Genomic DNA, 71,872 nt, shown 5'->3' with positions numbered 1-71,872 from the left:
CAGCAAATCCTCTATGTCCAGCATAAGGTGGTTTGTGCAATTCTTCAATAATTAATGTACGAAAAGATTTAGTCACACACAATTTTTGTTTGAAATAAAGGAAGTTTTCTTGAATAGTGTATTCGAGAAATGTGTGTACAGAATTATCAAGCATGTGCAACCATGTCGTTTTGAAGTCATCGTCATGTGCATAAGTGTCAGGCATAGTGTCAAATGAAGTTCCCGTAATGGTTGATAGATGATTAAGTGAGGGTCGTCTACTCAAAGCATCGGCTACAACGTTTTCTTTACCAGGTTGGTATTGAATGTTGGGCTGAAAACTTTGAATAAAAGCGGCCCACTTAATATGTCTATCATCTATTAAAGGCTGAGAAAGTAAATATTTGATACTTTGTTGATCAGTTTTAATGATCAAGTCAGTACCCATTACATAGTGTTTCCAGATTTTCAATGCATGTACCACAGCAGTCAATTCTTTATCATAAGTACTGAACTTTATTTCAGACGGTTTGAATTTACGACTTTCGAAAGCAATGGGATGGTTATCTTGCATAAGGACTGCACCGATACCTTTACCACTAGCATCAGTGACTACCACAAAGAATGGTCGTTCAAAATCAGGCAATTGCAATACAAGTGCATTAGTCAAAGCATGTTTAAGTGCATTAAATGAGCTTTCTTGCAAATCAGTCCATTCATAAGGCGTGTTTTTCTTCAACAAGAGAGTCAAATAATGTGCTTTGTAAGCAAAATTACGAACAAATTTCCTGTAATAGCTGCAAAGACCAAGAAAAGATCGTAGCTCATGCAAGTTTTTGGGTCTAGGCCAGGATTGAATGGCTTCAATTTTCTTTGGATCGACATGAATTCCTTTACCCGATACAATATGTCCCAAATATTCAATTTCAGATTGGAAAAATGAACTCTTTTCAAGATTCAAATACAAGTGATTTTGTGCAAGCAGATCAAATACACGTGTTAAATGTTGCTTATGGTCTTCTTCAGATTTACTGAATACCAAAATGTCATCAAAAAATACAATCACAAAATCTTGATAGTCAATGAAAATTCGATTCATCATGCGTGTGAATGTAGCTGGTGCATTTGTCAAACCAAATGGCATGACAAGAAATTCATAGTGCCCAGTTTGTGTTCTGAAAGCAGTTTTGTAGACATCATGTTCAAACATTTTGACTTGGTGATATCCTGATTTAAGGTCAATTTTGCTAAAGATGTTTGCCCCTTGCAGTTTGTCTAGTAGATCATCCACTCTAGGAATAGGAAACCTATTCTTAATGGTGATCTTGTTTAAAGCCATGTAGTCGATACACATACGAAAGGTTCCATTTTTCTTCTTGACAAGAAGTACTGGAGCTCCGTATGGTGAACTACTAGGTCGGATTAGGCCTCGTTCAAGTAAATCAGTGATTTGAGTTTGTATTTCCCTGTGTGCGGTAGGATTTACACGATAAGGTGCTCTACAAGGAGGTTCACTACCCGGTATGATGTCAATTTGGTGGTCTTCTGGGCGTGATGGTGGAATTCCAGGTGGGAGATCATGCATGAAACAATCTTTAAATTGTGAGAGAAATTCATCGTGTGTGGAGTTACGTGAAGTTTCAGTTTCAACAGAAATTTGATTTACCAATACTAGATATGTTTTCCCCTGTTTTCGAATTGCTTGTTTGGCTTGAGTGTGAGAGAGGAGTAGAAATTTTTGATGTGCCAGTGTTGCTTGGATGGAGAATTTTTTATTATTATGAGTGAGAGACATTGTACGTGTTTTATAATTAATCAACGGGTCAAATTCATGACGAAATGGCATTCCCAAAATCATATCGAGTCCATGCAATGGTGCTACCAAAAATGTACGTGCTTGTGTGAATTCACCAATGCAAACTTCAACAGTGACTTGAGTTTTACAATTAAAACGTTGATTATTAAAAACAGTTTTGACCTTGTGGGGTGATGAAATTTCAGAGAGTGATAGTTGTTGTGCCAATCGTGTGGAAATGAAATCATGGCTACTACCATCATCTAGCAGAATGGTGACATTTTCGCCCTTAACAGTGCCTTGCACTTTAAACAAAGTGTGAGGAGATATAGGAGTACCTGAGGATGGGTTGTCATCGTTATCATAACCAGGATCATATCCCTCACCGTAGTTAACTTCCACTTCATTGTCGTCGGGTGTAGCATCTTCGATGAGGTTAAGAGTAGCTCCGTTGGGGCGGTTGTTGTTGAAGGGTTTCTGATTTGAATTCCTGTTGACTCCATTTGAATGGCCATTGGATTGACCATTGCCCTTAGCATGACCATTTGGGCACTTATCTGCATAGTGACCATACTGAAAGCATTTAAAACACTTCACCTTTTTGTTACCATTAGAAGTTGGAGGAGAACGTTGGTTGAAAAAATTTTGGTTGCCTCGTTGCTGAGTGTTGTTGTTGTTGTTGTTGTTGCTCGTATGAGGTTGAGCAGTGGTAGGAGGATTGTCAAATCTTCGTCTTTTGAAAAAAGTACGGCTTTGGTGTTTACTTTTGTCAAAGTTAGGTGAAAAAGGAGGTCTCTTGTTGCGGTTAGTGTTAGCAGGTTGATCAGTGTGAGAGGAATGTCCACCTTTCTTCTTTTCTGCGTTGAGAGCCAAATTAGTGGCCTTTGACAGAGAATCTGGTTCGAACATATCTACCTCAGCACTAATTTGTAGTGCCAAGCATGATATGTACTTTCGCTTCAATTTCCTGCGACTAACATGTTCAATAGCTTGCAATTGAATTAGACAATTCCAAAAACGGTCAGTGTAACCCTGTACATCTTCATTTCTACCCTGTCGAATTAAATCCCATTGACGTCGTGCTTTAGCTTTGTACTGTGTTGGCAAAAATTGGGGTAAAAACACTTTTTTGAATGCATTCCAGGTGCGTGGTCTTCTTCCATGTTGTTTGGTGGCGTTCCACCACAATGCAGCGCTGCTACTGAGATGATTGGATGCACACTTTACCATTTCACGCTCGGGAAAGTCTTCATCATGAAAGTAGTCATCTAACTGACTAACCCATGCTAGAACCATGCTAGCATCTTTAGTGCCATCAAAATCTTTGAAAGTGAAGGCTTTTCTGCTAATTTTGTTTTTCTTGGGTGCCAGTGCAGATTCGGTGCGTGCAGAATGTAATAATTTATCTTCAAGTTCTTGCCTTCGCATGCGTTCATATGTGAGTGACTGCTGCAAATTTTGAAGTTGCTCTGCAATCGTGGGTGCATGAGGAAGATGTGCCATGATTGCGTACTTTTCTTTTTCTTTTTTCTTTTTTTTTATTTTTTTCTCTTTTTTTTCTTTCTTTTTCTTAAAAAAATAAATAATTAAATGGTAATGCTTAAAAAGGCTATTTGGCGATATTCACAGATGCAATATGCGGAATAAAATAAAATAAATAACAGAAATGTAATGTACTTAGCTGAAAAAGAGCGGTGGCGTCCAGTCCAGAATGGCGATGCGCTAGGAAATTGCCAGAGAATAGACAGTCCGACGGTGTGTCACCGAGCCAGTTGAATTTCGTGGCACCCGATCTCCCGTATCTCAAAAGCAATGGCAATCAGCAATCCCGAAAGACAGCCGAAGATTTTTTTATTTTATTTTAATTTTTTTTGAAGGTTGGCGGCCCAAGAATTCTTAATGAAGGGCGGAGTATGTGATTTTTACGGTTGTGTTTGTAGTGGTGCCGACCAAGGGGTGCAAGGCTTACTAATTGTGTCCAAAGCCAAAGTGTTGAGGATACTGAAAGGGTGTTTGTCTTCTTTAAAGGTTATTAAGCTTGAAGATGAAATGGACGGCTGACCACTGAAATACCTCTTTGAGCTTATCTTTAAGTCTTTGAAGTTAACTTTAACTTTTAAGTTTGCATGGGATTCTGTGGAAGAACAACTCAAGCCAAAAAAAATTGAGATGGCGACCTCTAGAAGTTTTCCAGGCTACAAGACAAAAGCAAGAATTGATGCATAAACTAAGCCAATACTTTTGACAGTATTTTCTGTAGCTTTTGATGAGGTTGACATTTAGCTTTTCTTGTGTGCAGGAGGGTGTTCTCGCAGATTGTTCTCGTCCGTATCTTCATGTATACGCAAGCTTAGCGAGTGCTTAAATTTAACCGTTGAACATACCCGTTCTTGATCGTCTTTAAGCCAAAATTGAAAATTGATTAACAATCGAGTTTTTCTTCTGTGAACTCGATCAATTATACTTTGAATTTCCACGAACCCTTGAATCCTTGAATTGCAAAGTCGATGAATTGCAATTGGGGTTTTGTCGATTAGAGAAAACTCCTTAAAACTGAAATCTGGTGCCGATTAATCCTCGAACATGAGGCTCTGATACCACTGTTGGGAGAAGAGGGGGAGATCGACCGCTTAAAGTACTCAACATAAGCTTTCAAGCCATCACCATCAAACTGTCCACCTCTTCTTCCAATTTCCAAGCACACACACTCACCTAGACTATGACACACACACACAATAAACTGAGAATTGATATAGACAAGCTTGTAAGCAGGTGTAAGAGATGTGTAAGAGATGGAGACTAGATTAGAGAGTACACAGCAAAATAACCATAGCTTAAGAGAGTAGAGAAGAGAATCTGCAAGAGAAAGGCCTAAATCTAGCCCCAAACTCCAAGGCACCTCTCTTGTGGAGTTGGTATTTAATATATTATTTTTGAGTTTGAGGTGCCAAAAATTGAGGCCCCTCTTTTACAACCACTTCACTTTTGTAAATGAGTGAAGCTCATTAGTTCTTGCATGACCCATAAGGGGAGTTCCCACTACAAATATTTACAGAGCCATAGTGGCTTATTGAAACGATGTTCTAAGATACTGTGCAAATATAAAATGGCCAAGAGTAATTGCCGTCGCCTCTTCATCAACTCCCCGCATTCCACTCTACAAAATCATCATCAACTCAATTAGTAAAATAAATAGACAGCACATAATTAACCATTACGCCCAGCTATCCCAATTGCAGTTAACCACTACAACAGGAGGGTGCCCAATCTCGTAACAATTCCCCGGCAATGGCGCCAAAAATGTACACGTATGTCGCACGTGTCAATGCAAGGAACTTGCCGATACACCGCGCGCGAGCCACAAATGGCTCCAAGCACACAGCAAGCCTAAACTAGTAAGCTCAAAGATGACGAGACGCCGCTACGCCGCGCTCAACCGCCTTGCCGCCGTCGTGCCGTCCCAATGCTCGATCGCATACTCTCTCTCTCTCTCTCTCTCTCTCTCTCTCTCTCTCTCTCTCTCTCTCTCTCTCTCTCTCTCTCTCTCTCATACACACACACACACAAGGAGATGAAGAAGAAGAAGATGGAGATAGAGCAAGAGCACTCTTCAATTGCACAAATGAGAGAATGAGTGAATTTTAGGTTTAGTTGACTTTTATATAAGCTCACCCCATTCACACTTGGGCTCCCATGCTTAGCCAACTAATCCCTTGAATGTTCCAGTTAGAGTGCGCCTCTCATGGGCGATCACTCTTACCCTTTTCCTATTGGACCGACAAGCCCGGTACCTGACTCTACCAAGTAAATAATACAACGTCCTTCGTAAGTGATATGGTGTCCATGAGCCGTGACGGTTAACAGAGTCTCTTTTATACCCTCTAGGATGTTAAGTATGGAGTCTCATTCACCCCTTGTAATTTTTAATTTTAAAAATGCACATTTGTAAGACTCTATTTACAAGGAGAAGCCATTGTGCATAATAAAAATCACTCTTTGGAAAACCAAAACTCACGCCCAATCTCGAGCTTTGTTCGAGACTGGGTTTGTCATAATATTATGGCCGGATGGCAGTTAGAAAGTGGTCGAAAAATGGCCGATTGGTTGGCCGGTTGGCTAGTTGCCGATAGTCAATGGCCGATGGGTGGTGGGCAGAAGTCTTTGACCGGTGGCCGAATTCAATGGTCGGCGAACAATTTCTAAGCAAACTTGTCTTTTCAAGGACAGCCACATATGGGCACATTGGAGAGTCCAACTTGGACTTGTCTACACAAGGGCAGCTACACACGGTTGTCTTTCATGAGAGAGGGAAGCCCTTTTGGCCTATAAAAGGAGGCCTCTTCTACACACAAAATGCATTCTGAAGTTGATGAAACAAGGTGTGTGTGTGTCAGGTGGTGAGAGTGAAGCAAGGTTGGAGTTCCATTAAGGGGATAATCCCTTTGTAGCATACTTCTAGCTTGAATTACTAAAGACATTGAGTGTCTGCTTTCCCATGCACGTAGCCCACATGGGGTCAACCATATGTGCTCTCTCTCTCTCTCTCTCTCTCTCTCTCTCTCTCTCTCTCCACTCTACTATGCTCTATAATCTCTTGTGTGTGAAAATTATCTCTCTCCATATTAAGTAAACTACTCTAATAACTACTTAGCTACGCCTTATTTCCTAACAACTAGTATTAGAGCAAGATTTTCTTGACGGTCTTGCAAAGAAACCCGCAATGATGACAAATGAAGCATGGATTGTCCGTGACCGAAAGACATTAGGAACAATCCGGTTAAGCTTGGCGTCAACTATCACCTTCATAATTTGGAGATGAAGACCACGGAGGACTTGATGAAGTCATTCGACGCCCTCTACAAAAAACCATCAGCATCCAATAAGGTATTTCTCATGAAGCGCTTGTTCAATCTAAAAATGGCAGAGAGTGGTTCAGTTGTATAACACCTATACGACTTTAACAACGACATAAGTCAACTTCAATTGGTGAAGGTCAATTTCGATGACAAAGTGCAAGCCCTCCTTATACTATCATCTCTATCGGATAGTTGGGACAAGCTTATGATGGTTGTAAGTAACTCTGTCTCAAACACAAAGATTCTTAAGCTTGATGATGTTGTGGGTGTTCTCCTAAGTGAAGAAATACGAAAGAGAAGCACAAGTGAATCATCAAGTGTTGCACTGTGAGTGAAAACAAGGGGAAAATCGAAGGAAAGGTTCAAAACCAAAAGAATCGTGATCGTTCAAGGCAGAGCAAGTCACGCACAAAGTCAGTTCTTGAATGTTAGAACTACGGCACGAAGGGCCACATCAAGAAGGATTACTGGTCCAAGAAGAAGAAGGAGTCGGAGTCCCAACAAAAGAAGCCAACATCAGAGGCCAATATGGCAAGTAGAACAAGATGCTCTAATTCTCCCATCAGACAATGTGTCTAATTCTTGGATAGTAGACTCTAGGGCTTCATTCCATGCGACAGTGTATAAGTAGAATTTTCAAGATTACACCAAAGGTAATTTGGATATTTATACTTAAGAGATGATGAAGCTTGTGAAATTATAGGTAAAGGTACAGTTTGTGTCAAAACTGCTAATGGAAATCAATGGAAGCTTAAAGATGTTAAGCATATTCCTTCTCTTTGCAAAAACTTGATCTCTACAGGACAATTGGACGATGAAAGTCACAACATTTGCATTTGAAAATAATATTGGAATATCTCAAATGGATCTTTGGTGGTTTCCAAAGGAGAAAAGGTCAATACACTTTACTTGTGTACTGTCAGTACGTAATCTTCAACTTGTGCAACAGCTATAGAAGTCGACAGTGTGGTGTGGCACTATCAGCTTGGGCATATGAGTGCCAAAGAAAAATACGAATGCTTGGGCATATGCGGTAAATGAAAGAAAAATTAAAAACTTGAATTGGTTTATTCTAATGTTTGGGGTCCTGCAAGCACACTATCCCTTGGTAGCTATTTGCACTATGTAACATTCATAGATGATGCAACTAGGAAAACATGGATTTATGTAACGAAGAATAAATCCGATGTGTTTTTCATATTTCAAAGGTGGAAAGCCTTTGTGGAGAATGAATCAGATACCAAGCTTAAATGCCTCATATCCGGTAATAGAGGTAAATATTGCAACCAAGCTTTTGAAAGCTTTTATCCTAGAAATGGCATTTGGAGACAAAGGACAATCCAAGGACACCTTAACAAAATGGCATTTTGGAAAGGATGAACAGAACAATCATGGAGCGAACACGAAGCATGCGGATACATGCAGGCCTACCGTGTGAGCTTTGGGTGAAAGTAGTAAGTACATATGTGTACTTAATCAACCGGTCACCCTCAATGGCATTGGATGGGGGAGTTTCAAAAGAGACATGGACAAATAAACCGCTGACTTATGCATTTCTCAAAGTGTTTGGATTTGAGGCATTTATGCACATAGATAGAAGCAAGGTTAAAGTCGGATGCAAAGTCCAAAAATTGTTTCTTCATTGGCTATGGAGAAGCTGACTTTGGATATCGCCTATGGAATCCTAAAGACGGTAAATCTTTAGAAGTAGAGATGTAATTTTCAACGAACAAAATATGTACAAAAATTACTTGGAGAGAAAACAAACAAAAGATATAGGTGATGAGTGCATGGAGCTTGAGGACAGTGAAGATTCAAGGAGTGCAAGGGGTGACAATGTACGACAACTTCAATCAAACGAGAAGTCTCAATCTCTGTCCCAAAGATCTACGAGAGCTAGTAGACCTCCAGAAAGGTTTGTTCCTTCCTTCAACCATCTCTTGGTCTTAGATTCTGGAGAGTCGGAATCATACAAAAAAGCTATGAAACACGAATCCAAAGAAGAATGGATGAAGAGCATGCAAGTGGATAAGGACTCATTACATCATAACCAAACATGGGAGTTGGTTGATTTTTCTAAATGTAAGTGGGCAATGTAGAACAAATGGGTGTACAAGCTGAAGGAAGGTAGGAAGAAAAGGTACAAGTCCAAGCTTGTGGTAAAAGGATTTTCTCAAAAGAAAGGTATTGATTTCAATGAAATGTTTTCTTTTATTTTCAAAATGAACTCAATTAATCTTGTCCCAAGCCTTGTGACTGCTCATGACTTCAATCTTGAGCAAATGGATGTAAATATGGCATTCCCTCATGGTGACTTAGAGGAGGAAATTTACATGCTTCAACCAAAGGGATATGAAGTAAAGGGTAAGGACCAAGTATTTTGCATATCAAAGAAGAGCTTGTATGGTCTAAAGGAAGCATCAAAACAGTGGTACTTGAAGTTTGATTGATGGATGTTGGATCACGGATTCTGGAGATGTTGGATCACGGAGTCAAGAGATGCAACTCAAATCACTGCGTCTACAAGAAGAATTTGGGAGATGGGAAGTTCATCATCTTGATGTTGTATATTGATGACATGCTGATTGCAAGTGCTGACATACAGGAGATCAAAGAGCTAAAAGAGGAGCTGTCCAAATCTTCTTTAATAAAAGATTTAGCTGCAGCAAAGCGGATACTCGGTATAAAGATATCAAGGGACAGGACGAAGAAGATAGTAAAGCTATCTCAAGAGGATTACATCAAGAACGTACTAGAAAGGTTTGCATTGCAAGATGCAAAATCGATTTCTACACCTTTGGCTAGTCACTTTAAACTAACCAAGGATATGTGTCCAAAGACACAAGAGGAGATAGCCTATATGTCTAAAGTTCCATATATTGCAGCGGTAGGTTTTCTAATGTATGCTATGGTCTGAACAAAGCCATATATTGCAATGCAATGGGAGTTGTGAGTAGGTTCATAGATCATCCAAGTAAAGAGCATTGGCAAGCTTTGAAGTGGATAGTTAGATACCTGAAGGGGACAACCACGAATGCTTTGTATTTTGGAGACACTAACATTTTCTTGCAAGGGTATGCTGATGCAAATATGGCAGGTAACAAAGACACTAGAAGGAGCATTATTGGCTGTGTCTTCACAGTTGGAGGCACAATAGTAAGTTGGGCTTCAAAGTTGCAGAAAGTGGTCTCACTTTCTACCACGGAAACAGAATATGTAGCAATGACGGAGGCAAGCAAAGAGATTATGTGGTTTCATAAATTCTTGGAGGAGCTTGGATACAAGTAAGACAATTGTGTCTTGTATAGTTACAGTCGAAGTGCCAATCATCTTGCAAAGAATTCAGCTTTTCATTCAAAGAAAAATCACATTGAGGTGAGATTTCACTTTATACGTACTCTTTTGGAAGAGGAACAACTAAAGCTAGGATAGGTGCACATAAGTGAAAATCCGACGGACATGTTAACAAAGTTGGTTAACAAGGGGAAGTTGAGCTTTTGCTAATCTTCAATCGGCATTCAAAGATAAGAAGCTAAAATAAGAAGCAATCATACGTTTGGTGTGGAGATCAATCTCCAAGTGAGAGATTGTTAAGTATGGAGCGTGATTCATCCTTTGTAAATTTTTAGTTTTAAAAACGCACATGTAGTCTTTTCTAGCCTTGTCCTTTCATGGAGAGTGTTCAAAGGCTCCTCCAAACACTCCATGAAAGGACAAGGCTAGAAAAGACTACACGTTGAAGACATTTACGTAGCAATGAGTGGCTAGGTGCAAGAATGTGCGCAATGGCTTTTAGTTTTGTGATGGTGTTGTCACCTTTTGGAGATTGATAGATAGATGAGTGCAATAAATAGTTTATGTCAATGGATTAGTTAGCAATTTGAACAATCAATTATTATTTTTTGTAAGCTCATTATGAGCAATGATTATTTTGTGTCCAAGTGAATAATTATGGACTTAATCTATAAATAAAATGCATACAAGAGAGACATGCTTACTCTCGCGCACAAAAAGATTGTACCCAATTCTTGTTTCGTTGCTCTTTGTCTCCATCTCTATACATGCACACACCTATGCTCGTGCATATTCTCTCTCTCTCTCTCTCTCTCTCTCTCTCTCTCTCTCTCTCTCTCTCAATTGTCTTTGAAATTTTACAAGCACATCATGCATATGTCTATTGCACATACAAGCTAGGGAAACAAAACCTCTTGACGAGGGGAAAAAGTACCCAAGCAGTTATAAGTGAATCACTATCGTAATGGTTACAAATCATATTGAAGTGGTACCAAGTTGTAAGATTAGCCCAAATTGGTTAGACCAAAGGTTACTTGTCACTCTCACCTTAACATTTTTGGGTTTTAGATTGGTTAGATTATTTGGAGAAATATTTTAGTTATGTGCTCACGTGCAGGTATGTTTTCACTTCAAAGGCAGAGTGGGTGGTCATTTGTCCACAAAGTGGCCTTGTGCATTGAGTCCGTTTAAATTGTTTGGTAGCCATTATTATTAAGCCTGTTTGTATGTGTGCAACCTAAGACAAGTAGGTACCATGGGGGATGTTGAAGTGTTCGTCAAACCGTAAGATGAAGCCGTTTCCCATGTCCAACAAGCACTCCATCTTCCAAGTTTTTATCTCAAATTGCTACCTCCTACCATCTCTCATATACTTCCTATCAAGTTGGAAGCCTTCAAAGGCTCAAACGAATCAAACTTTGATCCTCATTCGAATATTTTTACAAGGTGGGATGAGGTCATAAAAAAAGAAAAAAAAAAGTTCCCATAAGTTGCTTATCATACCTACATCCTCCCAAAAGGACTATGTGAGCTGGGTCTACCTTATCTAAACTTTTTGATGTTTTGGCTCACTTGCTAGAGTTCTGCAACCCTCTGTTCATCTCGACTTCCTGCGACCTCTCTTATCACTTTCAATACTTTTGGTCACTTTTTATTCTCTCACTTCTCCATTGATCTAACGAGTACGACCAGCCGCCGAAGGCAGCCTCTCTCTCTCTCTCTTTCGCTCCCCCTCTTTATCCCATGCACGTGAGCTTCTCTCACTTTTGGCATTTAGCCTTCACTAAAGTGTACTCTCTCTGCCATTATAGAATACATATAGATTGAGCATCTTCCACACCCGAGGCAGTCCCGGCACGAAATGGGGGGGGCTTACTAGTGGCACTCAACTTCATTAGCATAAAGTCATTTGTGTTCACGACTGGCATTAACAAGACGTATACCATTGGGCTAAGGAACCTCGATCCAAATGTCTAGAGTAAAGCATTCACATAAAGCTTATTGTTTTGGACTTGCTATGGACATTGAGGGCAGACAAAGGACGAAGATCACATGCTTTGAGTTCACAATTTGACTAGAATGCTTGGGATGCAAGTGTGGCTTCTTCATTGTCTAGATGGCAATTCCCTAGATACATGGATTCTAATGACCACAGAAATCTTCAGCACCTACTAATGGCAGTAGTACTGGATTAGCATAAAACTTTCTTTGTCATGGAGACCAGACTTCAGAATCCATTTAAACTTTACGCAAAGCTGTATTGTCAGCTACAAAAATAGGGGGCCTTCATTGTTTGTTCCCCCAGAAAACAAGTTCCAAACAGCATTTGAGAGCTCAGAGACTTGTCCAGCATGACTAGGAAGTATTCTCCACCTGCTTACTGTAGCGATCCAGCAACTCTTGCTTCTCTTTCTCTAGCCCTTTCTCAAACTCTAAAGCTTCCTCATACTGCTTTCTCATAAATTCTATCTTTCTATTGTGTTGCCGCTTCAATAGCTCTCGCTTGTTGTACTCGTAGTCTTCAGATTCTCGCAAACTCAATTCAACGATCTCCGTTTGGCGGGCAATGGCTTCTTCAACTCTGTAGGCATGGAAAGATTTTCAATGATGGGAATAATGCAAAATGCTGCATATAACTAAACATATACAAAATCTTCCGTTTACTTGGCCTGCTTGGGCTGTTCTTCTTCACCAAGTTTCTTCTCAAGTTGTTGGCAGCGTTCTATGTGCTCTTGCTGGAACTCTTCCTGCTTCTCCTGAATCTCTCTCTCTCGTTTTGTAATGTTCTTTCGCATCTGAACGATCCTATCTTTGTATGATTTTTCAAGATCGTCCATCTGTACAAGATGAATAAAATCACAAAACATCACACTTTTCTTCATTACAAGAGAAAAAGGGCTATTCCAGCTTTAAATTTCTACATGCTGCCAACCACCGATGGAATAACAGTCCAAAAACCAACAATTCTCATCAGATGGACGTCAATAAAAGAGATGAGATGTGTACTTCTCGTTGATTCTCTTCGTGTTGTTCTGTGGCTCTTTGTCGTATCACAGAAATTTCTTCCTCCCTCAGCTCCAGCTTTCTGGTGAACATGCTCATAGATTTTTCAAGGATTTTGCTGTGTTCCTTCTGCTTCTGTACCTTAAATTTATAATAATTAAGTTGCTGATTGTCCTTATCCATCTGTGTCAAGGGCTCAGCAACAGCTTCATTGTATTTTTTGAGCTCCCATTTCAGCTTAGCTTTACCTGGTAAAATGTCAGGAAAACAGGTGTCAAAACCCTGCGATGGAGCCATGACATTTGAAGCCTCCCATTCAAGAGAGAGCTCACCTGAGCTATGTTTATTGAAGATATCCATGTCCTCTGCAGTTGCCATATATCCATACAAGATCCTGTCACCACCTGGATGGAATATAATCTTGCTTGGTCTATCCCACTGCTCCCTGCCTTTGCCATCTTCTTTGAAGGCTCTTGCCAGGCGTTCAGCATGATAATATCCTGTCGGTGATTCAGCAAAGATGACCAGGCTCATTCCTCTATGCCCTTGAGGACCATATGAGTGCCTTGCCTTTGATGGGCTGTACTCCTTGAACATATCTAGAAGCTCCTTGTTTCCCATGCCAATCCACTGCAGCACAAACATTCATTAGGCTGACAAAGTATATTTACTAAACAGACGTTAAGAATGGTGTATAAATTCACACTACAAAGCACAGATTTCACCCTGCAATATATTTTCTGTCCCTCTTATCACACCACCCTAGTTACCCCCTTTTCTCTTGTTTGATATGGAGGAAGCCAAAAAAAAGGAACAGTTATTGAAACATCTATTGATTAATACACATTGGCACCTCCAAAATAAATTTTCTTCAGAAAAAAACACACGCATGGGCACGCGTCAGCTACATATTTTCAGAACTCATAAAACTAGGAGTTCAAAAACCCAAACGATCTTTCCTCAACAATCTCAAAAGACCATCACAGCCTTCTGAAACAAGTACATACCTTGTCTTGCTCATCATGATCAAGTTGGGTATTTTGAATTACCACCATAGGAGGCCACACGATCATCACGTCTTTTGTGGCATCAATATTCCGCAAACCCTTCCACTTGCCAAACTTAGTTTCTGCCAAAGAACCAGTTCCGGCTCTCCGTACTTCAAGGTCGTCTTCCAGTACATTGGCAAATTCTCTATGAAGACCAATCCTTTTTGTTCTGTGAGTTTTTGCATGAGCTAAAAGAGGTTGCAAGCCTCTATACCACTCTATCGCTCCAACACCCCCATAGCAGGCAGGGCAGTGCCACTGACGATCATGCTCCATAATTTGTTCATTGGACAAATCATCAAGTGTGTCAAAAAAGGACTGAAACCATTTATTTCGCTTTCTCGTCGCAAGACTTTTTACACTTGCATCAGAATCACATGGGTCGCTCCTAATCCAGTCACTATCATCATCAAAGTCAGCGTCTGATAATGCGCTATCAGAATCAGCTCTTAGTGGCACCTCCACCAGCTCTGGGCCAGGATAAGAAACTCTCGTATTCATTCTTGAGCCTGGTTGACTTGATGTGTTGAAACTTGCAGGTTTCGGAAACTCTACCTTTGACCTTTCAGAAGGTAAAAGCTGTGCCAAAATATTCTCATTTGTCTCCTGACCCTTCTTTCCTTCTTTGACAGCAGTAACTGCAGGATTTCTACCCCAAGCTCCCTGAGTCTGGGCTTGAGTTTGAGTTCCATTTGTAAAAGGTTTTGTCTTCGTTCTTTCCACTTGAAAAACCTGAAAACATAAGCACCCCATCTTAAGAGAATTGTGCCTTGGATGGTGTCAAGTTCATCATCACTACTTTCCAATCAGCAATAAATCATTTACCTTAAATAAAGCAAACAGAATGAAGAGACAAACACACCTAACAGTATTGGTGCAGTTTAGGATACCAGTTAATGGAAAAGAGACTCCTTGCACCAAATGGAAAGACAAACACTGACATATCAATGATACTGCTTGATTCCATTACTATCGACCTTGGCATTGTTCGAGAGGGAGATGTGCCGCGTGAGAGGTGGTGGGCACTGATTTGCCGATAATCTATGCCATCTGAGTGTACCTTCAACTGTCACTTTTAACAGTATACATGAGAGACTCATGATCACAAAGATGAGTGAGAGAGAGAGAGAGAGAGAGAGAGAGAATGAAATGAAATGAAATGTTATATTAACGTCTTCAAAAGGCCAAAATGACCTATGAGACCATAGCGTTACAATGGGGTGAATCTGATACAGTAACAAAATGAAATGACAAAATGATAAAATGATAAAATAAAAGTACTATGGGATCCTAAACTGGTAGGTGTGAACTAAGCAGCTAGCTGGGATAGCTAAATCACAAGTCACGAGAAATCCAGCATCGGTCACTGGCGGATCTCATCAAGCTCCTCCATGGACAGTAGTCTGACCGGGCGTCGTGCATGTCGGGCCAAAGTGATCCGAATCCTCTGATGTAGCCTCCGTCGATGCTGTGTAGTCCTCCGCAGTCGTGGACATCTAGATTTCCCCAGCTCGATCGCTCGATCGATCAGTGTGCCTCTAGTGTGAGGCGACAAGATCTGCTGTGGTAGTAGCTCCTCTCGGTGTCCAATGTCTGCTCTAAAGAAGTCTGTGATGTGTCTCTGAGACTGGCTAGCCTCTCCTCTCATCAGGCTCTCTCTATGTCTATGCAGCTCGAGCAGAAACAAAATGTTGAGCACAGAGAGAGAGAGAGAGAGAGAGAGAGAGAGAGAGAGAGAGAGAGAGAGAGAGAGAAGACTATTAACATCACTAGAGGCCGAAGTCAACCTATGGGACAAATCGGACACACCTTTGGCTACAATCCAATTCAGGTATGAGAAAAGGAAAAAAAAAAGGGCATGTACATGTGCACCCTACCCTCAATACTCTCACTAAGCAACCACAGGATATGCAACTACTCTAAGTGCCTAGACATGCGCAGCCTGCGCACAGGCTCACAAAGGTGCCAGAACACTTCCTAAGCTGATCTGAACCCTGGACCTGAAGTAGCTTGTCCACATGCACATAGGGTTAGATGTGCACGTGACACTCACGACTCATGAGAGGTAAAAACTCCTTATGTGTGAATTTTTTACAAATAAATTACACCCTTTTTCTATTCAATCTGTAAAAAAATTTCCCTGGGTTGCTGCCTATTGCCCAACCTTATGGTAACCTCCAACTCTGATACAACTTTCTAGGCTCTTCACCCTTATCAGTTTTTAAGTTACTTCAAATTGATAACACTTCATCGACAAAGATCTCAGATTTTACGTTTCACGGGGGTGTTGAGAATCAGCCCTCAAACTCCGCCCGTAACACTTGGTATCAAAGCGAAACTCGTACCATGCAACAGCTGGGACTTATCAACATTGTACGCAAGTACTACCAAGAAATGCCACCAGATGTGCGAGCTAGCGATGCAAACGCACTAGGTCACCGGAAACGTGACCGGGGTTGCAAAGTGACACACCCAGTGGCAGAAGCTCAGCCATGGCTCATTCATACATGGAATGCAAGCGAAACAGTGACCATGAGGGCTAACCAAGTTGGCAGGCGACGTCAACTCTCTTCATCAAAGGTGAGGGCTCTAGGTGAGGAATCCCTCCATGCAAAGCAAGCTGCATTCAAGCAAGCAGCCAGTCACCGGAAAGCCGTGGGGGCACAATGTCAAGTGTCCTTGTCACAAATTGCTGACGTGTCAAGCCCTGAAGAATGGAGCCAACTTGCAGATGCCGGCCGAGGGGCCTAAACCCTAAGAAGAACAAGCAACAGAAGAAGAAGTCCTACCAACTTATGGGACCCCATTCGATGGGGCCCCAAGTGACATAAAGAATTAAAATAAAGTAGGGATGACGTGGCAGTTTCCGAAAATCACACTGACAGTGTTGACAGGCAAGCCCGGATTTCCGCATTTTGCGCTGGCAATTGTACGGAATTCCGTGATTTATGTTGGCAGCTTTTTGGCATTGCTTTTGGACCAGAAGCTATTGAGTTTGAAGGCTTTTCATGTAAACTGCTTTCATAGGCCAAGGGCCTCTAAATATATGCTAAGGGCTCATTCTCTGGTATGCTTCCTGGAGAACATGCAGAGACTGAAGTACCGGCTTGTACTGTGTTGATGCAATATAAAGAAATACCGAAAGGGGCGCCAAGGTTTGGGGTTAATACTCTCTGGGGTGGAACTCCGCCACTCCAAGTCGCGTGTCGTCTCTCTCTCTCTCTCTCTCTCTCTCTCTCTCTCTCTCTCTCTCTCTCTCTCTCTCTCTCTCTCTCTCTCTCTCTCTCTCTCTCAGTTCAATTGTTATTGAGAAGTGCTAGAAGTCTGTTCAGTCTGCTCTTTTCTATTGGCACGTGGTGCCCATCTTGTGACAGTCCTTCTCATCAATCACCTTCATTTGAGGTCAGCAGTTGGATTGGCCTCATCATCAATATGCAATCATCAGCACATAGGTCCGAGTCCGTGGGAAATCAACACATCAGTCTGAGCCATGGCTAGAGGGCGTGCGGGGAATACTCCAGGACTAGACAGAGACCGCTTCGCAGGAAGTGAGGACAAGTACAAGGATGCTACCACAAATGTATCGACCAACAAGCACGCAACGAAGCCACGAGATTTAAAGCGCCTGGAATGAGACAAGGAAATTCATTCTCCCAAGTGTCTTTGGACCGGAATGGGACGGTTCAAAGGCACAGTGACTTGATGTAAGACAACACACACAAGACCAATCACCAACCAGATGATCAAGGCCTACTCCAGTGCAGCACAGGGCAAAGGAGCAAAGCAAAGACCTCTTTACCGTCAGGGGACAACGAGATGCCCCCATGCATGTACTCAAGAGGGCCTTGCGAGGTAGGTGCTAGAGAGCCTCCTGAAAAGTAGCAGCTTCAAGCGAGGTAGGTGCCAAAGGGCCCTTCTCCCAACTTCATCAACTATGCAATCAACAAGGCCGGCTAGGGCAGAGACACACGTCATCAACGTGAGGTCAAGACTACCTCTCGAGGAGAATTCAATCGGCAAGTGAAGGTAGGTACTCTGGATCTTTTGGAGTTTTTGCATTCGCTCGGCGCTTAAGCCGAAGGATCCACTTCGAAAAGTACTTACTTTCCATGGAGTGGTGAAGATTGGCAAATATATTTGGTGGAAATGGCGGGCACCTGCTTCATAACAAAGTGAACCGTCGTCACCATCTAGGAAGAAGTGGACGAAGACACCCAAATCAGCTTATGAAGTAGGAACTAACGAACCTAGTTCTCACACTTTGAAGACGAGTGTTGCATCGTCAAAGCAGCTTAAGTAACAACCTGGAACAGACAACTTCCCTTGGCATAGATCAACATAGCAAGTGGTCTAGCCCCCCTTTGTAAATTCCCCTCGCTAGAGTGCCAAGTTATGAGACGTTGGGTAGTCACCCCTTTTTTTGCGATTGCCAGTGAGACTATGCACGGAGAACAACGCCATGGTCAATTATCGGGAGAAGAAAGCGACATTGACAAATGAAAAGGGCCGAAAAATTGTACTTGATGTGAAATTGAAGTGCGAGTCTGTCTCTATTGTATCGGCTTCGGCCGTTTCGAAATTAATGAAATCCAGTCTGTTTGTTTACTTGATCTATTTGAAAGAGTTAAATGATGAACACACGACAAATATGTCTAAACTTGATAAAGAACGCCAAGATTTTATCCACACTCATGTCGATTGCTTTTCTGAGGGCATGCCAAGAGAGTTGCCACCAGCTCATCCTGAGGATCATACTATTGATCTGATACCTGATGGCAGACCACCGAACCGGCCACCTTAGCGTGTGAGCCGAATGAAGCTTTTCGATCGGACGATGATATTCTTGATAGACTACAAGAATACTCTTGTTTCAGCAAGATCGATTTGAAAAGCGGATATCATCATATCCGAATCGCGCCGGGAGATGTCTACAAGACAGCTTTTCGAACGACCTCGGTTTATATGAATTTTTGGTGATGACTTTTGGCCTTACCAATGCTCCAACGACTTTTAACCGAATGATGGACAAGATTTTCAAAGAGTACAGATCTTTTGTTGGCACTTTCTTTGATGACATTGTTGTCTTCTCCAAGCATACAAATCTTTCAGGTATTGTGAGATCACAAGTTGGTGATCAATGCCAAGAAGAGTGAATTTATCTTACCGGAGATACACTTTCTGGTACGCATCATCTCAGCAGCAGAAGTACAGATGGACCCAACCAAGATTGAGACTATACGTGATTGGCCCGATTTGAAGAATATCCATGAAGTTATAAGCTTCTTGGACATATGTTCTTACTACCGGTGGATCATTAGAAAATTTGCAAAAGGTTGCTTCCCCTTTGCATATCTTGACACAGAAAGGAGTCCCTTTCTCGTGGGGACCCATAGATGTGATTGCCTTTCAAACTTTGAAAGAGAAATTGACTACGCGACCAGTTTTGACTTTACCAGATTTGCAAATGTCACGATTGTGATTATATTGCAGTATTACATCTACTCCTAGTTGCAGATACGCGAAGTGCCATGCCAAGGAGGACCCCCGCACTTGGATGGTCACACCCCTTCGCCCAAAAGACGTGTCTCTTCGCCAAAAGCCACACTCCTTCAACGACTGGTCACACCCCTTCGCTCTACGGGTGCGACTCTTCGCCCAATGGTTGCAACTCTTCGCCGAAAGGATGTGTCTTTACTTCTAAAGTCATGTCTCTTCACCAGGAGACGTGTCTTTTTATTTGTGTCTCTTCGTCTCCTATATAAGGAGCCTATTGTACTCAGTTTTCAAGCAATCATCAATGAATCAACACACAGTCTTCTGAGTCTTGTTTCGGAGTGTAAGGTGCAGCGGAATGAATGTTTGAACTTTGCTCAAGATGAGTGCTCTGAACTATGCTCAAGGTTCCTTTTGTTCTTATGGAAGGGAGAGCCTTCCGTTCTTAATGAGAGAGTGCAATGGACACAAACAAAGTGAATGGACACTGTGCGTGAAAGTGTATGAGACTGAGAGATAGAGAGAGAAGAATACAACACCAGAATGTTGTCAAACCCCTCCTCCGAAGACCCCACTCTCTATGGCGAGAGCGGTCTACTATTGATTGCACAAATCTCTACAATGCTATGGACTTGCCGACGATGAGGACGACGACGGGGGCTGAAATCTGAAACTGCTAATGACTGATATTTGCAAATCTTTATCTGCTGAATTCTGACTCTATGTCGGTGACGATGTCGATGACGACGTTGCGACGACGACGCGCTAAAAACGCAGATGCTGAAATCTCTAAACGCTGAGGGCTGAAATCTGCAAATCTTGTGTCTGCTGAATTCTGGCTCTATGTCGGCGACGATGTCGATGACGACGATGACGCGCTGAAAACGCAGATGCTGAAATCTGCGTTTTCCGGGTTGAAACTATAAACCTTGCGGAAACTGACCGTGCGGCAAGGAACTGCTGCGAGAAGGTGAGATCTGCGAGGTTCATAACTTGATCTGCGGTGTATAAGGGCTGAAAACTGAAAACGCTGAGGTTTCTTGAGCGGTAAATCTGCAAAACGTTGGGGCTGATCTGCAAATCAAAAACGCTAGGGCTGAAAATGGCTTTACTGTCGCCGGATGGCCTGCAATTGCAAAACGCTAAGTCTCTTGTTGAGGCTTCTATCGCCAGGGATCTACAAAAGCAAAAACGCTAGATGATCTGGTCCAAAAACGCTAGGTGGTTGCTGTGGAGCAAAAACGCTAGGGCTTGGGGTTCTGCTGAGAAGTTGTCTGTTGAGCGAGTGCTCCTGCTGCCTCTTCTGCCAGAAAGTGCTACCTTTGGTTTGCTTATATACAAACTTAGCAAAATTGCCCTACCTACTTTCCAACAAGAGTCACTTAAAAAGAATAAGTGAAAAATGCCAAAAATAGATAAAATAGACTAAATACACTGGAAATTCCCTTGAAGGATTCTGAAGGATTCTGATGGGAATGCTTATGATCATGCTAAGTGTCTGGGCACGCACGGTCTGCGAACATACTCACAAAAGTGCAAAATCACTTCTAAATCTAGGTAAAATAGGCTAAATGCACTGGAAAATTCCCCTGAAGGATTCTGATGGATTCTGATGGGAATGTTTATGATCATGCTGTGTGCAACCAGAGGATATGCACCTACACTAAGTGTCTGGGCATGCACGGCCTGCGAACAGACTCACAAAAGAGCCAAATCACTTCTAAATCTAAACCGATTGGACTGACTGAACCCTTGTGGTGTTGTAGCTTGTCCACGGACACATAGGGTTGGATGTGTCACGTGACATCCCCTCCTTTTCAAAGTGAGGTACTGGTACCGAACTGAATGGCGTCGAGGGACATCGCCAATAGCATCCGGAATCCTGGAAGGGACTCTTCGCTGGCCCACTCTGATGTGTGGGTCGCGCGGTACTTGAACTTCATAAAGGCCTGCAAAGTCTTCTTCTTTGGACCGCGTCGAAAGCGACACAAAAACTTATGAGGCTCCTTCGATGCTTCAACTTCGTCGAGAGTCATGCTTCTTTCTTCTTCAAGAATCTGCATGGCTGAAAATTCCTGAAACCATTTCCAACACAAAACCATGAACATACCTATTCCATGTAAAGTGATTGGAAAAAATCATGTCATCCTAATAGACTGTGCATGCAATGTAGATGAACAAAGACACGGAGTGCCAAACCGTTCACCACACACACGCAAACAATGAGATCGAATCTTTCTCTTCTGATCTAAAACAATCAACTGTGGCAATTCACAACGGAAATGCCCATGCTTGGTGCTCATTCTCTTTCTTGTGCTCTTTCTACAACTGTGTCGTGCCAAGGAAGAGACATGAAATGTGACTTTCTTGAATGCATACTTTTCAGCTTTTCATGAATAATCCGCATACATCCGTGCTCATTCATGAGTGAAACGTGCTCAACGTACAATATGTCATGCCGAGTAAAAGGGATCACATAAAGACACTAACTAAAATACAGGAAACGATCACGAATGAAACACTCGAACAATGCGTGCTGACTAATCATGCGAACACATAGTACTTCCTGTAAGGGTTCTTTGGACCTAGGCTCGAGAGCCAGGACCGATGCTTCATGAGGGGGTTCTTGGGACCTAGGCTCGAGAGCCAAGATCGGTTCTTCGTGATTGATCGAATCTGCAATGAGGCTAGCTTCACTAGAGAAAGTATCAACTAACACATCATCCTTGTGAACAATCACATCATCTTCATGCAAATCATCATGCTTGTGAGAAATCACATCTTGATGATGCAAATCATCATGCTAGTAAGAAATCACATCTTGATCATGCAAATCATCATGCTTGTGAGAAATCACTTCTTGATCATGCAAATCATCATGCTTGTCACTGTCATCCAAATTATCATGCTCATCATTATCATTCAAATCATCATGCAATTCATTGTCATTCAAATCATCATGCTTCTCATAATCATGCAAATCCTGTGTGTCATGCTTGGGGGAAGAAGAGACTGAGAGAGTCTCCGTCTCCTGAATCTCTGCAAAGTGCGCCTGCACTTGAGGAAAGAATCGCAAGAACTCTTTCATGTGTTGGTCGCTCTTCTCTTGTCTTGCTTTGTTCTCGCGGTCATATTCTGCTTGTCTTTCGTTGTTCTCGCGATCAAATTGTGCTTCTCTTTCTTTGTTCTCGCAATCCAATTTGGCTTGACTTTCTTTTTCTTCCCAGTCGTAGTTATGCTCTATGGCTGCCATTTCTTCTTCGTAGGCCTTTCTGTCTGCTTCTCTTTCTGCTTTTCGTGCTTCGCGGTCTAACTTCATGTCCATCACCATCTTGTCGAAAGCCTCCATAGGAGTTAGTGCAATCCTTGAAGTAGATGGGAAAGGGGGAGGATCGGAAAAACCTCCTAGTGGGAAAAAGTCTTCTTCACCTCTCTCATGCTCATCACCTCCAAGCAAAGTATCCATTCCGCTTCGAGTGATGACTATCCACTGAAGTCGTGGGTTCTTGTGGGTTCTTGTGGTCTTGGGTTCTTAAGTTCACGAGGAACTTGGGTTCTTGGGGGTCTTGGTTCTTGGAGTTCTTGAATTCTTGAGGTTCTTGCAGGTCTTGAGGGTCTTCTTTCGCTTGCAATCCGTGTTCAAGAAGAATCTTCTCTTTACCCGAGTTCTGCTCTTTTCCGCGGGCGCACCCCTTGGCGGCCTTGCGCTCACACCAAGGTTGCTTTTTCCCACCTCACATCGATTGGCCGGCCGCTAAGTGCACGGTCCGCTCTCAATGAGTGAAAAGACGCACAAGGGGAGGCTGGCCAAGCCCTTCTTTCTTGGGTTTCCTGTCGCTCTTCAAAAACACGAATCGACACGCCCAAGAGATCTTGGGCTACGTGCGACCACAACAAGCCAAAAACATTCTGTGGTTCTTGTGGTTCTTTCCTTGAGTGATACAAAACACTGCCAAAGCTCTGATACCAATGTAAGATGCAGCGGAATGAATGTTTGAACTTTGCTCAAGATGAGTGCTCCGAATTGTGCTCAAGGTTCCTTTTGTTCTTATGGAAGGGAGAGCCTTCCGTTCTTAATGAGAGAGTGCAATGGACACAAACAAAGTGAATGGACACTGTGTGTGAAAGTGTATGAGACTGAGAGATAGAGGAAGAAGAATACGACACCAGAATGTTGTCAAAACCCTCCTCCGAAGGCCCCACTCTCTATGGCGAGAGCGGTCTACTATTGATTGCACAAATCTCTACAATGCTATGGACTTGCCGACGATGTCGACGACAATGAGGATGACGACGAGACGGGCTGAAATCTGAAACTGCTAATGGCTGATATTTGCAAATCTTTATCTGCTGAATTCTGACTCTATGTCGGTGACGATGTCGATGACGACGACGCGCTGAAAATGCAGATGCTGAAATCTGAAAATGCTAAGGGCTGAAATTTGCAAATCTTGTGTCTGCTGAATTCTGACTCTATGTCGGTGACGATGTCGATGACGATGATGGGACGACGACGCGCTGAAAACGCAAATGCTGAAATCTGCGTTTTCCATGTTAAAACTATAAATCTGCGGAAACTGACCGTGCGGCGAGGAACTGCTGCAGGAAGGTGAGGTCTGCGAGGTTCGGGACTTGATCTGCGGTGTATAAGGGCTGAAAACTGAAAACGCTGAGGTTTCTTGATGTTCCATCGCGGTAAATCTGCAAAAAGCTGGGACTGATCTGCAAATCAAAAACGCTAGGGCTGAAAATGGCTCTGCTGTCGCCGGATGGCCTGCAACTGCAAAATGCTAGGTCTCTTGTTGAGGCTTCTATCGTCAGGGATCTGCAAAAGCGAAAACGCTGGCTGATCTGGTCCAAAAACGCTAGGTGGTTGCTGTGGAGCAAAAACGCTAGGGCTTGGGGTTCTGCTGAGAAGTTGCCTGTTGAGCGAGTGCTCCTGCTTCCTCTTCTGCCAAAAAGTGCTAGCTTTGGTTTGCTTATATACAAACTTAGCAAAATTGCCCTACCTACTTTCCAACAAAAGTCACTTAAAAATAATAAGTGAAAAATGTCAAAAATAGGTAAAATAGGCTAAATGCACTGGAAAATTCCCCTGAAAGATTCTGATGGATTCTAATGGGAATGCTTATGATCATGTTGTGTGCAACCAGAGGATATGCATCTACACTAAGTGTCTGGGCATGCACGGTCTGCGAACAGACTCACAAAAGTGCCAAATCACTTCTAAATCTAAACTGACTGGACTGACTGAACCCTTGTCGTGCTGTAGCTTGTCCACGGACACATAGGGTTGGATGTGTCAGGTGACACGCAGTTTAGTTCAAGTTTCTTAAGTCTTAATCACAAGTTTAAGTACTTAATTAAGGATTAGTACCTAGAATCCTTACAATGGTATCGGAGCAAATTTTTTCCAAAGACCCGAAGGTTGCGAGTCCTCTCGCCCTCGGAGCTACCCTCTCCCCCCTTTCCCGAAGTTGCATGGAAGCCGAGGAAAGATGATACACACACGATTACTACAAGCATGAGGTGACTTGTATTTAATTTGCTTAATACTTTACTTATAAAAGAACGAGATGTAACAGACTTGGACACTCCAAGTCAAGAATCAATCACAACAGCACCTAATAACCACTTCAAAACAGTTCACAGTTCACAATAGATTTGCACTAGCCCGGCGGAGTTCCGTGCCTAGAGATATTGGCCCCAAAGACTGGCGCCCCTTTCGGTATTTCTTTATGTATTAGTCAGTTCAAAGTACAAGAGATCGGTTAGGGTTTTGACTCTCAGACTCTGCGTCCAGATGCTCTCGAGAGTGTGAGCCCTCGGCGCTTATTTAGATTACAAGGGATGCCAAAAGCACAGCCCAAAAGCTTCAGATCAAAAGCCTAAAATAAAAGCAAAGCTCTTTTTCTCTCTCAAACTCACTTGAGTTTAAAAATAAAGCAATCCAATTCTCTCTCTCACACACACACTTTGCGTAGAGACAAATAAAGCAAAAGCTACAAAATTCAGCCAGCACAATTTTCGAGCCCTGCCGTACGATGCCACGTGAGCATGCCAATGCATTTCACGGATTTTCAGCCTACTGCTAGGGTTAGGGTTTAGGACAGTTTTTAGGGTTAGGGTTTTTGGCAGATTTTAGGGTTTGAAGGTTTTAGGGTCAGGGTTTGCAGAATTATGGTTTTCAGCAACTCCGCTCCAAGGCAGACACGTCATCACTTTGTGACATACCCCCCTATCGAAAGCATTGTAATCGCCCTCGATTACGCCTGCAAAACAAACAAAGGCCATATACCGTCTTAGCAGACACTGACTGTTAGTACCTACGTACTAGGAACACACATCTAGCACATGTACCAAATCGACAATCACATCACACGACATCACAGGACATCACTAGACATCACAGGACTTCACATGACATTCAACATTCATTCGGATCTTAGACCATGATTTATTGGCAATGTAGCTAGCAATCGCATCTAGATCCAATAGGGACCCCGTTGATGTCTGATTGAGTAACCCCTATTGCAACCATGTCTATTCGAGATCAATTAGACCAAAATGCTGCAGTCATTTGGTCTAACAGTTCCTGCACTTAAAAGAAGTCAAGAACAAATCAGTATCATAATCAGGAATTCTATTTCATAAAGTCACCCAGTAGAATGCTGTCAGCTTTCAGTATCCCTGAAGCTCAAAAAGACATCAGTGACTCTAGTATCAAAATCAAGGCATCTGTTGACAAAGGAGCGGAGTAACTCTCCTCTTGTGCATCCCACTGCACCAGATCTCCGGCCAAGCTGAATTCTGGGTTCCATTTGGAGTAGACTATGCTAAACCAAAAGCCTCGAGGTAAAGTTTTACACTCTGAGGAGTATCTGCCAGGTCCTCCACCTCCATCCACTTCGCATCCAATGCACGATAGTTCTTGAACTTAACCAAGAACCGCCTTCGGACTTTACCTTTATTCTTCGTATCCTTATGTGCCAAAATCTGTCCAAGAACAAGGATCTCGTTTTCTTTCACTTCGGGTTGCTAATCAGGCACATCACCTTTAAAAGGTTTCAAGAGACTCACATGAAATGCATTGTGAATCCTCCAAGTATCAGGCAGTTTCAGTCGGAAGGAGACATCATTTATCTTTTCAGTGATCTGGAAAGGTCCGTAGTATCGCATACTAAGCTTTGGAAAAAGCCTCTCCGCATACTAAGCTTTGGAAAAAGCCTCTCCGTAGTATCGCATACTAAGCTTTGGACACAAACCTTAGGCCGAATTCAGATGAGGCGGTGTGCTAGGCAAGTGTTGATCTTTCATTGGGCACTCCATAGCTCTTAACCTGTGGTGACAGGCTCTCAATGAAGCATCCCCCCAGCATAAATTGAGCGCCCTCTCTTCTGCCCTTGACCTGTAATGCATCTGTGAACAAATAGATGCAAAAAGGAGAAGATTTCCATGGCTGCCAAAACCTGCGTATCGCTGAAAACGCAGCAAAACAGCCCTGTAAACACACATCTGATGCCTTCCAATGCTAAAAATGAACTCCTTGGACCTAAGCAAAGTCATGGGAAGCTCAAAAATGGAGAGAAATGGCTGGAAATCAAAGTTAACAACCTCCAAAACTGCTCCCAAAAGTCAGTTACGGGTTCTGTTCTCCCAGACTTGGTAAATTGACCAAAAAGTGCCACTTGGCACTCATACATGCAATTTCCCCGCATTGGGCTTCCTGCTTAAAAATCTCTCAATGGTGCATCAGTTGACTTTGCAACAAAGTAATAAAATGTTCCCTTGGTCATACCGAAGGTAATGACACGAACACATTTCACGGCCCAAAATAGCAGTTGCCTAATTTTTAGGAGATGCTTCCGTCGGGCTCCCGCTGGTCTTCTGACCATCTATCCTCATTGGGACCGCATCCAAAAGTGCAATATGGCCCAACTATCGGATACTTTCTGTTGGTGATCCCACCTTGACTTTATGCCTTTATTGAGTTCACTTCCTAGTATCCACCAACTTGCTAAGTGCGACGGGGGAACCTACATGATCTTGCTCTGAGCCTAGACATCCTCTTACTTTACGAATTCCAGTGCCGACCAACTTTTCGTCTGCGGGTGAAAATACCGTTCACATTGGCCATACAATGTCCGACCATTTGCAACTTCAAAAAGAGGGTCTCAAAAATTAAACAAAAATCATTGGAAAGAAACCAACAACTAACATTAGCAATTGCCACGTCCTCGTGACAGCAAAACACAATGGAAATGCCGATGCTTTATGCTCAATCTTTCTTGTGCTCTTTCTAACATTGTGTCATGCCAAGGAAGAGACATGGAATGTGAATTCCTTGAATGCAAAACATTTCATCTTTCCATGAATCATCCGCATACATCCGTGCTCATTCATAAGTGAATCGTGTTCAACGTACAATATGCCATGCCTATGAAAAGGAATCACATAAGGACGGTGATTAAAATAAAGGAAAGCATCACGAATGAAACACTCGAACAATGCGTGCTGACTAATCATTCGAACACATAATACTTCATCTGACTGTTCCTTGGACCTTGACTCGAGAGCCAAGATCAGGTCTTCGTGATTGATTGATTTTGCAATGAGGTTAGCTTCACTCGAAAAAGTATCAATTAAACCATCATCTTTGTGAATAATCACATCTTTTCCCTGTAAATCATCATGGGTAATCACATCCTGATCATGCAAATCATCATGCTTATCATTACTATGCAAATCATGTGTGTCATACTTTGGAAAAATCGAGACTGAGAGAGTCTCCGTTTCCGGATTCTTTGCAATCTTCGCATGCACATTAGAAATGAGAGATGAAGAATGAACTTGCTCTCTACGAATGACAAGGGGAGAGTCACTTTTGGCATTGAAAGTATTTTCCGCCCAATCAATGAGAGGGTTATGCTCACGAAACCATCGAATGCCCAAAAGCATATCACATTCTGAAAGAGGAGAGACTACAAATTTCCTGCGGAAGGACACTTGTTGAACAGCGAAGAAAACATCAAGACACTCTTGTGTGATGAGAGACTCCATACCGGGAGAGAAGCCTGACACCTCGAAAGGAGATGTCTTGCGAACCTCCAAGCGGGCTCTTTCGACAAGAGAGTTACTAATCAAATCATGCATACTACCTGGGTCAAACAATATGACAAAACGCTGACCATTCACATGACCATAAAAGTTAATGAGAGACTCATCAATGGGAGGATCATGAGAGACTTGGGTCACATTCGTGTTCTCATTTATTGCATTGACACGGGAAGTGGGTTCTTTAGATTCATTAGATTCAAGCTTAGGACATGTTCTTTGTATGTGACCCTTGATGTGACAATGAAAACAACGACCTTCCTTAGAATAAATGCTTTGTTCTTCCGACGCAATGTATCCTCCTAAAATTCCTTGTTCTACCTTTTCATCTGGAGTGAGCTTAGGTTTAGCAATTGTGTTAGCTTTACCCTTAGGTTCATTTGGAGAGTTCTTTTTTGAGAGACTATTGGAAGACTGGTTAGAAGAGTTACCATTCTTACCGTTCTTACCATTCTGAGGGTTCTGAGAAGTCTGGGAGGTACTTTGAGACGACTTGTTCTCCTTAGGCTTTCCCTTGGTGTGCTTCATCTCTTGGGAGAGAGCAATAACTACCGCCTTGTTGAGATCTGCGGGGTCGAAGACTTCTACATCAAACTTAATATATTCGTCCAACCCAAAAAGGAAAGCCTCTTTGCGCTCATTATCCGATTTGCGTAATTGGGTGCCGAGCTGCAAAACACAGCTAGAAAAAGACATGACTGGCATACCATTCTGCTTGAGATTGCGCCAATCCTCTTTCAATCGCGCTAGGTACTGTGGTGGCATAAACCGTGCCTTGAGCTTGTCTTGGAAATCATCCCAATTGAAGGAAAGGGGCGTGTCTTCGTCGGCTTCCTCTAGGTGCGCGGCCAATTGTGCCTCTTGCCATGCGTGGTACCAATTAATGGCATCACCGGCAAGGTACATAGCTGCCGTCAAAACCTTGCTATTGCCTGTTGTCACGTGACACATCTAACCCTATGTGCACGTGGACAAGCTACTTCATGACATGGGTTCAGTTCAGTTAGATTAGGAAGTGATCTGGCACTTTTGTGAGTCTGTTCGCAGACCGTGCATGTCCAGACACTTAGATTAGATGCATATCCTCTGGTTGCACACAGCATGATCATCAGATTTCCATCAAAGCCCATTAGGAGCATTTATATAGTTCATAGACCTATTTTCCCTATTTTTGACATATTTCACTTATTATTTTTGAGTGACTTTTGTTGGGAACTAGGTAGAAAGCAAGTACATAAAGAAACCTAGTGCTAGCACTTTATGGCAGAAGAGGCAGCAGGAACTTCGGTTCAACAAGCACCTTCTCAGCAGGACCCCCAGCATGCCTATCGTTTTTGCATCACAGCAAGGACCTAGCGTTTTTCATCCACAGACCAGCCTTGGCATTTTTGCATGGCAGGTCAACCTCGGCGACAACAAGACACAACAGATCAGCCCTAGCATTAGCAGATTCCACAGCGACAGCAGATCAGCCCTAGCGTTAGCAAATTTCCTCAACAAGAACAGTTTTCAGCCCTAGCGTTTTTGGAGCAGCATAACAGCCAGCGTTTTGCAATTCCATCACGACAGAATCAGCAGTAGCACCACCGTTTTCAGTTTTCAGCAATACACCGCAGTAGAACCCCCAAACCTCGCAGATCTCACCTTCCCACAGCAAATCCTCGCCGCACGGTCAAAACCAATGTAGTTTGAATATTCAGCCCGGAAGACGCAGATTTCAACATCTGTGTTTTCAGTGCATCGTCATTGCATCGTCATCATTGCCGTCGCCACCGACATAGAGTCAGAATTCAACAGATAAAGATTTGCAAATTTCAGCCCTTAGCGTTTCCAAAATTCAGCCCGTCTCGTCGTCGTCCTTATCGTCGGCAAGTCTAAGCATTGTAGAGATTTGTGCAATCAATAGTAGACCGCTCTCGCCATAGAGAGTGGGGCCTTCGGAGGAGGGTTTGACAACATTCTGGTGTCGTATTCTTCTCTCTCTATCTCTCAGTCTCAGCACCTTCATTCACAGTGTTTATCCACTTTGTTTGTGATCACTTTTACTCTCCCATTAAAGGAATGGAAGGCTCTCCCTTCCGTAAGTAAAAAGGAACCTTGAGCACAGTTCGGAGCACTCATCTTGAGCAAAGTTCAACATTCACTTCCGTTGCACCTTACACCTGTCTTCTTAGTTGTCACAAAATAAGCATTAAATTGATGCAACCAAGAAGCATCCATCTTACCATCATACTTGTTGTATATGACCTTCTCTGTGACAGGGTTGTTGGAGTCCGAATCTCGGCTTTGCGCCACCTGATGAACTACCAACATCTTTGGCTGGCTCGGACTTCGAGGTGAGAACCTGTCGGATCAACTCTTGCATGCGTAGCTCTCTCTGCACCTCACGCTCTGCCTCCAAGGCCGCTCGTCTTTCTTCGGCCGCCAAGCGCGCTTGCTCACGCTCACGCTCAATAGCTGTTTGTCTTGCTTCGGCCGCCAAGCACGCTTGGTCGCGCTCACGCTCCAAAGCTGCCTTTCTTTCTGCTTTTCTTTCTTTTCGTTCCTCGGCCGCCAAGCGCGCTTCGCGATCCAAGGTTTCTTGTCTGTTTTGGTGTTCACGCTCCACGACTTCCTGTCGTTCTGCTTTTCTTTCTAGTTGTGCCATCGCAACGCGATTCGCTTCTTGTTGTTGTGCCATCATGTCCATCATCAACTTGACCAAAGCCTCCATAGGAGTTGGTGCAATCCGTGGCGTAGATAGGGAAGCGGGAGGGTCAGAAAAACCTCGAGGTGGGGAAAATTCTTCTTCGCACTGCCATGCTCATCACCTCCATGCGAAGTATCCATTCCACTTCGGGTAATGACCATACGCTGAAGTCTTGGGTTCTTAAGTTCACGAGGAACTTGGGTTCTTGTGGGTCTTGGGTTCTTGGGTTCTTGAGGTTCTTGAGTTCTCAAGGTTCTTGAGGTTCTTCTTTAGCTTGCAATCTGTGTTAGAGAAGGATCTTCTCTTCACCTGAGCTCTTCTCTTTCCCGCGGGCGCACCCCTTGGCGGCCTTGCGCTCACACCAAGGTTGCTTTTTCCCACCTCACGTCGATTGGCCGGCCGCTAAGTGCACGGTCCGCTCTCAATGAGTGAAAAGAGAAACAAGGGGAGGCTAGACAAGCCTTTCTTTCTTGGGTTTCCTGTCACTCTTCAAAAACACAATTAGGAATCGACACGTTCAAGAGAACTTGGGTTACATGCGACCGCAACAAGCAAAAAAAATTATGTGGTTCTTGTGATTCTTTCCTTGAGTGATACACAAAACTACCAATGTAAGATGCAGCGAAGTGAATGTTGAACTTTGCTCAAGATGAGTGCTCCGACCTGTGCTCAAGGTTCCTTTTTAGTTACGGAAGGAAGAGCCTTCCATTCCTTTAATGAGAGAGTGCAAGTGATCACAAACAAAGTGGATAAACACTGTGAATGAAGGTGCTAAGACTCAGAGATGGAGAGAGAAGAATACAACACCAGAATGTTGTCAAAACCCTCCTCCGAAGGCCCCACTCTCTATGCCGAGAGCAGTCTACTATTGATTGCACAAATCTCTACAATGCTTGGACTTGCCGACGATGTCGACGACGATGAGGACGACGACGAGACAGGCTGAAATCTGAAAATGCTAAGGGCTGAAATCTGCAAATCTTTATCTGCCGAATTCTGACTCTATGTCTGTGACGATGTTGATGGCGACGATACAACGACGACGTGCTGAAAACGCAGATGCTGAAATCTGCGTTTTCCGGGCTGAAACTGCAAACTACGCTGGATCTGACTATGCGGTGAGGATCTGCTGCTGCAGGAAGGTAAGATCTGCAAGGTTTGGGACTTGTTTTGCTGTGTCTGAATGCTGAAAACTGAAAACGTTGGTGCCTGTGGGGGTTCCGTCGCGGTGGATCTCCAAAATGCTGAGATGCCAGGCTGATGCAAAAACGCTAGGGCTGATGTAACAGACTTGGACACCCAAGTCAAAAATCAATCGCGACAGCACCAAATAACCACTTCAAAACAATTCACAGATCACAATAGATTTGCACTGGCCCGGCGGAGTTCCGTGCCTAAAGATATTGGCCCCAAAGACTGGCGCCCCTTTCGGTATTTCTTTTTATATTAATCAGTTCAAAGTACAAGAGAGTGGCTAGGGTTTCACTCTCAGACTCTACGTCCAGATGCTCTGAGAAGCGAGGCCCTCACCACTAATTTAAAGGTTACAAGGGATGCCCAAAAGCAAAGCCCCAAAAGCTTTTAAAAATAAAAAGCATCATTTCTCTCTCTCTCTCTCTTAGAGAATCTCTTTTTTTTTTTTTAAGCAAGTTCTCTCTCTTTCTCATGGCGTAGAGAAAAAGCAAGATTCGCGTCGCTCGTCATTAAAAAAATAATAATAATAATTTTATTTTATTTTTCCAATCTCCGCGATTTTCGAAAATTAGGGTTTCTGGCAGAGATTAGGGTTTCTGATGTCCGCCACGTCATCACTTTGTGACATACCCCCCTCTTGAAAGCATTGTAATCGACCGCGATTACACCTGCAAAACCGACAAAGGCCATAAACCGTCTTAGCAAACACTGACTGTTAGTACCTACGTACTAGGAACACACATCTAGCACATGTACAAAATCGACAGTCACATCACAGGACATCACCAGACATCACAGGACATCACATGACATTCAACATTCATTCGGATCTTAGACCATGATTTATCAGCAATGTAGCTAGCAATCACATCTAGGTCCAATCGGGACCTCATCGATGTCCGATTGACTAACCCCTATTGCAACCATGTCTATTCGAGATCAATCAGACCAAAATGCTACAGTCATTTCGTCTGTCAGTTCCTGCACTCACAAGAAGTCAAGAACAAATCAGTATCATTATCAGGAATTCCATTTCATAAAGTCATCCAGCAGAATACCGTCAGCTCTCAGTATCCCTGAAGCTCAAAGAGACATCAGTGACTTTAGTATCAAAATCAAGGCATCTGTTGACAAAGGAGCGGAGTAACTCCCCTCTTGTGCATCCCACTGCACCAGATCTTCGGCCAAGCTGAGTTTCTGGGTTCCGTTTGGAGTAGACTATGCTAAACCAAAACATCGAGGTAAAGTTTCACAATCCGAGGAGTATCTGCTAGGTCCTCCTCCTCCATCCACTTCGCAGCAGGAAAGTTCTTGAACTAAACCAAGAACCGCCTTCGGACTTTACCTTTCTTCGTATCGTTATGTGCCAAAATCTGTTCAGGAACAAGGATCTCCTCGTTTTCTTCCACTTCGAGTTGCTCATCAGGCTCCCCATCATCAGGCACATCACCCTTAACAGGTTTCAAGAGACTCACATGCAATGCATTGTGAATCCTCCAAGTATCTGGCAGTTTCAATCGGAAGGAGACATCATTTATCTTGTCAGTGATCTGGAAAGGTCCGTAGTATCGCATACTAAGCTTTGGAAAAAGCCTCTCCTTTCCCTTTTTCTTTCGTAGGCGTGCCTTCTCAAAAGTAAGAGCACCCAATCATCCTGCTTCAATTTCAAGTCGCGACGATGGCGATCCGCTGCCTTTTTCTATCGTTCTTGAGACTTCTGCAAAGTCTCGCGAACCTTGGCAAAAGCCGTATCCAAATCTCGCGAATATTCATCCGCTTCAAATATCTAATCTTTCGTGCTCAGGAAGGATGGAACCTTCGCACCACTTTCAACAATCTCACATGGCGTCTTCCCCGTCGAAGAGTGTATCGTGTTATTGTAGGCAAATTCCACCAAAGGTAAGTTCTTTTCCCATTGAGTCTTCTGATCCGAGATACAAGACTTCAATAAATCTAAAATCATTGAATTGGCAGTCTCAAATTGCCCGTCAGTCTGCAAGTGGAACGATGACGAGAATTGCAACTGCGTGCCAATGTTCTCCCAAATTGCCTTCCAAAACAAACTCATAAATCTGGGGTCTCTGTCGGAGACCATCGTCTCAAACGCGCCATGCAATCGGAAAATCATCGTGATCATTCTATGTTCTCGGGAGATCAAAAATGAAATCCATTTCAATACTTTTCCAGGGGCGGGTGGGTATGGATCCCTGTGTCTTATGCCTGTCAAACTTGACCTTCTGGCATACTGCGCACAACTCTTCCACGTCCTTTTTGAGTCACGGCCAAAAGAAGTATCTCTCTACCCCTTTCATGGTGGTAGCAATGCCGCGGTGACCCGTAAAAGGTGGACAGTGGCATTCAGTCATAACCTTATCCCTCAACGGCTGTGTAACGCACAACATAGTCTTTTTCATCAAGTAGCCTTCTCGAAGGGAGTATCCAACTACTGTCTCCCCATCCCGTATCCGTGTGAAAATATCTGCAAAATCTGTATCTGTGGCAGATTGATCGACCATATCCTCGAAGATCCTATGATGTATCGCGGAAACAGCCAGAACCAACGGTTTCCGAGACAAAGCATCTGCCACCACATTCTTCTGTCCCTGCACATGGACAATCTGGAAGTAGAACTATGACAAGATGTTCGCCCACCGCATCTGCTTTTCCGAAAGCTGCTTCTGTGACAAGAAGTAGCGCAAACTCTGATGGTCTGTAAAGACAGTAAAATCCGCTCCGAGTAGGTAATGCCGCCAGTGAGTAAGAGCATGGATAACCGCCAAAAGCTCTTCTCATAGATCTGTGCTGTCATCTCCGGCCTAGAGAACAAACGCCTCTCGTAAGCTATGACATGGCCTTCTTGCATCAAGACCGCACCCAGACTACGACCACAAGCATCACAATATACTTCAAATGACTTCTGCAAGTCCGGCAAAGTCAAAATAGGTCCCGTAGTCAATTTCTCTTTCAATGTCCGAAAGGCAGTCACCTCTGTGGGTCCCCATGAAAAAGGTACTCCTTTCTGTGTCAAGGTATGCAAAGGGGAAGCAACCTCTGCAAACTTTCTATGAACCGCCTGTAGTACGAACACAGTCCCAAGAAGCTTCTAACTTCATGGACATTCCTCAAATCGGGCCAATCACGGATAGTCTCTATCTTGGCCGGGTCCATTTGCACTCCTTCTGCTGACACAATGTGTCCCAAAAAGTGTATCTCTGGTAGGAAAAATTCATTTTTCTTTGCATTAATCACTAACGTGTGATCTCGTAATGCCTGAAAGACTTGAAGCAGATGATCTGTGTTCTGCCTCATTCTTGGAGAAAACAATGATGTCGTCAAAGAAAGTGCCAACAAATAGCCTGTACTCTCGAAAAATCCTGTCCATCATCCGGTTAAATGTCACGGGAGCATTGGTTAAGCCAAAAGGCATCACCAAAAACTCAAATAACCCAAAAGTCGTCCGAAAAGCTGTCTTGTAGACATCTCCTGGCGCTATCCCGATCTGATGATATCCACTCTTCAAGTCAATCCTGCTAAAGCACAAGGATCCCTGTAACCTGTCAAGTATATCATCGATCCTAGGAATCGGAAATCTGTTCTTGATGGTGATTTTATTGAGAGCGGCGCTATAATCGATGCACATTCTCCAAGATCCGTCTTTCTTCAAAACCAACAACACTGGAGAGCAATACGGTGAAGTACTAGGCTGGACAAGACCCTTTTCCAAGAGGTCTTTCACTGGGTTCATAATGTTTTCATTCTGTACTCTGCTCACACGATAAGGTGGCCGGTTCGGTGGCGTGCTTCCAGGTATCAGATCAATGGTTTGATCTTCAGGCCCTCTGAAAAGCAATCGGCATGAGTGTGGAGAAAAACCTTGGCGTTCTTTTGATCAGGTCAAAACATATTCAACCTTTATCCAGCGTTCAGTTCTCTCCCAAAAGAATGAGTAAGAAACCGAAGTTCATCAAGTACAATCTCTAAGCCCTTCATTTATCAAAGTCGCTTTCTCTGCCCGGTAGTCAACCACGGCATAGTTCTTGTGGTACCAAGGGATCCTGAGTAGAACGTCACTCGCGTGCCCTAAACACCCGTCATTGCAAACAAAGTTTGCCAATGCTCGGTGTAATGGCAACATCCCATCCGAGTGCCAGTCGAACTAACTCTGCCTGTGGCATCAGTCTGTCGGACGTAATTCCAAATCGAGCCGCCAATTCCAAGTGAAAAGAAGTTGGCCTTGGCTCCTTCAAAAGAACTTCCTAATCCTTCACTTTGCTCCAAAAGCGGCAAAGTTTGTACTTTCATTCATTAGATTTTGTGCAAGTCCAACGCCATGTGGTACCAGTTCTGCTTTTCTATCTGCCTTTTTTGCCACATTCCTCAGCTCTCGAACTCTCAGACCTGTCGTCGTCTTTATCATTCTGTTCTTTTTGTGCCTTATTAGGGCACTTCGCGGAGATATGTCCCTGTTTCCCGCATCCAAAGCACTTCCCCTCTCTGATGAAGCGAGCTCTCTCCTCAGGAGTAAGCTTGGGTCGTGCATCATTTTTCTCTGGGTTGCTCTTTTTCTTTCTACTTTCATTCTCAGAAGTCTGTTCGGCTCGTTGTGTCATGGCCAGACTACCAGAGTGAATGGCAAAGCCCCGCTTCGGACGACTCATCAACTCCTGAATAGAAGCTGACTTCTGTTCCAAGCAGTGATCTCAGATCTCTGTAGGTAGACCCAAGGTAAACCGCTCAATCTGTTCTCTGAACGAGATCTTCTTGAATGAAGAGGTGGGTAGAAAAGAGCTCCAAAATCTTTCACAGTAAGCAGTGATTGTATCTTTCTTGAATCTTTCTTGATCATCCGAGGATGGTTCCAAGCAGCTCGTATATCTCGTTCATATTCTTGCGTCAACCAAGAAGAAATAAAAAGCTTCTTAAATTTCAACCGTTTAACTGGCGCAGTCTTGTTTAAAAGAAGAGTGGACCACCAAGTACGAGCATTCCCCTTAAAGTCAGAGGTAGCTCTCCGAATCTTGGAGTGCTCTGAATAGCGTCCTCCCGCGAAAGCGATGTCAAACTGTTGTATAAAAGACAAAGCCTTCGAAGCATCTGAGTATCCTGAAAAAGTATCAAACTTGATCGAGTGGCCACCTTCCTTAAACTCTCGGACTTTCTTGCTTTTATCTTCGAGAAAGTCATACTAGTTGGCTTTGTAAAAATTCTTCTTGTTCGCATGAAAGTTTCCGTTGTCAGAGTCTGAACTGTCCGTAGACGAGTCCTTTGTAGAAGTGTCACTCACTGGGCGAGACTTAGACTTCCTTGCCTTTTTCTTGCCCTTTCCGAAGCGTTGTTTCTTGCTTCGCTTTTTGCTTTTCCTGTCTTCTTCGCTCGAGTCTGAAGAGCTAGAAGAACTGTCAGAAGAAGAAGAAGAACTGGGTAGGTCTTCAAACTTGACGCGCTTCTTCAATTTCTTTGCCTTGTCAAATGTGGACCGACGACCCAAACATTTCGGGAAGTCAGTGCCTTTCTTCTGCTTTTTGCCGTGTTTTTTGCCTTTCTTTTGCACATCGAAAAGCTGAGCAATCCGTGCATCAACCACGTTCTCCAGTTCCTTCTCCGTATATTTTCTTGGAGGCAGAAGGTTTCTTGAGAGCGGGTTTCGGGAGTGGTGTTGTGGTTCTCTGCCACTCTATCTGTACCTCTTCCAAAGAGGTCTGGTTCATATATTTTGCCATCTTCGGGTCCTTGGCAAAATTGAGCATCATCTTTGTTGCATCACCGATCAACTGGCGACGCGCCATCTCTCACTGCTCCGCCTAAGTAGGCCAAGGCGGGCCATACTCTCTGTCTGAATCTTCGTTGTGATCCCAGCCTGCATCTCCAGATGCAGAGAGAGTCGATTGATCATTGCCTGAAGCCATAGGTGCCGCGGAAAAAAAAAAAATCGGGGATCGGATTTCCCGTAGAAGAGAAATTGGCCGTGCTCTGATACCACTGTAACAGACTTGGACACTCCAAGTCAAAAATCAATCACAACAGCACCAAATAACCACTTCAAAACAATTCACAGATCACAATAGATTTGCATTGGCCCGGCGGAGTTCCATGCCTAGAGATATTGGCCCCAAAGACTGGCGCCCCTTTCGGTATTTCTTTTTATATTAATCAGTTCAAAGTACAAGAGAGTGGCTAGGGTTTCACTCTCAGACTCTGCGTCCAGATGCTCTGAGAAGTGAGGCCCTCACCACTAATTTAAAGGTTACAAGGGATGCCCAAAAGCAAAGCCCCAAAAGCTTTTAAAAATAAAAAGCATCAGTTCTCTCTCTCTCTCTTAAAGAGTCTCTTTTTTTTTTTTAAAGCAAGTTCTCTCTCTTTCTCATGGCGTAGAGAAAAAGCAAGATTCGCGTCGCTCGTCATTAAATTATTATTAAAAAATAAAAAATAAAAAATAAAAACAACCTCCGCATTTCTGAAAATTAGGGTTTTTGGCAGAAATTAGGGTTCATAGGAATTTTAGGGTTTCTGGCAAAAACTAGGGTTTCTGCTGTCCGCCACATCATCACTTTGTGATAGCTGATTTTGGTTCTGATGCAAAAACGCTATGGATCTGCTGTCTTGATATTGCCGGGGCTGATCAGCTGTGCAAAAACGCGAGGCTTGGGGATGGTTGAAAACGCTAGGTCTGCTGATGCAAACTGCTAACGCTAGGGCTGATCTACTATCTGTTATCGCCAGGTTGCTGCCAATGCAAGTTGGGCTTGTCTGCAATGCTGAAAACGCTAGGTTGCTGATGCAGAAAAGGCTAGGTGTCCTGCTCCAAAAACGCTAGGTGTCCTGTGGGGGTCCTGCTGAGAAGGTGCCTGTTGAACACGCGGTTCCTGCTGCCTCTTCTGCCAGAAAGTGCTAGCGCTAGGTTTCCTTATACACATACTTGCTCATTTTGCCCTACCTAGTTCCCAACAAAAGTCACTTAAAAATAATAAGTGAAAATTGGCTAAAATAGGGAAAATAGGTCTATGCAGTGTAAAAATGCTCCCAATGGGTTCTAATGGAAATCTAATGATCATGTTGTGTGCAACCAGAGGATATGCATCTAATCTAAGTGTCTGGACATGCACGGTCTGCGAACAGACTCACAAAGGTGCCAGATCACTTCCTAAGCTAGGCTAACTGAACCCCTGTCATGAAGTAGCTTGTCCACGTACACATGGGTTAGATGTGCACATGACACTCTGTGTGTGTCTAAAGTAAAGAATTTCGAGTGAAAGCCAAAGCCTACCGCCCTACGGGCCAGTTTCAGTTAACCATCCTTCTACAATTCCTTGAGCAAACTTTTCATCAGGTGTTAACTCAGGTTTATCTTGAGATTTATTCTTTCCCTCGGATGCATTGAGAGAGTTCTGTGCTCTAGGTGTGGAGAAAAAGAGTTACCATTATGCTTATCATTGGTCTTACCATTCTATGTATTCTGAGGGTTCTAAGAGGTACTTTGAGACGACTTGGCCTCCTTAGGCTTGCCTTTGTTGTGCTTCATTTCTTGGGCGAGAGCAATCGCCACTGCCGTGTTGAGGTCTGTAGGACTAAAGACTTGTACATCAAACTTGATGTACTCCTCTAGCCTGAAAGGAAAGCCTCCTTTCTTTTGGCATCCGATTTGCGCAATTGGACGCCAATCTGCAAAATACGGTTAGAAAACGACATGACACAAGATCCATTTTTGCTTGAGACCACGCCAATCTTCGTTTAACCGATCTAGGTACTGTGGTGGCATGAAGCGAGCCTTGAGCTTGTCTTGGAAGTCGCTCCAATTGAGAAAGAGAAGAACACCTTCCTCGGCATGCTCAAGGTGCTCAGCCAAATGTGACTCCTGCCAAGCTTAATACCAATTAATGGCATCCCCTACTAGATACATGGCAGCCATCAAAACTTTATTGTTACTTGTTTTCTTGTTAGTCGCAAAGTAAGCAATAAATTGATGCAACCACGAATGAATCATAGAAGCATCCGTCTTATCGTCATACTTACTAAACATCAACTTCTTAGTGTGACTGGATTGTTGGAGTCGTCGCCTCTACCTGTGCTACGAGAAGATTCACCTGCTTCTTTGAGTGGCTCGGTCTTGGGGGTGAGTACTTGTAGGATCAACTCTTGCATGCGTTGATCCCTCTGCGCCTCCCGCTCTAAATCTAGAGCCACTCGCTTTTCTTCGATCACTATACGTTGAGTCTCACGTGCGTTCTTACGCTCAAGCTCCATAGTTGCCCTTCGTTCTTCGGCCACAATGCGTGCTTGCTCACGCTCAAGCTCCAAGCTGCCTTCTTTCTTCCATGATGGCGCATTGCGCCTCTTGTTGTAGCATCATGTCCATCATTGACTTGACCAAAGCCTCCATAGGGTTTGGTGCAATCCGTGGCGTGGATGGGGATGAGGGAGGATTGGGGAACAATCCTCCTAGTGTAGAAACTTCGTCTTCTCCAACTCCACTCTCATCACCTTCATGCAAAGTATCCATTCCGCTTCGGGTGATGACCATGCACTGAGTTCTTGAGTACTTGGAGTTCTTGGGTTCTTGAGTTCTTGAGGTTCTAGAGTTCTCAAGGGTCGTGAGGTTCTTGAGTTTTTGGCTTGCAAGCTGCGTTTAAGAAGGCTTTTCTCGTACCCAAGCTCGACTCTTTCCTACAGGTGCACCCCTTGGCGGCCTTGCGCTCACACCAAGGTTGCTTTTCCCTACCTCACGTCGACTGGTATGCCGCTAAGTGCAAGGTCCACTCTCAATGAGTGGAAAAAGGAACGAGGGGTCTTGGGCTACGTGCGATCACAAGAAGCAAAAAAAATTCTTGTGGTTCTTTCCTTCAGTGATGATACCAAATAATACCAAAGAGCTTTGATACCAAATGTAATGGGCAACCGAAGAGAATGATGGTGTATGGCTCAGGATGAGTGAACAGTGATGCTCAAGATCCCTTTTACTTAGCAGAAGGGAGAGCCTTTCGTGCTTCAATGAGAGAATGTGCAATGTCCAAAACAAGAGAGTGGAATGCAAACCGTGAGTAAGAGTGCAAGAGAGTGCTAGAGAGAGAGAGAGAGAAAAGAGACGACACCAGATGGGGTCCCAAACCCCCCTCCAAGGGCCCCCCTCTCTATTGCTACAGAGGTATTTGTTGTAGATTGCATAAAGGTCTCGTACAGTGCTTCTAGATACTGTGGTACTTGACGACGATGATGTCGACAATGACGACGACGAAGATTGAGGGCTGAAAATGAAAAATGCTAGGGCTGAAGCTGGCTGGAATATGAGCGTTGTCCTACGGCTGAAATCTGCAATTGTCGGCGCACGACGGTGATGACGGCGACAGTGAGGCTATGCTGAAAACTGGCGGGCTAAAATCTGGAATCGATGGCTGAATTCTGAAAACGCTGGCTGAACTGATAGCGCTTGTAGAATCCAGCGAGGAAAAGGGGTGCGGGCCAGTGTGGTACCGCACAGCTAGGGCAGATCAACTCGCAAAACGCCGAAGACTGAAAACGCTGATCTGAGATCTTCAAAAACGCTGGTACTTGCTGTAAACACTGAGGTTGCTGCTGAGAAGACGCTAGAGGGCCTGTGCACCTGATGGCCTGTGCTCTCCCTATATCTTCTGCCTTTCTCATGCGCCAAAGGCTTCCTTATATACCTGCAAACAAGTGGGTCGAGCAGTCTTCTGGCCAGGCCCATGATTTGGAAAAGAAAAGTCACTTAATTAAAATGACCCCTTTTTAAAAGTTGGTTCATATGCTCTGCAACTTGGGTTCATGTAATGATAAAACATGCTCATGCTAGGTGTGCAATCAGAGGGTATGCAACTACTCTAAGTGCCCGGACATGCACGGCCTATGTTAAGGCTCACAAGGGTGCCAGAACACTTCCTAGGCTTCCTAAACCCTAGAAGTAGGCACAGCTTGTCCACATGCACATAGGGTTAGATGTGCAAGTGACACCACAAAACATGGTGTAATACGCGGGTACGGCTAATGATGTGACAAAGTTTTTGGGCATCAATTTCAAAGCGGTTGAACTTTGAGAGCTTTTGGATAAAAGTTAAAAAATCAAAAAACTTTCGGGCTGTTTAGCAAAAGAGCAAGAGGTCAAGTGCCTATAAATTAATGCAATTGCAGAGTCTAGACGAGTGATTCTGTCCACAGTTGTAATCTATGAAGATGAATAAGGAAGCGTTCAAACTGCCGAGTTCCACTCACAGGGTCGCTTGTCCTCCATGGTCTGCCATGGTTGGACCATTAAGCAAAACCTCTATTTCCAGGCCCACCAGCCATCAAGCGGCCTCATACCCTCAGACACTCGCCATTTCCAAGAACTTTTCAGCGCAAAATGCACGGAGGCATTGAACCTGCGGCACTACACGTCCCACGACGAGCAGGCTAGCCACAAGGCCAAAACCCAATCGCTGTCATGAAAATGCACTTAATAAATATTGTGCTGTCCTCCACCCAGTGCGAACCACAGGCCTTTGCGAAAGGGGAAGGATTGCCCTAATAAATAAATACCAGCCAGTGCATCTGGAAGTGGAACTCCGCCACTCCACCACTCCGAGTCTCATTTCAAGTTGGGGGGGGGGGGGGGGGGGGGGGGGGGGGGGGGGGGGGGGGTGGTAATGTAAATGTCATAAGTGGCATGACCTGATCGAAAGAGAGGAAAAAACGGTCGAGCTGGACCAGAACAAAAGCAAAGGGCTTGTCTCTGACGCTGTCCCTCATGAAGTGCGGCATGAATTTGGCAGGAAATGTGGTGCGATTTACAGTGCTGAAGTGCCAGAATTGGGCCAAAGATGATGCTGCCACAAAATGTCATAAGTGGCATGACCTGATCGAAAGAGAGGAAAAAACGGTCGAGCTGGACCAGAACAAAAGCAAAGGGCTTGTCTCTGACGCTGTCCCTCATGAAGTGCGGCATGAATTTGGCAGGAAATGTGGTGCGATTTACAGTGCTGAAGTGCCAGAATTGGGCCAAAGATGATGCTGCCACATATTATAGTGTCAAGTCATCATAAAAAGACCTAAAAATTTGTTCGAGGGTTAGTAGGCCAAAATATGCAGTGCTACAGTGGCTATACATTCACTAGATGCAGCTTAAGAGCCACCTTTTAGTGATGACTATATCTCCAGCAAAAAGCACCATGAAAGATAAAACCTACAATGATCTGCGCTTTACAGTCAGAAATCTTGAATCTTGCAAACAACAGAGAATAATACTTGTTCTCAAAAATGAACAAAATACAGATCATTTCCTGAAACTAGGGTCATCATAGAGAACATATTTAAAAATGCACAAAGCAAAATATTTGACTTGACACTTAGGTCAAGTCATGCATAACTAACAAGAGATTACACAGGAAACCTCAGTGAATAGAAACTTTTTGGACGTGTCCTTGTGCATAATACACGTTACAAATACACGGTCTAGCTATAAAAACTGCAAGCAGATGCAATCGCGGTACCAAGGATCTTACATTTTGAGGAGCAAAAGTACATTTGGAACCATCCGGGAAGCTCCTTGAGCTTTGAGGAGTTACATCAGGACCTTTCAATTGTGAGATTCCACCATACGCACCTCCAAAACCAGGCCCTTCGACGTGCCCGTTGACAGAACTTGTGCTTGTTGTACCAATATAACCACATCGCTGCACACCAGAAGAGCCTGCATTTTCAAACCTGTGAGGAGGAGCATTGCGGCCTGATCTTGCTTGAGGTAAACTCTGCGCTGAAGGTGGATGGAAAGGTGAATTGTGAATGGCCGGTGAAGGTGGATTACTAGTTGAAGAGACCTGCTTAGCCTTTCGGGAGCTTGCAACCTGCCAACCATTAAAGTCCTCCGGGGCAGCATGTGTAAGAGGGCCAGGCCTTGGACTAGGCCCTACACTTAGGTTCTTCAAGTCACCCTCAAGCTGTGCATTTCCCATACTATTTTGCTTTGCTAGCACGGCGCTACCATTGCTTTTGTTCTTCTTTTTCTTCTTGTTCTTCCTTGGCTTTGATGGCCCTTCTGGATACACAGGCATAGAGACGCTACTTTCCGTAAACTGTAGGGGCTCATCCCACCCTGTAGCCTCGTCATCGTCCTCAACTTCACTTGCCCATGAAGCCTTTTTGTCGTTCGAGAAGTCATCGGCAGCCATGGAAGCCAGAAAGCTCAACAAAGTTGATCGGACGGTTATTTCTTACAGTGGCATGTACACTGAGGGAAAACCGGTCCTCTGCAAGCCTCTCTTGAGCTCAAACGGACATGCAAAATCGCAGCAGAAAGGAAAATGTGCCTATCAAAGGGCCAAAACAAACGACTCTCACTCTTCTCAGCTAACTTCATCTGCCCAAACGTGAGGAGTTTTTGTATGTGCTTGTGTGTATGAGAGAGAGAGCGCACGCACGCGTGTGAGTTTTATTTTTTCCTCCTGTTGTTTTGGTTCAATAAAGAGACCTGTGCTTTGATGGCGATTTTTGCAACATTTCTACGTGAGGTGCAAAGGTTCGTTACACAAGGTTAGTTTACCAAACCAAGCTCTAAACAGGGACGCCTTTCCTGAGGACTAAGTGGCACGGGTCTTGAATGGGATTGGGGGGGGGGGGGGGGGGGGGGGGGGGGGGGGGGTTTTCCAATGGATGGGATCCATTGCACGCACAAATGCATAGGCACACCCGTTGGATGCTCGCACATATTTTGTAAACTCGGACATCCGAGGTGTAAACTCAGACAAGCATAAGTACACATGAACAAGCATCCATTTAACCGAAATGAACACGCACGCCCGATTAGCTCACCAACATGTCACAGCACCCATCTGAGTTCGAAACCCGAGGGTGACCCGTCGTCGTTTTTTTTGCCGTCCGATCGCCTCGAGATTCCCCCCGTCTATCGTTCGCCGTTGATCCCATGGCGGGGTCTTCATTCATGACCCCGTGCCATTTAGTCACGAGGGACGCCTTTATGTAGCCGCTATGCCTCCTATTCACAAAGCATCACAAATCAGGAAGTAAAAGAAGGATCGATGAAAGTAGCAACAAGAAAAACATGCGCTTGACAAGCAATGGAGATGGACAAGGTAAATCTTCATATCAAAGACACCCCTTAAGGATGTGGTGGCAAGCCATCAAGCAATAAGTAAGAGGTGCTTCAATAGTGTCCTCAAGGTGCAAGGTTTCAAACCGCTAAGTTTATCCCAATTGGTGCAAACTTGAATAGCGAGAGATTAGATGAAAAATACCGGCAAGATCGAGGGCATATTGTTTTGTGTGGTTCTCTAGAACCTAAGAAGAGAAGAAGAAGCCCCTCCTCTCATACATGCCACAAGACTTTCTCGAAAGGAAGCAGACGAGAAGATACAAAAAATTTTAAGACACTAACCTTGCAAGTTCTTCTTCCCAAAACAAATAAATGCTCTCTTTCCACAATCCTATTTGGATAGAGAAGTGGAGGATCAAGTAAGAAGCCAAGAAACTCTTCCTTTATATAGGATATAGAAACTATGAGCTCCTTCCATATGAAGCAATAAAGGATTCCAACGACAAACTTTTGGAGTTCATGAAACAAATTAACATTGTTCTCCACAAGAAAGGATATTTCAAAGACCCTAAAATTACAAGTGCTACTTTATATCTACAAGATGCTACTCTACATCTACAAGATTTCGCTCTTCGACGTTGAATTCTAGAAATAGCAAATGGTACTCAACTCATAACATGGACTAAATTCTAAATTGTCTTAATAAAAAACAATTTGCACAAAGCTAGAATCCCGATGTAATTTACTTACATAAAAAACCTGATAAATACGAGCGTGTGTAGACCAAATCTCTAACTCACTTGAGTATCTTGAATAGGCAACTAAATGAATGATTGACCAATTTTTAGGCTTTTTGAAGGTTTTAGAACACGTAAGAATACTGCTTCTTGTCTTTCCATGAAAGCGACATGCCAACTATTCTCATCAGTATGTTCTTGTATCTATATTGGACTTCTTGAACATTTTGATTTGAGCAGCTATCAACATGTCCATATGATCTTGGATAAAGACCTTGACTTGTTGAATTTTCTTAGTAGCAACCAAAATGGAGATAATCTCTCCAATCAAACTGCTTCTTGCTCATAGCATATCCTCTAGCATTTTGTGTGCCCATCCGCCTATGGATGTGCTACATTACTAATATTGAGTGGTGTTTCCAATTGTTTTTAAAAAAGCCTGCCAGAAGGACTATTAAACATGGGACTACAAATACTCACAATGTTGTTGGGATAATCCGTATAACTTATACAGCTTGGCTACAAAGCGCATGTGGTTAACTCTTGGAGTTTTGATGGGTCAACTTATCTACAATCACTGATACTGGAGCATGCTTTTGTGTGGTGGTTGGTAGACCCACACAAATCCACAAAAATATTGCACTTGTTGTGCCTAAAAAGCTTCATAAGCAAATGGACAAAGTTGCATGCCGCTATAGATATGCCTTTGCTAAACACTAAAACACATAACACCGTAAAAACTTATATGAGACTGCATTTTCATGAGTGGAGTGGTTTCTGTTTTCCAATGTTGATAGCTTCGGTTATGCTCATAGCATGCATAAAAGTTGAAGGGATAGATGTGTAAATAACTCTTGTTTAAAGAACTAGATGTTACCATATACATGTGGTAGTGATGTGTGTGAACACACTAGGACCGCTGGGGCATTTTTTCCCTCTTTAGGAGGTTTTTCCCCTCGAGCATTGATATATACGCCCATCACTTTAGAGCTATCTATCTTTCCATTGCATACTAAGTAACACACTCTCTATTGTGTGCCTTGAGCTTCCTTCGTCTTCTCCAAGTTGTGTGTGTCTCTCTGCAACCCTAATTCCAACAATTGGTATCAAAGCAGGTTGCGTCCTCCCGGGCTTAGTCGTCAGCTGCTCCAGCACACGCCTGCTCATTTTCTTCGATTTCAGTGAGCTTTGGCGAGCGTTCGCAGGTCGACAAATATTTTGGATGAGCTCGTAGAGCTCATCTTGCTCAGATTTCTAATTCGGGCTCATTTCGGCCTTCGTTTCCACTACAGGCAGTGTTGCACAGGCTATTTCGTCATTTTATGCAAAGTTTCTGTCAGTGTCGTTTTCTGCATAACATGTGCCTTATAGTCTTCTACGGTTTGTGCTATATAGCACGTGTTGTTCCCGTTCATTTCTCCTATTTTCAGACAGTTTTCACATCAGGTGCATCATTTACCATGGCTGACAACAACAACATAAATGTCTTCAAGATGTTTGCTACTGAGGACAGGTTGGATGGGGACAATTACCCTATGTGGGCTTATATGATGCAACACGTTCTTGTGTCAAAGGGCGTCTGGAATATTGTGCAGGGCATTGATGTACGTCCTAGTTCTGAGGATGCAGGCGGTGTTGAGGATGTTGCAGGTCTTGCTGCAAGGATTGTTGCTGTTAGAGTTGTTTTGCCTACGGCAGAACAAGCTCGTTGGGATGTAAAGGATGCGCAGGCTCATGCATTGATTGCGTAGTCTGTGAAGCGCACCATTGTTCCTCACGTTCATTCAGCAAAATCTGCAAAACAGGCTTGGGATATTTTGGCTGGTCTTTATGCAAACCGCAATGAGGCTAAAATTGCTTTGCTGCGTAAAGAGATGGAGTCGAAGATTATGCATGAGGAAGATGATATGGACACTTTCCTTGCTAGTTTGAAGGATATCAATGAGCAGCTTATTTCTACAGGTGAAGTCATTTCAGATAGTTCCCTTGTGCAGACTCTTCTTGATGCCTTACCAGATTCTTACCAGACTTTTGCTAGTACTTGGAGACTTATGACCCAAGGAAATCGAGAAGTTGTCAAGTTTGATGCATATGCACATTGCTGTTGCAAGAGTCACTTTCCAGAAAAAACAGAACTAGACAACGTGCAATTGAACAAGCTTTTATTGCTTCTCAAAGAAAGGGTGGTAATAACAATGCAGCCACTTCTTATGGTTCTGCTGTGAGTGGCAAAACTTTTGTTCCCAATGCTTCTGCTGGCAACACTTCGTCTGGCAATTCTGGTGATAAGGGCAAAAAGAAAATGCATTGCCATTATTGTAAAGCTATGATCACTTAATCACGTCGTGTCCTAAGTTGAAGGCCAAAGAGGCTAAGAAGAAAGAGGGTGGTTCCACTGCAAATGCTGGTTCCACTACAAATGCAGCCATTGTTGAGTCTTCTGTGAAAGGAGACTGTGATGTTGATGTCGATGCAGAATGGGCTTTTAGCGCAGAGTGCACTTACAATCCTGTTGTCCATGATGCATGCTTGTCAGTTGCTGCAGATTCACATGTGTGGTATTTTGACAGTGGTGCTACAAAGCATATTACCTCACATCGTGAATTGTTTACCTCTCTCGAGTCTGTCCCTCATGGGAATTCAGCCACTTGTGCCAACAATGCCTCTTATCCGGTTCAGGGAGTTAGAAAGATTGTGCTTACTGCTACAAATGGCAGTTCCTTCACACTTGTTGATGCATTTTATGTACCTGGAATCAAGAAGAATCTCTTGTCTGTATCCGCACTTGCTAGACTTGGACTTGTAGTCAAATTTGTGGATGATAGATGTACAGTTCATGATCTCAGTTTTGGTGATGAAATTGTTGCATCTGGCCTTTTGTGCCGTGGGTTGTATAAGCTCACTTTGTATGACAAGTGTGGACAAAATTTTGCAAATGCTGTTGCAGATTCAAGGGCTATTTCAGATGCAAAACTTTGGCATGCACGTTTTGGTCATCTGAATTTTGCCAGTTTGCTGCGTTTGCAGAAATCTGATATGGTTGCTTCTTTGCCGCCTCTTGAAGCACCTGTCAAACATGTTTGTGAAGGCTGTATTTTGGGTAAGATGCAACGTTCTAAGTTTCCAAAGGATGGTTCAGTTAGGGCCACATGTAGGTTGCAGCTTGTGCATAGTGATGTTTGTGGGCCCATGCAAACTCCGTCCTTGGGCGATTGCCTGTACTTCATGACTTTCATTGATGATTACTCCAGGCATGCATGGGTATTTCCACTTGAAGCGAAGTCCGAAGTTTTATGTGCTTCAAACAATTTCTGGCTATGGCTGAAAATGTCTCAAAATGTACTATGGGCACCCTTCGTTCCGATCGAGGGGGGGAGTATATGTCTCATGAATTTAATGCATTTCTGGCTAGTCGTGGGATAAAACATCAATGTGCAGTGCCTTATACACCTCAGCAAAATGGTGTTGCTAAGAGGAAAAACACGTCACTTACGGAAATGGCACGATGTATGGTCAAAAGTCAAGCTTTGCCGCATTCTTTTTGGCTTGAGGCCATCATGTGCGCCACTTATGTACTAAACAGGTGTCCTACAAAAGCTTTGCAGTCTATTACTCCATATGAAGCATGGCATGATAGAAAGCCTTCTATTGAGCACATGCGTGTTTTTGGCTGTTTGGCATATGCTTTGGTGCCACAAACACAGTGCAGAAAATTGAATGATAAGGCTATCAAATGTATTTTTGTTGGTTATAGTGCTGAAAGCAAAGGTTACAGGTTATATCATCCGCAAACAAAGCGTATTTTGGTTTCACGGGATGTAGTGGTTGTGGAAGATTCTGTTCAGCCCTTGTTGTCATGTACTAGAGAAAGTAATGTAAGCTAACAGGACATTTATGACACTTTGTTGCCTCTTTTCAGTGGTGGAAATACGAATGTAATTTCCAATGAGGCAAATGTACAACCTATGGGGGTTTTTGAAAATGTTATAGATCAGCCTATTACTGATGCAGATGTACATGATGTACTTGATGAGGAAAGGGTTGAAAATGAGCAGGCTAGAGGTATGCATAAATGGCTGGTGCACACTTTGCGTGACAAGAAATTGGATGCACCTTTGTCTAGTCGTACTCGTTCAGGCTCTCACCATGCATCTTATGCATCAGATTTGTTATGCTTTGGCTGTGTCTAGCTTACATGATGTTGAGGAGCCTCTGTCTTTTGATGAAGCACAGAATTCAAAAAATTTGATGGCTGCCATGCAATTAGAATATGATGCACTTATAGAAAATGACACATGACTTTATGTGATTTGCCTCCTGGCAAAAAGGCCATTGGTACGAAGTGGGTTTACAAGTTGAAATGCAAGCCGGATGTTGAGATCGATCTCCATAAGGCTCGACTTGTTGCAAAGGGTTATGCACAGCAAAAAGGCATAGATTATGAAGAGACTTTTTCTCCGACTTGTCGTATGACTACTGTGCGTTTTCTATGTGCATTGGCAGCTCATTTTGGTTGGGATGTCCATCAATCAGACATTGTTACTGCTTTCTTGAATGGAGACATATTTGAGGAAGTTTATGTAACGCAGCCTCGCGGTTTTGTCATAAAAGGACAAGAGGACAAAGTGTGCAGATGTAAGAAGGCTTTGTATGGGTTGAAGCAATCTCCTCGTGCTTGGTATGAGAAAGCTGACACTCATTTGGCTAAATGAGGCTTTCGTAACAGTCCAACAGAAAGCACATTGTATGTAAAGCGTGAGGGTGATGTACTTCTCATTGTGGTTCTTTATGTCTATGATTTGCTGATCACTGAACCAAATGAGAGACATATTTCTAAATTTAAGGCTGATTTGAATGATACTTTCAAGATGAAAGATTTGGGGCTGTTGCATCATTACTTGGGTATACAGTTTAAGCAGTGTGATGGTGGTATTGCCTTATGTCAGAAAAGTCACATAGAGACATTGCTATGCAAGTTTGGACTTGAGGGTTGCAAACCTATTGCCACTCCCATGGAAACAGGTTTGAAGTTGAGTCTACATGATATTGGAGATCGTGCTGATGTCACTCTTTACCAAAGTGATGTTGGCTGCCTCATTTATGTATGCAACACGAGGCCAGATATTCAGTTTGCAGTCTCACAAGTCAGCAGATTTATGCATAGCCCAGGGTCTAAGCATTGTCAGGTTGTCAAGAGGATTTTCCGCTACCTTAGTGGCACTTTACATCTTGGCTTGTTTTATCCCAAGGGGGGATCATTGCTGCCATACTCACATGCTTTTTCAGACTCAGATTGGGCTAGTTGTTTTGACACGCGAGTGTCCACCAGTGGTTTTTGTTTCATGCTTGGCAATTCATGTATATCATGGTTGAGCAAGAAGCAACCTACTGTGGCCACTTTGAGTTGTGAGGCTGAGTACAGGGCAGTCTTCACAGCTACGGTTGAGTGTGTGGCTCAGACGCCTTATGGTTGATTTGGGTGTTGGACAGGACACTGCCAACACTATCTACACTGACAGTCAGAGCGCAATGGCAGTTGCAAGGAACCCAGTTTTTCATGCTCGCACAAAGCACATTGAGGTGCATTACCACTATCTCAGGGAGAGGCTCTCAACAGGAGAGATCAGCTTGGCTTATGTGCCAACACAGGACAACCTTGCAGATCTTTTCACAAAGGCATTGTCTCGTGAGAAGCTTGAAGCTTTCCACAAAGCTTTGTGTTGGGGTATAAAGCCCAATGTGGTCGCCCAGGTAAGTGGGCGGGCCGCCAGGTATGTACACATATTCTTTTGTAAAAACCTAATAAGAACTCACTATGCTCTACACATTACAGTAGAGCGAGTTCACCATATCGTCGTGCTCTTCTTCTCGCACTCTCTCTCGCGTCGCACTTTCGCTCGTACTCCTTCAACTGGTATCAGAGCTCAGATCGAGGTGCGGGGCAGCACTACAGGAGGCTAGAGTCACCAACTCAGATTGGAGTGAAATTCGACAGGCGAAGACACGGCCCCAAATCCTGTGGGGAAATCCCGAAGGGCTTGGTGTTCTCAGAATTTCATTCTGAGGTCATCTCGGCCACTGTTCGGCTTCGACAAAGGTCTACGCAGGCCATTTTCGACTACGTGGTCTCGGCGGGTGCAGATCCGACTCTGCAAATTTGGGGTTTTCGGCCTACGACTGCAGGTGCTGAGGATATCGACACTCCCAGAGTGTTGATTTGTGGCTGTCTACACATCGAAGGACGGCTCATAGTTCTTGGAGGCGTGTCACATACGACACAGGAGCATCTACACACAGTCTGTAGGCGACAACCACTAGTTCATCAGGTAGCTTGTGTTTGCTGCTTGATATTCCAGATTTCTTCCTGACATTGCAGGTACTTCCACATGGGATGTATTGTCAGAGATGATGTATGTCTGTTGAGGGTTTGCTGGCTGTGAGTCACGCAGCAAACAACCGCCGCAGTGGTTACAGCATACAGTGGAAAATTTGTGGATGTATGACTTTGTGGGAAGTCTATGTACTGTCAGATTTACTGCAGCCTTTGTTGAGGGTTGAGTGAGGTTTTATTGAGCTGGGGGATTCTCGAATGTTGAGATCCTTTCGGTGATACAGGTCTTGGAGCGATCCCTCGAGCACCCTTAGATAGGCAGCTCGGATGTATTGACTGTGAGTTAGACAGTTGGGATTGCATCTTTGCTTTACTGCCGTTGAGGCATTGTCGCAGTCTATGCTTACAGGACAGTGACAGGACAGTCAGAGACAGTACAGGTGCAGGACAGGTTTAACCGCAGCTTACAGTGTAAGAGAGACAGTGTTTTTTGAGCTGTTTTTTGGTCTGTTTTTGAGTACACCAGAGCCATTTTACAAAGGAGACTCTGTCGAAATTTATGCAGAATCTGAAGCTTTTTTGGTTCATTTGACAGGTTGATATTGGTTCAGAGGTCAGTTTACAGGGGAAACTCTGCCGAATTTTTCCCAGGAAAGTAAACCACTGTGAAGCGTAGCTATGGCTGGATCACAAGACACTGCTCTTTACAATATCAAGAAGCTGGATGGAACCAATTTCCCATTGTGGAAGAAGCAGATTTGGCACGTGTTGGTACAAAAGAAGCAGATAAAACCTATAAAGCTCAAAGGGATAAAACCAGAAGATATGGACGAAGATGAATGGAGAGAAATGGATGAATTGGCACTTTCTACCATTATGCTGACTTTGGCAGAAAGCGTTTACTTCAATGTAGCAGACGAGATGTCGGCTTATCAAGCATGGTTAAAGCTGAGTGATCTTTATGAGAAGCAGAGTGCAGCTTCACAGGTATACTGGCTTAAGAAGCTTGTTGACTTGAAGATGAAAGAAGGGACACCTATGTCCAATCATCTGAATGAATTCAACACAATTTATAGTCAGTTGTCAGCTCAAGGTGTCAAGTTTGATGAACCTATTAGAGCTATGTTCCTGTTGATCACATTGCCGGAAAGTTGGGACACTTTTCGCACAGCTTTGAGTAATTCTGCACCTCCAGATGGTTTGAACATAGCAGGTGTAGAAGGAAGTCTGCTTACTGAAGAAACCAATAGAAAGACAATGGAAAAATGCAAAGGAACAGCCTTAGTTGTCAGGGGAAGGACCAAAGAAAAGTACAAAGGTGGAAAGAGGAATCAGTCTCGTAGCAAGTCCCGCAGTGCTAAAGTTAAGAGTGACATAGAATGCTACCATTGTGGCAAGAAGGGTCACATGAAAAGAGACTGCAGAGAATGGAAAGCAAAAAAAGGCAAAGAGAAAGCTGAAGACCATGGTGAGAAGAACAAGTCCTCAGTGAAGATTCAAGAAATAAATGTGACAATTACTGTTGCAGAGGATGACAGTCTAGTGTCAGGAGACATCTACTTCTTGAAGAATACAATGGACTCAGCTCTTCTTACAACATCTGATGGAAATGCATTGAGTGACTGGATTATAGACTCAGGGGCATCACTTCATGTGTCTCCAAACAAGGAGTGGTTTACTTCTTATGTGACCACTAAAGATCATGTTCGGCTAGGCAATGGGCAGACATGTGAGATCTTAGGTGTTGGAGATGTTCAATTGAAGTTTCAGAATGGCTCTTCTTTCACGCTGAAGAATGTGAGACATGTTCCCGCAATTACAAAGAGCTTGATCAGCACAGGTTTACTTGATGATGCTGGCTACGTCACCACTTTTGGACAGAACATGTGGAAGATATCCAAGGGTTCTATGACAGTAGCACATGGAGTAAAGTCTGGAGGACTTTACATGATTTATGTATCAAATGTCTCTAAAAATGTAATCAATGTAACCGAGCAGCCGAACGTTTCTTTGTGGCATAGCTGGTTAGGACATATGTCCAAGAAGGGAATGGAAATCTTGTCTCGTTCTGGTTATTTGCCTGGCTTTTCATTTAATGATTTTAAATTCTGTAAACATTGTCTGTATGGTAGGCAAACACAGCAGCCACATAAGCATAGAAGCAGTAGAAGAGATGCACAGTTGGCACTTGTTCATAGTGATTTGTGTGGACCTATGCCTAACCTATCTCTAGGGGGAGCTTCTTACTTTATGACATTTATAGATGATTACTCGAGGAAAGTATGGGTTTACTTTCTCAAGCACAAGGATGAAGCGTTTAGTGTTTTCAAAACGTTTGTGACACTTGTGGAGAATCAGAGTGGCAACAAGCTTAAATGCTTACGCACTGACAATGGTGGAGAGTATGTTTCAAAGGCCTTTCAGGACTTTTGTGAGTCAAAAGGTATAAAACGTGAACTTACTGCTCCTTACAATCCTCCTCAAAATGGTGTTGCTGAGAGGATGAATAGGACCATACAAGAGAAGGTCAGAAGTATGTTGTCTAATGCACAGCTGCCAAATGGGTTTTGGGCTGAAGCTGTATCAACAACTGTTCATCTTGTAAATAGATCTCCTAGCAAGGTTTTGCAGAAGGATTCAGTGCCAGAGATGGTATGGTCAGGCAAAATGCCCTCATACAAGCCTCTCAGAGTCTTTGGCTGTGAGGCATATACTCACGTTCCAAAGGAATTTAGAAACAAAATTGAGCCAAAGAGTAGAAAGTGCATCTTTCTAGGCTACGGTAATTCTGGTGAGATGGGGTATAGACTTTGGGATCCCGAATCCAGAAAGGTTGTCCGCAGCAATGATGTTCGCTTTAATGAATCCAAATATCATTCTAAACCAGTGAGGGTTGAGGAGATTAGAAGAGTTGTCTTCTAAGAAGATGGACCTGCACGTGCTAGACAAAATGTCAGGGCTCAAGAGGAGCAAGGACAGGATAGAGTGGAACCACAGGTTGTGGCTGAGCCTGAGCCATCTATTGTGCGTAGATTTGGACGTGTCACGCGACCTCCTGATAGGTTTGTTCCATCTATGAACTATGTCATGTTGACTGATTGCAATGAGCCTTCATGTTACAAGGAAGCAGTGCAAATGAAGGACTCCGGGAATTGGCAATTGGCCATGCAGTCAGAGATGACAGCTCTGCATAAAAACAAGACATGGAAGCTAGTTAAATTACCACAGGGCAAAAAGGCTCTACCTTGTAAATGGGTTTACAGGTATAAGATCACCGCTCATGATAGTCAGCCAAAGTACAAAGCAAGGCTTGTTGCCAAGGGCTTTAAGCAAGAACAAGGCATTGACTTTGATGAAGTCTTCTCTCCGGTGGTCAAGATGACTACATTGAGATGCTTTCTTGCATTGGTTGCCATATTAGATTTGGTGTCGCACCAAACGGGTGTCAAGACAGCGTTCTTGCATGGTGATTTAGATGTGGAAATTTACATGCAGCAGCTAGAAGGGTTTGTTGAGAAAGGCAAGGAAGATTGGGTATGCCAGTTGTTAAAGAGTCTTTATGGCTTAAAACAATCACCGAGGGCATGGTACCATAAATTCCACAAGTTTATGCTTTCTCAAGGCTACAAACGTAGTGAGTTCGATCACTGTCTATATACAAAGAAGGCTAAGGATGGTAGTTGGCTGATCCTTATTTTGTATGTGGATGACATGTTGATTGCTGGCAAGCACTTGGAAGAAATTTCAGCTTTGAAGTCAAAGATGACAAAAGTTTGACATGAAAGACATGGGTGAGGCAAGTCATATACTTGGTATGCGCATTGAGAGAGACAGATCAAAGAAGTTGATTGGTTATCTCAAACAGAGTATATTGACAAGGTTTTGCAACGTTTCAATATGGAGAAGGGAAAGGCACTGAGTGTTCCATTGCCACCATATGTGAAACTTAGCAAACAAGATTGTCCCGTGTCTGAGGAAGAATAGGCTGAAATGGATAAGATTCCATATGCGTCTGCAGTGGGTAGTTTGATGTATGCAATGATTGCTACTCGCCCAGACATTGCATTTGCAGTGGGAGTAGTAAGTCGATACATGTCAAACCTAGGCAAGAAACATTGGGAGGCAGTGAAAGGAATATTGAGATACCTGAAAGCTACAAAGAGTATGCGTATATGCTATGGGAGTTAGGAGCTAAGTGTAAAGGGTTTTACAGACTCAGATTATGCAGGTGACTTAGACAACCGAAGGTCTACGTCAGGGTATGTCTTTACATTGGCTGGTGGAGCAGTATCATGGCGTTCTAGATTACAAGATTGTGTTACTCTGTCTACTATAGAGGCTGAATATGTTGCAGCATCAGAGGCATGCAAAGAATCAATTTGGCTTAATCGACTAGTAACAGATTTGGGAATCAAAGAAGAGATGCCTATGTTATATTGTGATAGTCAAAGTGCTATACAATTGGCTCGCAATCCAGTTTATCACTCAAAGACAAAGCATGTGGATGTGAAGTATCATTTCATCAGGGAAATGCTCGAGGATAAGCAACTTCAGCTTGTCAAAGTTCACACCACAGAAAATCCTGCTGATCTACTTACAAAAGGACTTCCCTCAGAGAGCTTTGCGCATTTTCGCAAGCAGTTAGGTGTAGGGTAGTACATCACTTCTCTACATCTCTTGTATATTAGCTTGTATAGTAGCTTCTCTCACACTTAAAGTACCACATTGGACTTTAAGTGGGAGGTTGTTGGGGTATAAAGCCCAATGTGGTCGCCCAGGTAAGTGGGCGGGCCGCCAGGTATGTACACATATTCTTTTGTAAAAACCTAATAAGAACTCACTATGCTCTACACATTACAGTAGAGCGAGTTCACCATATCGTCGTGCTCTTCTTCTCGCACTCTCTCTCGCGTCGCACTTCCGGTCATACTCCTTCACTTTGGGCTTACTCTCTGTTAACCCTCACGGTTCACGGACACCCCATCACCTACGACGGACGTGTATTATGTATTTGGTAGAGTCAGGTACCGGGCTTATCGGACCAATAGGAAAAGGGTAAGAGTGATCGCCGATGAGAGGCGCACTCTAGCTGGGACATTCAAGGGATTAGTTGGCTAAGCATGGGCGCCCAAGTGTGAATGGGGTGAGCTCATATAAAAGCCAACTAAACCTAAAATTCACTCATTCTCTCATTTGTGCAATAGAAGAGTGCTCTTGCTCCATCTCCATCTCCATCTTCTTCTTCTTCACCTCCTCGTGTGTGTGTGCATGTGTGAGAGAGAGAGAGAGAGGGAGAGTGTGTGTGCGATCGAGCATTACGAAGGCACGACGGCGGCAAAGTAGTTGAGCGCGGCACGACTGCAGCTTCTTCTTCATCGCGGCGAGGAATCCTCCACGGCAGGAGCATAGAGCGGTGAGTGACACACCATTGCCCTCTTTTGAGCTTACTAGTTAAGCTAGTTGTGTGCTTGGAGCCGTCTATGGCTCGCACACGGTGTAACGGTAAGTCCCTTGCATCGACAGTGCGGCAAGGAGCGCACATTTTTGGCGCCGCTGCCGGGGAATCGCCCTTCACTAAGCCCAAGAGGCACTTTGTGCTTCTCCTATGAGTTGTTTGTAGTAGGAAAGAAGAGGAAGAGGAAGAGGAATGAGTTGTTTTTTCTGTAAGTTGTTAATTTCTGTGTTGTCTGCAAGTTCTGTGATTTCTGCATAATGTTGTGTTTTCTGTTTGCACACAGCCTTTGCACAATTAGTAGTCGTTAGCTTGTTTGAAGTGAATGAATAAGTAGGAAAGCAGTCAGCAATTTCTGTTTGCACACAGTCTGTACACAGCTTTCTGTCAAGGTTTGGCTGCACACAGTCTTTGCACAACAAGGTAGTGAGAGAGGAAGTAGGTGGACAGTGAGCTCACTGTCAGTAAGCAGTTAACAGATTAGTCAGTGGTTAGCAGCACTGTTAGTAAGTACATAAGGTAGTGAGCTGTCTGTGAGCTGTTGACTGGGAGGTTAGGTAGGTGAGAGTGTGTGTGGCCAAGAAAAGGTCACCTGAACCGCGCGCGGTCATCGCCCCAAAAAAAAAAATAAAAAAAATCTTGAATTTTTTTTATAAAAAAACCGAAAATATTTAAGCGTGAGTGACTGGGGAGCTACACTAAAATTTTGATCGGGATCGGGACCAAGCCCAGGCCCAGGCCTCAGTCCTCAGTCTTATGATATATATTAAGATGCTAGCACTTGGTTTGACTCTTTGCCTGAGGAAGTTAAAGGGAATTACACGGAAGTTTTGAATCGTTTCAAGAAATACTTCTTTGATCCCCAAAACACTCAGAAATTATGGCAAGACATTGTTTCTCATAAGCAAAAAGACTTAGATGACTACTACTTGTACAAGCAAGAGTTCCTACGTCTTTGGGCTCTATGGATACGAAATGTTGCTAACCCTGGTGATGGTGCAGAATTTTTAAAGAAGGAGAGGTTCATAGCCGGACTCTTTCCTGACCTTAAGGTAAAAGTTGAGGCGGGTGCACCTGCTACCTTTGATGCAGCTGAAACTAGGGCTGCTGAGAAATATAGGAAACTCAAGTGCTTAAGGGGGGAGGTTCCAATAGAAGGTCTTAGACCCAAAGGTAAGTCACAAGCATCAACATGTAAGGAGCTTCCTGAGGTAACGACGGAAGTGATTTAGAAGTTAAATGAATCTTTAAGCAGCTTGTCAATTCACCTTGCACAAGCTGTAGGTCCAAAGGGACAAGCAAAGAAGTCTGAAGAGCGAGACCCACGTCCTAGGAGAGTCTTGCAATGTTGGAATTGCGGTGAGTCTGGACATGGGATGTATAATTGTCCTTGGCCCCGTGGGGAGCCAGGGAGACCTAACTTGAATTACCTAGTGATGAATGCAGGTGAAGGAACTAGTCAGCAACCACGGCTTATACAAAGGCCAAATGGAGCAAGACCACCTCCACAAGGAGTGGAAGGAGTTCCACCTTTGCCAGACCCAAATGTGCATGCGGTAGAGGTGACAAATTCAAGAGAGGTTGACATGGAAGCAAATGGCATTAAGCGTGGCTGAGGGAAAGGTAAGGAGAAAGAAGGAGTTACATCACAAAGTGACCATGGACGAGAAAAGAAGGCAAAGGAGACCAAGGAAGCTAAGAGGACTCGACGTCGTATCAACCTCCAAGACTTTCCTCTTGGACATGGAATGGCTCCATACAACCTGTTGGAAGACATGAGAGGTAAGGGTCCTGATATCTCATGGCCTCAATTTCTTGCATTATGTCCACAAGTTAGGAGGGATTTAACAAGGGCAGTTAGCACTAGGAGAAAGGTAAAAGAGAGTGTGCCTGTTGTAAAAATTGCACAAGCTGAAATGAATGAGGACATTACACCTGTGCTAGATTGTTACATAAAAGGGAGATTGGTTAGGAAAGGTCTAGTGGATGGGGGTGCACAAATTTGCATCATGACAGAGGGACTCATGCAAAAACTAGGCATGCACATCCATGAGACACCTGAAATTAAGGTCAAGATGGCAAACAATAGCAAGGCTAGGTGCGTAGGCATTTGTAAAAATGTTTTTGTGGAGGCCTTTGGCATTAAGAAGGCAGTGGATTTCTATGTCATGTCTACCAAAGGAAATGGTTACCCATTTATCCTAGGGAGACCATGGCTAATGAAAATGCGAGCTTTGCAGGATTGGGAGAGTGGAAAGCTAATTTGTAGGAACGACAATCATAAGAAGGTTGTCTTTGACATGAAGGAGCAACGCCAAGAGGAGCTCCATGAAGAATCATCTCAAAGTGAGACGGAAGAAGGTTGGACCGATAACACTTCAGAAGAAGAAAGTAGCGACAGCATTACTGAAGAGGAGTCTTCCATCGAAGTCATGGGGGTAAGGTTTAAGCCAACCAACCAAGAGACCTCTTGTCAAGGTTTGGAGGAGGTAGGTTCCCAAGAGAACCAAAAAGTGGAAGATGAAAGAATGCTAGAAGGTATGCTATCTACAACACTTACAAAGGATGAAAGAGAGGAGTTCAAATGTGTGCTAAGGAAATTTCCTAGGCTTTTTGCTAAAGACTACACCGATGTGCGTGGAGTAGATTTTGTTCAGCACAAAATTGAGTTGAAGCCAGAGGCCACACCTAAGGCTCAGAAGCTACGAAGGCTAAGAGTCATCAAGGAGCAGGCTTTACTCAAGGAGGTAAGAAAGCTTCTAGCAGCAGGTTTCATTTATCCAGTGGAGAATTCAGAGTGGGTCTCTCCCGTTGTTGTCACTCCTAAGAAAAACGGAAAGTGGAGGGTGTGTGTGGATTACCGTCCACTCAATGAGGCAACAAAAAGAGATCACTTTCCCCTCCCATTTCAGGATGAGATACTAAATGAGGTAGCTGGTCATGAGAAGTACACTGTGTGTGATGGCTACTCAGGCTACTTTCAAATAGGTATCGCATTGGAAGATCAATTGAAAACAACCTTTATCACTCCTTGGGGTTGTTATGCTTTTAGAGTCATGCCATTTGGTCTGACAAATGCTCCTGCAACATTCCAACGTTTCATGAACATGGTGTTTCAAGCATTCTTTGGAAAGTCAATTAGGGTGTTCATTGATGATTTCTGCATTTATAGCTCAAAATCATTGCATCTACAAAGGGTAGAAGAAGGTTTAAAGAAGCTCTACGACATGGTCATTTTGGCATTTTTAAGAAGTTAATGTTTCATTTCATGTCTCTCTCTCTCTCTCTCTCTCTCTCTCTCTCTAGACAGCACTAGACTTATACGTCAGGATTTGATTCAACTAGATACCAGAAGCACATGGATAGAGCCGGTACAAGAGACATGGGGCAAGAAGATGGCTTTCTTTATCGAGCATCTCCTCCAACTAACAGAGGATGGATATGTGATTAGACCCGCCTATATGGACATACGATGTGTTATTGGTCAGATGCGCACATCATCGCATTAGCTAGAGATTGAGACTGACACATTTACGATAGGTATACTAGTGGACATAGCCATTGAGCTCGGGAGAGCTAGACGCCCATGCCTACGGCATTGATGGAGGCTCCACCAGAGAATAAGGACTATATTTCTAGCACGACCGAGAACGACTATTTACAGAGGCAGACATTGACGACGCTCTTAAACGATCGATGCAATACTTTATCGGACAACGCCCGATGCCTGGCATCCTTGGGCATGGATGATGATGGTGACGATTTTAGTCTTTCACTTTACTTCATTTTATTTTTGTACCCTGAAATTGGATTAGATCCACAAGGATTGTATCAGTTTGGTCTCATAGTGACCTTTTGAATAAGTTCGGTTCATTTCTCTCTCTCTCTCTTTCTCTCTCTCCCCATCCATTTTCATTTCTGCTAGTTTCTTGGAGTGGTTGGGACGCAAAGCAACCTTATTGGCCAACAAGAAGATATAAACACAGCAGGTTAATTGGGCGATAGCTCATTAATCATTCTCTCTCACGAAGAAGAAGACGAAGAACAGTACTACGTCTGCACCAGCTCGCGATCGCACGCACGACGCCGCGAAGAAGACGCCCTGTAAGCGCGCCGGGAGTATCTGTACGTCTACAGATCAGGTTTCCCCTAATTACCTGCTGATTAAGGTATCAATGGCCGTGGACCTCTACAGCCAATTTCTAGCCAGCTCCCCGCCCTCCTCGACTGCGCCAGCATGAACATCAATAGTACCTAAATTGCGGGGCCGCGCCACGGCCTGCTTCTAGAGCCTCTGCCTCAGCCTCAGCTTGTACAGCAGGGTCGACAGGTCATCAATATGCACGTCTGCATCAGCTCACGATCGCACGCACGGTGCCGCGGAGAAGACGCCCTGTGAACGCGCCGGGAGTATCTGTACGTCTACAGATCAGATTCGCCTAATTACCTGCTGGTTAAGGTATTAATGGCCGTGGACCTCTACAGCCAATTTCTCATGTTGATGGTAGCCAGCTCCCCGCCCTCCTCGACTGCGCCAGCATGGACATCAATAGTACCTAATTGCGGGGCCGCGCCACGACCTGCTTCTAGAGCCTCTGCCTCTGCCTCTGCCTCAGCCTCAGCCTCAGCTTGTACAGCAGGGTCGACAGGTCATCATGATATGGAGTTGTTATATCAAGTTCTTAGACCCGATTCCGGCTCGGTTGAGATGATGAGCAGGGCATCTGCCCTCACATTCGTCAAGGCGCTGACCTTCCCCGTTCCCGGCAACCGATGCTTCATCACCGACACCCGATTTCGATACTTCAACAACTGCCCCACCTCGACCACCCTCCAGCCGCGCTATCGCTGCAATAACACAGCTTGTCCCATCAAAATGGCAATGGCAAGCCTCGGGGTCCATACAGTCCCAGATCAAATCGAGATCGTACAAACACTGGCCCGGTACGTCGTAAAGCTGGCATTGACATCGTCGACATGTCGGCCAACGTGGTTGCAAAATCGTCTGCATCGGTTGCCGCACCAGAATGCAAGAAGAGGAGATTATTGCATCATAATTCATGTGCCATGAGAAACAACTTCAGTACATTCACCATGGGCGATATTGAGATTTCAACTCTTAATATGGCAAAGGACCAAGCATTTATGACAGAGCTTGATGCAGGTGCCGTCCATCATGGGTCTATAATTAGTACGGCCACTAATAATAGTTATATGCAGAGCAACAATGAAGAGCAACATTGTGGAGTGCGAGTCTGCCGGCGCGGCCTCCTCGGCCGAGCCTCAGCACTAAGGGGCACGGGAGCTTTAAGGAAGCCCAGGCGGTGAGATCAAGGGCGCGGAAGTGGGGCGCCGTGATTGATGCCATCAAGGCGCTACACGTGGCTAAAAAATGGACGAGCTTTGGTAAACGGGGGAGCCGGGAGGTAAACTCGGACGGGAGGGTGACGTGGACTGGAAACATGGCGCAAATGGGCTGAGGTGGAGTCCCAGGTGGCAAATGGTGGTGGGGGTGGGCTTAGGTGGACGGCCTGCATGAGGCCTCATGAGGGTCTACCTCATACCACGTTGTACGTCGCATGCATGAGGATGGAAACCCGAGGATGGGGGGTGAGTGATTGCATTTAGGGCATTCAAGCATAGGGAGTTTTGCTGCTAGCTGATGCGAGAGGGCCTGGGGGAGGGCCTGCATTGCGTTAGACGAGCCATCTGGGGCCTCTAGACCGATCTACACAGACGAAGATTGGAGCCAGGTGGAGATTGTGGCGAAGGTGCAGATTGGAACGGTAGGCAGGATTACCAGGTATGTGTGTGTGTGTGTGTGTGTGTGAGAGAGAGAGAGAGAGAGAGAGAGAGAGAGAGAGAGTTGTGTCCCTTTCCCTTCTGCTTCATGCATATTTTTTCCCGAATGATTTGTCCTGCTTGTCCGTTATGGTGCTTGCAAGCATGTTGCCATGCTATGATGAATGGCTGCTGGTGTTTCTTACAATAAAATGTTCATTGTATGGTGATCACCACAGAGGAAAAACTATGGCGCCAAGAAGGCCACATCAAGAGGTGCAGGCAAAGAAGCTGGTTCAAAAGAAGCATGGGTCAGATCTCGGTAGGAGCACGGGGGAGGCTTCGCCTGTAAAAGTTGCTCGTTGTAGCCCTCGGCTAAGGGAGAAGGAGTTAAAGCGAACGGAGAATCAGCCTTCTCCATGCTCAGGCAAGATGGCCCAAGTGGAGACACCAAAATCATCGAATCCGCGCCTAAGAAAGAAGTTGGAAGGCATGTTTGAAGGGCCTGATCAGAATCTTGAAAAGGAAGTGGATCAGAAGAAGGTTGGAAGAGCTAAGGCAAATGAAAAGAACCTTGATAAAGAAAAAGTTGGTGAAGGCAAGAGGGATCAGCCGTGTGTCGAGACGGTAGGCGACGGAGCGCAAAACAATATGGATTTTTTGAGGGGAGAAGGAGATAGAGGCATTGGTGCATCCTCATCCATGGTTGAACCCTTGCCATATGTTGAGGTCTTCTTGCCTGATGGAAGGCTTGCACGGCAATGTCGGGCGAGCGATCATTGCCCTCAGCAGTTCCACTTTGAGTTGGTTCGATTGCGGATGGAGAGGCATCTAAAGACAGAGCATGGGCTTGATGTGGTCATTCCCCTTCGCAAGGGAGGTAGGCGTTCCAATGCTGAATTGGGCTCAAGAGCAAAACCGCAAAATGCAAGAGACAGTGCACAATGGCACAAGCAAGCGAAGATGCGCTTCAAGGATAGAGATAGGAAGTTTGCATTAAATATGAAAAAAACAGAGCGCCTTTATCGTCTTCGAGCAACTGAGAAGTGGGATAAGCTCAGGCCTGAGTTTAGCTCAAAGGTAGAGTTTGTTGAGAAGATTGTCAAAGAGTGCATGGCAACCTACCTCACGTCCTCAAAAGTGCGCATGGATCGCATCCAGCAGCGAATCGACGAAGGCTATGAAAAGAATGTAAGTACCATGGCCACTCCTTCTAGTTTACATATTATTGCATCATGCTTTATTATTACATTTGGTGTTGCATGTTTGCTTTGTCAGTCCTAGTTCACTTGAAGGTGGATTGTTTGCCCGAATGCAGTCCTAGTTTATTGAGACGGGTTTAGATCCACATTGAGATTTCTCCCGTTAAATGGATGATTTAGGCATAATGACCTTGGAGATTATCCTTGCAAACCATTTACCATGAATGAGTTGAGGCATGTTTGCTTGCCTAGTCCCAGATTATCTTAAGGTGCATTGTTTGCTAGAAGTTGTCCTAGTTTATTGAAAAATTCATGGCGAATCTACCAAGTTTACATATTATTGCAGCATGGCTTATTACTACATTTGTTGTGGCATGTTTGCTTGCATGGTCCACTTTGTTGTGGCATCCTAGTTCAAGGTGGATTTTTTGCCCAAAAGCGGCCTAGTTTACTGAGAACAGTTTAGATTCACATTGCACTAGATCCCGTTTGAATGGCTAATTTAGGCCCGATGAAGTGTATGACTACTTGCGTTAAGGCATGTTTGCTTATGATTACTTGTGTTGAGGCATGTTTGCTTTCTTGGTCCGAGTTTACAAGGCAGTGCATTGTCAACAAAGACTATCCTTGCTTATGATTAATTACTTGTGGTTGAGGCATGTTTGCTTTCTTCATCCTAGTTTACAAGGCAGTGCATTGTTTGCTGGTAGTTATCCTAGTTTACCGGTGGCTTTCGGAGGGATTTTAAGCTCCGACGTCTTGATTGAAATCATTTTATGTAAAATTGCTTGTTTCTTATAGGCTGCTTGTGGTTTTATTTGGTGCTGGTTTTTTGGCTACATTCATCTAAACATGTTGGGTTCAATAGGGGACTAACTTGTGGTTTTATTTGGTTGACTGAATGCAGAGGCGGCTCAAGGTTTTACCTCTTTGGTTAAATGTCACGATGGATGACATTGAGGACAGCCAGCCCATGGGCAACTTCAAGGGCAAGGAGCTAGAGGAAGAAGAGGAGGATGCGGATGATTTTCAGTCGGACCGAGAAGATGAAGAGGCTGGACATTATGAGTGGATGGAGGATGAAGACATCAAGGAGGATAAAGATGGCCAAGAATACAAAGAGGAATGCAAGGAGGAGGAGGGGGGAGCAAGCAACGCGAAAGAGGGCTCCGCTGACTCGACTTCCCTTGGGCTTGGAGATACACCGCCCTCACTGCCTCTTGAGATTGTGGACACAAAGGAGGTGCCTGCTCCAAATACAGATACATTTAGCCGGTTTGCATCCATGACGCTAAATGTTGATCTTGTGCACGAGGAGGTAGTGGGACATCTTCCTAATTGCAGTAGTGGCATGCATTATTTGGTTGTTGTTATTCTTGGCAGGTTTAGGGTGTCAAATATGTTCGAATGATTTGGCGTAAAATCTTCTTTTAACCATGCAGACCAAAGCTGCAAATTTGTTCGTCAATGAAGACCCGGGTTGTTGTTGATGTCTCATCCCCACCTGGTGCAGCTCCAACCACACATGTGTCTCTGAATTTTGCCATACAAAATGGCCAGTTAAGAGTTATGGAAGAAGGGGGAGGTAGGGTTGTCACGACATGAGGAAACATCGCAGCTGCCAGGTGGGTACAAGTCATGAGCCAGTTCTTACTGTTTGTTTGCTTGCTGGTTTTTTGGGCCTCTTCTTCTTCTATAAAACTTGCACGCTAAGCCTTGATTGTTATCGCATGTTAGGCTTGGCTCTATTGCATGCATTACTTTCACCTCCGACCGGTTCAAGTTATCAGTTAATGTAGATCAACGATTAGTAACTGACATATTGGGTGGCGAGGCCAATAGTAGAACTATTGACTTGTTTGGCCAGTAAGTTCTCTCTTGCCGTGATCATTGTAAATGGCTATACACACATATAGGATTGCATGTGTTTTAATTTGGAAACTGAAATCTTTGCACAGGTGGATGGAGCACACCTTGCCTCTGACCATCCTAAGGAAACTATACTTTGTCGATTCACTTTGGTTTATGGAAGGACGTATTCTGTCGAATTTTCTTCAGCGGCAATTTAGCGGTGTTGACATGTCAGAGCTGGTCTTTCGCTATTGGCCAGTCATTTGCAGGTAGTTCAGGGTGACATAATGCTTTGTATGGTGTATTGTGAACTACTTCTCATTTGTAACACTAACAATGTGTGCTTGAAGGCATCACTGGACTCATTTTGCTCTCTACGTGAATAGGGGAGCAAAGCTCCTCCAATTGCTTGGCAAGAAGCACTATCTGATTCATTTTGATTCCCTCAAGGATTTGACAAACCCTTTCCAGTGCCTAGAGCAAGTACAAAGGTTGGACATGTGATTGTTGTGCCCAACAGATGTGGTTACATTCAGCTAACCTGGTTTGTTGTATGGTTGTGCCTTAGTGGCCTTCGAAGCCTGGCAAAATTTGTACATGACAACAATATTCGACATGCTTTGGCTGATTCCAAGGAAGATATTGAGCTCAAAGTTGTGGATGTGCCTCAACAGACAAATGCGATCGATTGCAGATTTTATATCATGAGGATCATGAGGTGAGATCATGCTACACTCTGCAATAGTGTCGACAGGTTGTTAGGGAGGGTCATTGCATGGACTAACATACGACACTGTTCTGCAAGGAACTGATTGCAGGTGGATTGGAAGACCGGCCTGGGCGACATTGGCTTACAAAGGATTGGTTCGAGGACGTGGACGTATGCACTGTGAGGGTGCAGCTGCATGATTGGTGCTTACGTTGTTTGGCGGAGGTCTAGAGACGCATGAGCAATAGCACGCTTGGGGGCTGGTGTTTTGGGAGCATATCTAGCATATGAACTCATTGAAACTATACTTATACAACGGTGTACTTTATGGATTTTGAACCCTCCGTTTTGAGCGGATCTAAGTGAATGTTTTTTTTGTGGATGGCTTACCTAGCTACGCATTTATGCGCAATGTAGCACACCCTTTCGATGTTTTAAGTTTACATAATGGTCAGCCTTACGTTTCAATCTCATTGTCAATTGATCGGTCGTAGTGCTGTTATTTTGTCAATTTACAATTGCTCATTATGGGTTTGGTATGTGTTGGTACCATTCGTGAATGTGGTTAAGTTGAATCAGCTGTAATGACCCGGCTTAGGTGTTGTTGTGGTTAGATGTTATTGGTGGATGTTAGTATTTCTAAGGTGTTTGGAGCATGCATATATTCTGTTTTTTTATCTCTTTAAGTGTGGTAGTTGGCTCGTATTGCGTTGTGGGTGTTGAGAAGCTCCACGAGTGGTGAGAGCGTGACATTGTCATAGCCTTTACTGTAGTCCAAGTGGGATGTTTGTTGAGTTTACACATATGGATTTCCTTTGCTTCAGATTTAGCAAGCGGGTTGAACACATTTTAAGCTCGTCGTAGCTAAGTTTTGTGTACATTAGTTGGAATCTCTTTCTTGTCAGAATGTCAATGATTGAAACTCTCCCTCTCTCTTTGTAATGTTTTAATAATTTGATTGCTCATAGAGAATAGCAACTCTTAACTTCCAAATATTATCTTTGGCAGATTTATGTATCCTCAGAAAAGCAAAGGTGCTTGTATTAAACATGACAAACTGACAACCCTTTGTTGGCATACCATGTAGGCATAGTGTGGTTGCAAACTTAAAGGACGATACATAGTATTTGCGTGCATTGGCAGAACATTTATTTTGTTCAATGGATTAAATTGTCACTTGGCCAATCAAACAAATGCATGGCCAGATCCCTTTACGAATATTGATTATACATACGAATAGTGCAACCAAGGAGTGAAGTTCGTTGCCAAGATGTTAGTGCTACAAGCCCATGATGCAGTACAAAGTTCATCTCGGCAATGGTGAGTGAAAAATGCATCATATAAATGCAAAGGCATTATTCACTACATGGTTATGACACAAAGCCTAACAGAAAAACATCTCAAACCTTGCACCTTGAATGGTCAAAATACGGTGAAAGTATACGAAGGAGCCACTCTTTGCAAGGGTCTATGCTGCCCAACATAAGTCACTGCAGTAAGCATTCACTTTCTCCAGCCTCTTAAGCATGAACCGGCAAGAAACATGCCATAATGCTTACAAAATCTAGTGGGAAACCAGCCGCAGTGCTCAAGAATGGTCAAACAAGACATCATCCTTCCATCCCTAGTAACGTAAATAGTCGATGACCGTAAATTTCGTGATCTCTAGTGCGGCCCACACCTCATATATGGGCGGAAAAAAAAACTCACTCGCATTCATGGCAAGAATCGAGAAAAGATCAAAAAATCAAAAAGAAAATCAACCCTCTAACCTAGAGACTGTAAATTGTTGAATGCCATAAATGCTTGATCTAGGCAGCAAAAATCACGACATGTGTGGCTGGCAAAACAACGCACTTGCATTTGGCAAAGCAGGTGCCATAATGCCCACAATAGATCAAACAATTCATTGATTCTTTGGATACCAAAAATTGTAAATAATCAGATACCAAAAACGCTAAATGTTTGCAAGTGAAATCAGTTGAGAAATCAGATCAGCCTCAATGCCATCCAATTAGGGCAGCCCTAGTGGTCAGAGATCGTACACAATTGGATAAGAAAATTGACTGGCAAAACAAGACATACATCTGGCAACAACCCATCCATGACTCTCACAAAAGGTCAGTTTCAATGCCATCCACTTAGAGTAGCCGTAGTCCATAGAGATCGTACACAATTTACAGGAAAAATGCATCAAGTTGGTAGCTGAAGTGAGCTCATGATAGATTGGCAAAATAACTTGTCAAAACCTAGTTGTAACGCTCACGCATGATCAAGCAAGATGCCATCCAAAAAGATCGGCCTAATAGCCTAAACAAGGTAAATAGTCATCAGCCAAACATGTTGGAAGTCTGTAGATGGAATCAGCAGCTCACAGCTTGCTCCCAAAACAACCCACCAAATCAGTCCAAAGATAGTTGCAAATGGGCTCACAAGTGCCTGCCCAACGCTCACAAACTGGTCATCAAATCACAAGTGCCTGCCCAACGCTCACAAACTGGTCATCAAATCAGCCCAACAGATTGCATAAGGGAGAAAGAAGCTACACGTCTCTCATGTAGAGAGAACCATTCACTACTGGGACGCAAGGACTGCCTCGAGTATTGACCCATCAAGCAAGCAGATTGTGAAGCTTCTCTCTTCTGTGGGAACCTCGCCAGCTTTGCAACAGACAATCATCCCTTTTTGGATGCTCTCACCAAAGAGGGTGACATGACGATTAAGCAAGCTCGACTCTGCTCCACCTGGGGCATGTCTGAGCAATAACGGAAGGAGGCCATGGCATGTATGGCATGAAATGCTCTCCAATGGATCGAGCATGAGCGTTTTGCTACAACAATGAGGACAATGTATCTGAGGCTTTCTTTGAAAGCGGACTCGGCTCCGTCCATGCTGATGCTTGCGTCACAAAACACCAGTAGTTGGACCTTTAGATGGTGGCAGGTCGGCCTCGAGAACCTATTCCTTGCTGGCTCCACTTGCTTCTACGGGCATCCCATGCCCGAGTCGAGTTAGAGTAACGTGAGCTTGGACTTGCTTGATCGAGCCCTTTGCTGGTAGCTCAATCTCCTTTGGGATGATCAAGGCGGCGAGACTATTTCGTGAAAAATTTAGTTGCATTAGTATGGCTGGCTTCAAAGAGCTATCACATTGCACCAACTGCTCTTCTAGACTCTGCAATGCTTCTCATGTCATAGATGGAGCTACCAATTGCATTGTCTATGTTGTTGACAACTGTCTCAGCTACATCTAAATTGTCATGCTCTAGTGCTATATTGTCTTCCCCTGCTCCAACTATGGGTTGTAGGTCCACATGGCTCAAAGCTTGAACGCTATCTACGATGGGGAGAGCTTTGTGAAGATGAGGAAAGTGCCTCTCAATTATCAGTCAAAGGCCATATAGATGCTTACATTCTGATCCCCAATCCGTACAATTTCAGTAGTTGGATTGCATGCTCACATGATACCAGTTTGAGGCCGAAGTAGTGCTAAGGACTTTGAATCACATGTGTCCTTCCTCTATCACTTCGAGGGTGCTTGGATCCGCCTCAAATCGTTTAAGAATCGATTCACCTGCTGCTAGCTTGGCTGTATGTTGCTTGCTTGATCCAAAACGACTAAAACGCTCGGAATCACTTGAACGGTTGTCAAATTGAAACAACATGAGCTCAACATTTGGCAACAACAAAGGCATAATCTCAAGCGAAAGAGAACCGCTCTTACCAATCTCCTGCTTTTGCTTGAAGAATTCGAGAAGCAATATATGTCCCATGCACTGAATCGCCCACCAACGCATTCAACAAGACCAATAGAGACCTGTTTATCTGTGCATTTAGCAAGGTATACTTGACATATTGCCATAATCGCTCAACCAAGTTTGTAGTATCCACATTCCCAACGGCTTCGGCACATACATGTGCTGCCACACCAACCAGTGGATACATACCGTCGAATATTTTCATGTGCTTGATACACCTGCAATAGCTCATCGTACCTTGCATCAAATATATCCTCACTTGTTGCATGCATCAAATTCTACATGCGATTGTACACATCATCGCGCTTATCCTTAGGGACCTATGCACAACAACGCCATGTGAGTACGACAATCAATTCGTAGACATGAGTTGACACAAAGAACACATCAAAGAAATGACCTACCTGGGGCAATAGGTTCTCAACCCATGCCTTCTTGACATGAAACCAACATAACAAAACTTTGCATGCGTCTTGTTGCCGCCTTCCATAATCGTTCTCTCCAGCAAAAAGAATCTTGATCCACAACCTTGAGGATGGCTTCGAGCTCT

At 43.9% G+C, this 71,872-nt stretch overlaps 2 protein-coding genes and 1 pseudogene across 2 annotated transcripts; 1 reads left to right on the top strand and 2 right to left on the bottom strand.

The window, feature by feature from the left end:
• Nucleotides 1-12,007: 12,007 nt before the first annotated feature.
• Nucleotides 12,008-44,897, bottom strand: LOC147418577 (uncharacterized). The gene is made up of 6 exons (XM_086506613.1): nucleotides 43,956-44,897; nucleotides 13,935-14,708; nucleotides 13,260-13,557; nucleotides 12,931-13,175; nucleotides 12,589-12,761; nucleotides 12,008-12,505 (listed from the first exon to the last, which is right to left on the bottom strand). The coding sequence occupies exons 1-6, from the start codon at nucleotides 44,619-44,621 to the stop codon at nucleotides 12,280-12,282; spliced, it is 2,382 nt and encodes a 793-aa protein (XP_086362739.1). The 5' UTR covers nucleotides 44,622-44,897; the 3' UTR covers nucleotides 12,008-12,279.
• A 17,079-nt stretch (nucleotides 44,898-61,976) lies between these two features.
• Nucleotides 61,977-67,578, top strand: LOC147418576 (uncharacterized). The gene is made up of 11 exons (XM_086506885.1): nucleotides 61,977-62,966; nucleotides 63,107-63,186; nucleotides 63,723-63,825; nucleotides 64,043-64,994; nucleotides 65,913-66,323; nucleotides 66,448-66,484; nucleotides 66,624-66,630; nucleotides 66,743-66,871; nucleotides 66,964-67,125; nucleotides 67,207-67,347; nucleotides 67,425-67,578. Exons 1-11 carry the CDS (start codon nucleotides 62,488-62,490, stop codon nucleotides 67,576-67,578), a joined length of 2,655 nt encoding a protein of 884 aa, XP_086363011.1. The 5' UTR covers nucleotides 61,977-62,487.
• Nucleotides 67,579-71,067: 3,489 nt separating this feature from the next.
• The window catches only part of LOC147418575 (uncharacterized), a 2,335-nt pseudogene continuing 1,530 nt past the window's right edge, over nucleotides 71,068-71,872 (bottom strand).

The sequence above is a fragment of the Adiantum capillus-veneris genome, chromosome 30 (genome assembly GCF_014529385.1).
Source record: "Adiantum capillus-veneris isolate H3 chromosome 30, ASM1452938v2, whole genome shotgun sequence".
NCBI classification, from domain to species: Eukaryota; Viridiplantae; Streptophyta; class Polypodiopsida; order Polypodiales; family Pteridaceae; genus Adiantum; species Adiantum capillus-veneris.
Note: the sequence above shows the minus strand (reverse complement) of the source record. Positions and strands in the feature narration are given on the sequence as shown.

Excerpts from the sequence above, each read along its gene's own strand:
- LOC147418577 (XM_086506613.1), bottom strand. The coding sequence starts at position 44,621 with ATGGCTGCCGATGACTTCTCGAACGACAAAAAGGCTTCATGGGCAAGT. Across the intron at positions 13,558-13,934 it reads ATCATGATGAGCAAGACAAG|TGGATTGGCATGGGAAACAA; the intron begins GTATGTACTTGT and ends TTTGTGCTGCAG. Across the intron at positions 12,762-12,930 it reads ACGAAGAGAATCAACGAGAA|ATGGACGATCTTGAAAAATC; the intron begins GTACACATCTCA and ends CATCTTGTACAG.
- LOC147418576 (XM_086506885.1), top strand. The coding sequence starts at position 62,488 with ATGGCCGTGGACCTCTACAGCCAATTTCTCATGTTGATGGTAGCCAGC. Across the intron at positions 63,187-63,722 it reads TATGACAGAGCTTGATGCAG|ACGAGCCATCTGGGGCCTCT; the intron begins GTGCCGTCCATC and ends GCATTGCGTTAG. Across the intron at positions 64,995-65,912 it reads ACGAAGGCTATGAAAAGAAT|AGGCGGCTCAAGGTTTTACC; the intron begins GTAAGTACCATG and ends GACTGAATGCAG.